Raw genomic sequence first — 64,108 nt, forward strand, 5'->3', positions numbered from 1 at the left:
CTATTTTTTGGTATGTCTTCTCTTTAAAAACAAACAATACACAAAGTTAAAAATCGAAGTACAAAATGAAGTTTTCACAGAACTTTTTTGATATATCTTTTAGTTTTACTTTAGCACAAAAATTATTTGCTCATTTTATTTATACTATGATGCTCTCGACAAAAGTTTTTTGGGGGTTGGGGGTAACTCTAAGTAAAAAATTGAAACATTGTGAAAACACTTTTAACTATAGACATGATAGATGCACATGTGTATGTTTTGTTAATACTGCTTGGATATATTGGGCTTATAGATATTTATATTTATTATTATTTAAGCTATTCTTGTTTAACCACTTGATATATTATGTCGACTATAACTATTGGTAGTGTAAACTGCAGGGGTTTATCAGAAACAGTTAAAAGAATTGATATATTTACAAAATATAAGGACTCGTATGATATAATTATATTAGTAGACACCCATAGCACATCTGAAAAAGAAAAACAATGGCTGCATGAATGGGGATATGTGGGGAAATTTAGTTCTTATTCTAGTGAAAGTAGAGGTAGCTATTCTTTTCAAAAATACTTTTGAATTTAAAATCCATGGGGAAACTATAGATCTGTCTGGTAATTTTATTATATTATATATCACCATTCAGGACTACCGTATAACTTTGGCAGCAATGTATGGACCGAATAATGATGAACCAGTCTTTTTTGAGAACATAAAAAACAAAATATCCCACTATGGCAATTCGTCAATTATAGTGGTGGGAGATTGGAATGTTGTTCAAGATTATGAGATGGACACATTATATTATAGAAATGAAAATAACCCCCAGTCAAAAGCCAAGATACATGAGGTAATGCATGACCTTGATTTATTAGATATATGGCGCCTGCAACACCCTTTTGAAAAGAGGTACTCATGGCGGGGTCCAAATCACAAACTAAGTCGTTTGGACTACTTCATGATTACCTCTGATATAGAAGCATTTGTAATTTCATCAGATATAGGGATTAGTTATAGATCGGATCATTCTCTGGTACTTATTAATTTAAAATTTTCAAGCCAGATTAGAGGGAGGGGTACATGGAAATTTAATAACAGTCTTTTGAGGGAAACTGAATTTATTGAAAAAGTTAAAGGGGACATCAAAACTGTCATCAAGGAATATGAGTCTGATCCATCTATGGATATTGAGACAGAGGATAAACAGTTTAATATAAGCTATCAGCTTTTATGGGATATGATTAAGATGAAAGTTCGCGGATCTGCAATCTCTTTTTCGTCATTTCAGAAGAAGGAACAAAATAAAAAAGAAAAAGAATTATTATATAAGATATTATTATTATTAGATAAAAAACTCATAGAGAATAACTTGCCATCGGTACACCAAGAAAGGGAAGGGTTGGAACTAGAATTAAAAATAATAAGGGAAAAAAATGTCAAAGGAATAATTACAAGAGCAAAAGCAAGATGGCAAGTAGAGGGGGAAAAGGGAAGTAACTATTTTTGTAATTTGGAAAAAAAACATTACACAGAAAAAATTATTCCCAAACTTATTCTGGAGGACGAATCTGAGATAACAGATCCATGTATTATTAGAAATGAACAAAAACAATTTTATAAAAAATTGTATACTAGTTCTAACCCATTGTTACTTGAAACTCACAGGAACACATTTCTTCAGCATGACAATCCTTTTATTACAAAACCTAATGAGGAAGAGGTGGGTTCCTGTGAGGGACCTTTATCAGTGCAGGAATGTCTGTCTTCTCTTAAACTTATGAAGAACTCTAAATCACCTGGTATAGATGGATTCACTGTTGAGTTTTATAAATTCTTTTGGAATGATATTAAAATACCACTGGTAAGATGTTTAAATGAGGCTTTAGAATATGGAAAGTTCTCTATCACTCAAAGACAGGGACTCATTACCTGTATACCAAAGGAGGGTAAGTCAAAATTTTATCTAAAGAACTGGCGACCTATCACACTACTGTGTGTAGACTATAAGATAGCTACAGCAAGTCTAGCAAATAGATTTAAAAAGGTCTTGGTAAACATAATAAGTCAAACACAAAAAGGTTTTCTTAAAGGTAGGTATATAGGCGAATGTACAAGATTTATTTATGATCTGATGGAAAAGATGGAAGAAGACGACATTCCTGGACTTTTACTTTTAGTCGATTTTGAAAAAGCTTTTGACACAGTCGAGTGGTCTTTTATATTAGAGGCTTTGCAGTTTTATGGCTTTGACCATACATTTATAAGTTGGATTAAGGCATGCTACTGTGATGCCTCTAGTGCAGTGTTAAATAATGGCTATATTTCAGAGTTTTTTTCATTGAAAAGGGGGGTTCGTCAAGGGGATCCTCTGTCTCCTTATTTATTTATTTTAGTGCTTGAATTACTAAGTGCAGCTATTAAAAATGACCCTGATGTTGCTGGTGTAACAATTAATGACTCTGAATTTTTGTTGAGTCAATACACTGACGATTCTTCCGTAGTCCTGGATGGTGACCAAAAGTCCCTAAATCAGTGTTTATATTTGTTTAATAAATTTTCAGAATGTGCTGGACTTAGGTGTAATGTTGACAAAACCGAAGCCGTATGGATTGGGTCAAAAAAGGGTAGTATGGAAAAACTTTTGCCAGAAAAAAATCTTGTTTGGAACCATTCTGGTAGGTTTAAACTATTAGGTATATGGTTTGAGCTTGCTAAATTGGTTAAGACTCTATGTAATTTTACAGCCAAGATAAACAGTATCAAGTCATTGCTCAATAATTGGGCTTATAGAGAACTAACATATATTGGAAGGGTTGTAGTTATTAAAACTTTAGCACTTCCCATTTTGGTTCAAGTTCTGACTGTCCTTCCTAATCCCCCAGAAGGGGTTTTGAAGGAGATTCAGAATATATTTTTCAATTTTTTATGGAAAGGAAAACCTGATAAAGTGAAAAGGGCAGTGATAATGTCCGAACACTGTGATGGTGGTCTTAAGATGCCTAATATTTATTATTTTTGCTATAGTGTAAAAATGTCTTGGCTGTATAAATTATTAGACCCCCAAAATTATTCTCCTTGGAAAGTCTTGCTACTTAGTTATATACAAAAATTTGGGGGGGGACAAAATTTTACACTTAAGTCAAGAGGGATTGCTTTACTTAGCTGAAAAAGTCAATCCCTTTTGGCATGATATCCTGGTAAATTTTTCCATGTTAAAAAATAAGCTAAAAGCTGAAAACAATACTGAAATTCTGGCCCAGTCCATATGGCTGAACCCAAACATCAAAATGGATGGCAAGATGATTTTGAGGTTCAATTATATTGAAAAATGTATATTCTTTATTAATGATCTGATGTCAGATAATAATACATTACTCTCATATGATGAATTTAAAAAAAGTATGATATCAATACTAATTTTGTAGAGTTTTATGGTATTTTAAGTGCGATTCCAAATAGATGGAAAAGTATAATAGAAGGTAGTTCAAAACTGGATATTATTGAAAATAAGTTAATAGTTAAAGTTAAAAAGGAACCAAAATCTTGTAAATTTTTCTATAAATTATTTTTGGAGGATAATAAAGTGGTATCTTTAACTTCCCGTAATAAATGGGAAATAGATTTAAATATGCAGATTGAAGATTGGAATGCAATTTATTCCATGCCCTTCATTATAACCAGAAATTCTTTTTTACAAAACTTTCAATTTAAGATTGTTCATAGGATTCTACCATGTAATTCATTTTTATTGAAATGTAAATTAAAAGAAACTGAACTATGTACATTTTGTTCAGAAATTAAAGAAAATATTTTTCACATTTTTTGGGAATGTAATGTAACACAAAACTTCTGGCTATCCGTTATAGATTGGATTAAAAATTATGGCATTCTCCTGCCTTTCAGTGCAAAAGAAGTCATTTTAGGTGTGTCTGATGATTTTGTCAACAGTAAAACAGTTAATAATATTTTGTTGTTATTCAAATATTATATATACAAGTGTAGATGTAAGAACATATCCCCCACAAAATATGGTGGGATAGAATATTTAAAATATTGGATTAATATAGAAAAATACTCTGTATGTTTCTTAACCCCTGTACAAAAAGTAAAAATGGATCAGAAATGGTATCTGTTAGAAGCAGCTTTTATTTAATTAATTAACAAAATCAATTGTAATATTTATATTTATATCTTATTATATCTTAATGAGTTGGTTGATCTTTCAAGTATTGCTTAATTTTTTATAATGTGTATCTAATACTGTAGTATGTAATTTCACATGTTTCATCATGAAAAATAAAAAAATTACAAAAAAAACAAAGGGAAGACTGGGATTGAGTTTGGGGATGATAAATCATAAGGGGGTTCAAAAAATTGGGGGGGGGGGGGGGGGGGGTTCCTTTTTTTCCTTTTTTTTTTCTTTAAAATTTTCCATTTTAAGTTGGTTATTTTTTATTTATATATAAAAGCAAATAATAATGATATGGTTTGATTTCATCAAAAATTGAAACATTGGGGTTCTTTGATATGCTGAATCTAACTGTGTATTTATATTCTTAATTTTTGGTCCCGTTTTCAAATTGGTCTACATTTAGGTCCAAAGGGTCCAAAATTAAAATTTGTTTGACTTTAACAAAAAATGAATTCTTGGGGTTCTTGGATATGCTGAATCTAACCATGTATGTATTTAGATTTTGGATATTGGACCATAATAGGTAAATTAAAAAATTTTAAGTTCTTAGACAACATTCATTCTGTGTCAGAAACCTATGCTGTGTCAAATATTTAATCACAATCCAAATTCAGAGCTGTATTAAGCTTGAATGTTGTGTCCATACTTGCCCCAACTGTTCAGGGTTCGACCTCTGCGGTTGTATCAAGCTGCACCAAGCGGAGCATTTTATTTATGAATGAGTTGAACCGGTTGACCTGAGATCAATCGGCATAAATGACATCAACTAACAATCGGTTCTTAATTACTGTAACGTAATAATATAAGTATTGTGACATGGGAAATGTACAGGAAATTGCAAGATTTTGAAAGTTGTCTATTGCTCTCTTTTATTATAGCAACAAAGTAAACAAATAATAGGTTATATCGACCTTTAAATTTGAATAGTTCTATTTTCATACGCCTGTTTACGGGACGTATTATGGTATACCGTTGACCGTCTGTCCATTCATCCATCGTCAACATGTCGGACATTAATTCAAAAACACTTTACCCAATATGCATGAAACTTTGGTGAATTGTTTATATCTATTGACGTGAGCTCCCTTTCGTTTTTTATAAATTTCAGATATACCATTTCTGATTTTTGGGGTTTTATTCATTCAAAAAGGGGGGATTTTCCAGTTTTCAGACAATAACTCAAAAAACAATTTCACCAATTTGCATGAAACTTTTGTGAATTGTTCATATCTATTGACGAGATCTCCCTTTCGTTTTTGTCGAGCCTGCGACTTTTGTCGCAGAAAGCTTGACATAGGGATAGTGATCCGGCAGCGGCGGCGGGCGGCGTTAGCTAACTTCTTAAAAGCTTTATATTTTAGAAGGTGGAAGACCTGGATGCTTCATACTTTGTATATGGATGCCTCATGTTACGAAGTTTCCGTCAGTCACATGTCCAAAGTCCTTGACCTCATTTTCATGGTTCAGTGACTACTTGAAAAAAAAGTTAAGATTTTTTGTAATGTTAAATTTTCTCTTATTATAAGAAATAGGATAACTATATTTGGTATGTACATACCTTGCGAGGTCCTCATGCCCGTCAGACAGTTTTCACTTGACCTCGACCTCATTTCATGGATCAGTGAACAAGGTTAAGTTTTGGTGGTCAAGTCCATATCTCAGATACTCTAAGCAATAGGTCTAGTATAATCGGTGAATGGAAGGACTGTAATGTACATGTCCAACTGGCAGGTGTCATCTGACCTTGACCTCATTTTCATGGTTCAGTGGTTATAGTTAAGTTTTTGTGTTTTGGTCTGTTTTTCTTATTCTGTATGCAATAGGTATACTATATTTGGTGTATGGAATGATTGTAAGGTGTACATGTCTAGCTGGCAGGTGTCATCTGACCTTGACCTCATTTTCATGGTTCAGTGGTCAAAGTTAAGTTTTTGAGTTTTGGTCTGTTTTTCTAATACTATATGCAATAGTTCAACTATATTTGGTGTATGGAAATATTTTATGATCTATATGTCAGTCACACAGGTTTTATTTGACCTTGACCTCATTTTCAAGGTTCATTGCTCACTGTTAATTTTTTGTGTTTTGGTCTGTCTTTCTTCAACTATAAGCAATAGGTCAACTATATTTGTTGTATGGAAGAATTATTAGCTGTACATGCCTGCCTAGCATGGTTCATCTGACCTTGACCTCATTTTCATGGTTCATTGCTCAATGTTTAGTTTACTTGGTTAATGTTAAGTTTATGTGACAGTTGTAATAAAGTTTTATATTTAGGACTATCAACATAATATCATTGATTAGTAAAGAAGGCGAGACATTTCAGCGTGTGCACTCTTGTTTTATAAATTTAGGATATACTGTTTCCGAGTTTTGGGGTTTTATTCATTAAAAAAGTGGGGATTTTCCAGTTTTCGGACAATAACTCAAAAAATATTTCACCAATTTGCAAGAAACTTTTGTGAATTGTTCATTTCTATTTTTGTAAGCTCCCTTTTGATTTTTATAAATTTTCGATTTTATGTTTCCGAGTTATAAGTTTTTATTTGTTTATAGTCTGACAACAGATTTACTAAGTATTATTACATTGCTTGCAATGAATTACATTGATTTCCCAGTGAAATAAAAAACCGATAATTTCACATGTGAAATAAACGTGGTTATTTCACTCCTCTGACGTCATACAACAATATGCGTTGTCATAACGTCGGATCAAAACAAATTGTGAATGCTTAGAAAAAGATATAGTTCCTTACATATTCTAGTTTAATTTCAGAAAAAAGACCATTTGCCAATGTAATAAAAAGAATAACTAATCAAAGAATTCAAATATCGAAAAATATTCAACTCGTGACCGAACAACCCTGATAATTAACTCATGCGCTACGCGCATTCGTGAATTAATGTGTTGTTCGGTCACTCGTTGATTATTTTTCTCTATTTGAATTCTTCGATTAGTTATTCTATAATTACGCAACAGCAAGAAATCTTTCATATTCTTTGATTACATTTAATCAGAAACCTATAATATATCAAATATTTAATTACAATCCAAATTCAGACCTGTATCAAGCTTGAATATTGTGTCCATTTTTGCCCCAACTGTTCCGGGTTGAACCTCTGCGAGCGTATCCAGCTGCGCTCAGCGAAGCAGTTTATTTTTTTGTGTCAGAAGTGAAAAATTATATGAGAAAGTTATGTTATATATACTATCAACTCCAACGAAAAAGATTGCATGCAATCAAGTCTAGTAATTACTTTTATAGTTTGTTTTTATGTCATACTGTTACACGACTGTCCCAGGTTAAAGGAGGATTTTGGGCCAGCAAACATGTTTAACCCTGCCACATTCTGTATGTGCCTGTCCCAAGTCAGGGAGCCTGTAATTTAGTGGTTGTTGTTTGTTGATGTATATCATATTTGTTCTTTGTTTATTGTTTTGTACATAAATGAGGCTGTTGTTTTCATTTGTCATTTCAGAGCCTTTTATAGCTTACTATGCGTTATGAGCTTTGCTCATGGTCGAAGGCTGTACAGTGACCTACAGTTGTAAACTTCTATGTAATTTGGTCTCTGGTGGAGAGTTGTCTCATTGGCAATCATACCACATCTTCTTATTTTTATATTACACAATTTTGACTAATTTATACATAAAGTCAATAACTGTATTTATTACATTGGTTGCAATGAATTACATTGATTTCCCAGTGAAATAAAAACCGATAATTTCACATGTGAAATAAACGTGGTTATTTCACTCCTCTGACGTCATACAACAATAGGCGTTGTCAAGACGTTGATAACGTCGGATCAAAACAAATTGTGAATGCGTAGAAAAAGATATAGTTCCTTACATTTCTACTTTAATTTCATAAAAAAAGCCATTTGCCAATGTAATAAAAAGAATAACTAATCAAAGAATTCAAATATCGAAAAATATTCAACTCGTGACCGAACAACACTGATAATTAACTCATGCGCTACGCGCATTCGTGAATTAATGTGTTGTTCGGTCACTCGTTGAATATTTTTCTCTATTTGAATTCTTCGATTAGTTATTCTATAAATGTTTTGCACTTGATTTGTTTACTTTTAAATAAGTTTTTGTATATTGATGGCAGTGCTGTCAAGAATTTATTATTTATTTAGATGTATCTTCTTTAAATTTAATATAAACACATTTTTTCATATTGAAAACACATTTTGACTACTTTTTTGCCTTACAATATCTTATGTTTAAGATAACTTATCTTGCCTATTTCTATTAATCATATATAAGTCTTATTATATAAAAACATTGTAGTATGCAAAGTAAATTAGTCAAAGTAGGTCCATATCAAATATATGTAGTGTGTATTGTTGTTGCATGGTTTTGGTTACACTTTAGTTTTGTATCTTTATAGTTGTATGGTTTTTGTTACACTGTAGTTTTGTATCTCTGTATCTTTGTTATTTTATGATTTTTATGTATTTTATATTCTATTCTCTTTACGAATGAATGTAAAACCACATTTTGAAAATTTTTGGACAAGGTTTTAGAAGTAATCTTTTCAATCTTTCTTACCATTTACATCAAAAATAAATTCTCTTGTCTGAATGTGTTTTTTTTTTTTCGCCATGTGACGCCCACAAAAAGTCAATTTTAAAAAAAATAAGTAATTAAAAAAATTCCCAGGCATCCATTTCTTAAAAAATAAATAGTAAGCATGGACTATTGTCAAATTGTTCTTAGAAATAAAAAAAAACAAAATTATTTATTATATTTTAACGGATGTGAATTTAAGCGTGGATGCAATTTGGGTACTCCTCTTTACAGAATCATGGGTAGTTTGGAGGTCGGTTCGAACCCATTTTTCTATGATTCAATATGGATTCAAAATTGAATTCGTGGAACTATATAGTGAATAATAATACATCTACAAAATAAACACAGAATGAAAACTTTTGTCTGGATCTTTAATAAACGAAGGTTTAAAAAGTGTCAAAATAGGTGCAATTTGGGTACCCTCACGATAGTATGTTTTCCTTTTTATCGCTGAACAAAAAATTGGCATTTGAAGTAACAGACCCCTTTTAAAATGCTTCATTGGTGAAAGTGCTTCTGTGCTAATGATAAAGAAAAAAATGAACACCTCCCCCCCTCCTTTTTCCCCCAAAAAAATTCTTTTCCTCAAGATATGGTCATAATTGCAATTCAAATTTCCAATGGAGTTTGCAACCATAACTACCCATTTAAATACATCATAAAAGTCTTAAAATAGAAAATGACATACATAATCATGGCTAAAATTAATATTCCTTAATCAGCATTTTTAAATAGTAACTTCTAAAAGTAAATTGACAACTAATCACCTCAAGACAATACAACATTTCGTAATACATAATGTAAAAGCATTGTAAGGGAGGTAATCAAAACATAACATTGTACTTTTTTTTAATTGTCCATTAACCATTAACCCTTGTTTTCCCCCTTCTTTGCCCCTATTTCCTGTTGAGCCATAACCCCCCAAAGCCAGTCCTATCCATCCCTTTGTGGTATGGAAACTTGTGGTATAATTTCAGAGAGATCCATACACCGTTTGACAAGTTATTGTCTGGAAACTAGAAAAATGCTTATTTGGGCCCCTTTTTGGCCCCTAATTCCTAAGCTGTTAATCAATCCCAACCTTCCTTTTGTGGGTATAAACCTTGTGTTTAAATTTATAGATTTCTATTAACATTTACTAAAGTTATTGTCCGGAAACCAAATGTCCTCGGACGACGCTGACGATGACGACAACGTGATACCAATATACAATATACGGTCGTATAACAATTGTTGATGCGGCCATCACCAAAATAAGTACCACTAAGTCTCATTAAAATTAGAAAGATCATATCATAGGGAACATGTGTACTAAGTTTCAAGTTGATTGGACTTCAACTTCATCAAAAACTACCTTGACCAAAAACTTTAACCTGAAGTGGGACAGACTGACAAAAGAACGGATGCACAGACCGAAAAACATAATGCCCCTCTACTTTTGTAGGTTGGGCATAAAAACCTTGAGGCAACTACTTAGTATTTAAAATGATGAAAACATAAAAATGCTTGTTCAGTAGGTCACTTAAAACTCATTTTTGCTTTAAAGAAGTTTTTTGTTGTTGAAATTCACCAAATGTGACACTCTATCAAGTTTAAACCACCTCCCTTATGTTCAACTGTTAATGACGTAGCACAGTGTTTGAAGATTGATATGAAACAAATCATTTAATTTACAACAAAGGAACTCTTTGACTACTTAATTTCTTGGGCATTCAAATCAAACTCATGTTATTCATTAAATATAAGTTTCATATTAAAAATATTTATTTTGAAGTAGTTGTAGTGAAGACTGTAGACAGCATATACAGGCGATGATGATACAGACAATTAGAAATTGCAATCAGTTTAGGTGCCAATATTGTGTTTTTTTACAATGACTGGTATCTGTTGTTTTATATTAACAGATATATTTAAGAACTGTCTAAAAATACAAATATATGGTCATGAAATTATGATTTATAAACTTAAAGAATCATGACTTATGTCTGAAAGTGAAATTTTCCTTTCCCCCAAATAACGTGATGCATTACAGGAAATCTCACATGAACTTTTGCCTTGCCACATATTTTCATTTAGCCTTGGATCCTGGCCCAACCTCATGATCAACTGTACGTTAATGACAGCGTAGAAAGCATTGAGACGGATCCCAGCATTGTTTTCAAACAGTGTATGCAAACTGAATAAAATCTTTGATGAAAGTCAAACAAAATCACCTCAAAACAATAAAGGGGGAATTATGAAAACCAACCAAAAACTTAGGGTGCTATATAAGGATAGATTGTTTTGCCAGGATACCTGGGGACCTGTTCTGTAACTTGTGACATATAAAAATCTTAACAAAAATCAAACTCTATAATTTCATTAATTAAATGTGAAAGAAGGAGGTGATTATGTCTTCTACAATTGAACTAATTCAAGGTCAACTATGACAAAGATAGTTAATAATGATTGTCAGTCAAATTCAGATGGTGGCTATAAAGTGTTTGAAGAGATGACTTTAGCCTTGCCGTTATGAAATCTTTAATGAATATTTTGCTTGTAAGTAGCAATCCCACATCAAGGATATCATGATAAGTAACATTAAAATATTGGTTCAACGTTTTTTTGAAAATACAATGTATAGTTTTGCTCATAAAGAGCTTGACACAAAATTTAAGGGAGCTCTGATTAGTTTTTCCTGAGATTGATTGATTGATTGGTGTTTAACGCCACTTTCAACACTATTGTGCTATTTCGTGGCTTTCAGTTTTTATTGGTGGAGGAAGCTGGAGTGCCCGGAGAGAACCACCGATCTTTGGTAGGAAAACTGACAATCCTAGTAAATTAAGATTGGAGTTCAGTGCACCTGCCCTGTGCAGGATTCAAACTCACAACCTCAGTGTTGACTGGCTAGTGGTACAGTAGTTGGACTACTTAGACCACTCGGCCACCAAGGCCCCTTGATCCTGAGAAGAATGCAACAAAAATTACATACATGGCCATTATGTGTTAGAATATATAAGTACTAGTATTCAATAAATAAGAATTGTATGACTGATGAATGTGAAAACACATCATACAGTATAGCATGCTTCCAAGAAGAATAATTTGTAGTTCCTTTGAAAAATAAGACGACAGTTTCATGGAATAGACAGACAGACACAGTATAAGTAAACCAGCATATCCCTTTCCTTTGCGAGGGGAGTAAAAAGGTTATAGTATATGAGAAAATGTACACCTTACAATCTTTCTACATCAAGATAACATATAATTGACCTATTGCTTACAGTATGTGACAATGGACCTCACCACGAAAAGTTAACATTGATCAGGGATCCATGGTTTACCCTGTATACCTTGCAATGATTCCATATACCAAATAAAAATCATGTGATAAAATAAACTTCAGAGTTTTTTAAGCAGCTGCTGACCCATGAAAATTAGGTCAATTGGGCATATTCATATTTCAGAAGTGATTGTACATCATGTACATATATAAGGCATCTGTATACAAGCATGATGTATCCAGACCTTCTCCCTTCTGAAATATAAAGCTTCATGCAAATAGTTTACACAAACACTGCTGTAATAGCATCTAGATGTCACAGACCAGACAAAAACTATTTAACACCAACTCAACCAACAGGCAGACAGATGCTCTGGTACTCAACAAATATGGGAACTTTCTGCATTTCTAGATGAAAATCATCCTAATGAGAAAATGTAACTAACTAGTCAGTGGTTTTCTCTAGTTATATCTGAATTTTTCATCCTTTTTGTCATTTTAAATTACTGGCATAACTTTGATAGACTCTGTTAAAGTAATGATTAATAGTTGTTAGCTTAACATCCAGTCGAAAATATTTCATGAATATTCAGGAAAATTAAATGTATGCATTTTCTAGACTCAATAGAATTTGAAATATTGCATTTTGACACTTTTCTTTTATTGTAGACCATATGATATTCTATACACTTCTTTTAGTTTGTATCATTGGATTGCTGTCTCATGGACAAATACCGCAAATTTTATTTTGTTCATAACTTCTAACTTTTCATGTCAGCTAAAATAATAAACTGTTATCACAGAGATATGTCTCGCCTTTTTGTAATTTTGATAATGCAAATGTTGAAATTAAAAATGCAATACTTTAACATGTAAGTAATGCAAATATTCAAAGTCGATGAACCGTGACTGAAGGTACATGGCTAAACAATCTCCATGGAATGAGATGTGCCAATGCTAATACAACTGCATACCAAATACCATTGACTTATTATAAGTCGTTCCCTTTAAACATACCTAAACACAAACATTACCTTGTAAACTATGTAAAAGTTTCAAAGTCAATGAACCATGATCAGGGGTGGGGGCTATATAATCTCCATGGAAACGATACTTGCAACTGCCAATAAATTTGCATACCAAATATCAATTACTTAACATTAGCAGTTCATCTTAAACTGATCTAATCACAAACTAATACATGTAAACTAAGCAAAAGTTTCAAAGTAAATAGACCATGACTGAGGGGGCGGGGCCAAATATTCTCCATGGAAATGAGATGTGCTAATACTTATACAACTGAACACCAATTAACATTGGCCTACCACTAATGGTTCCCCTTGAACTGACCTAATCACAAACTAATACATGTAAACTTAGCAAAGTTTTCAATGTCTATAGACCATGACTCAGAGGGCGGAGCCAAATATTCTCCATGGAAATGAGATATGCCCATGCTTATACAACTTTATACCATATATCATTAACCTACCACTAGTGGTTCCCCATAAATTGACCTGCTGTGGATTCATTTATTTTCGTGGGTATCAATTTTCGTGGATTGGGGAACACTTGCATTTTCGTGGATATTTGATTTCGTGGTTTTGCAAATCTCTGCATACAAAGCCAAATTAACATTTGTAATTCGTTGAACATTTGAATTCGTGGTTCACCTGTACCAACGAAAACCACGAAAAATTGGTATCCAACAAATAATAATGAATCCACAGTAATCACAAACTAATACATGTTAGCTATGAAAAGTTTCAAAGTCAATAGACCTTGACTGAGGGGGCGGAGCCAAATAACCTCCATGGTAATGAGATGTGCCAATGCTAATACAACTGCATACCAAATATATTTGACCTACCACTGGTGGTTCACCATAAACTAGACCTAATCACAAACTAATACATTGTTGACGCCGCCGTCACTGGAAACAGCATACCTATGTCTCGCTTTTTGACTCCGTCAAAGCGAGACAAAAATTACTTGTCTCAGTAGAATATGCATAATACCAGTGTATCATATATCTCTATAAATAGAAAACAATTGACTGGTATTAAATTAAATGTAACAAAACTATTTTAGAAATTATTATTTTCATATATTATTAAAAATCAACAGTAGATAATAGAATAACAAATGTAGCAAAATGTCTTAAAAACTAAAATGAAACATAGATTGAAACATACCTTCATAACATACTGCTATATATAATATCTAAAAAAATTTCAAGTGGAAACAGAAAAAAGGATAATTCTTAATATTATCATTATTCTATGAGAAGTAAATTGAAGGCATATCAGTTTTTGCTGTTTTATATTGAACAGAGAATAATCCTAAAAACTTAAAATATTCGCATACTACTATAAACATGATAAACTGAGAATGTCAGCATACCCAAATATAGTTTGAAAGTCTCACAAATTGAATATGAAAGTGATAATTTCTCTATCCCCCTTGTTAAGTTTAACCATAATAAAACAAATCCTGCTAGATTCTCATCCCCATCTGCACAACTTGTTCACACAAATCTAAGAGCAAATAAAATTTGATTTCCAGCTTTTTTTAAAATATGCTTGCACTTTTCACAAATATGGCAAAGTAGGAAAAAAATAATAAAATTTGCTCCCTCCCACTCCCACCCCAATCCATCTATGTAAGGTATAGCACTGCAAATCGGCCCAGTCAGAAAGAACATACATGAAAGTAGTACATATTTTAAACAAAATAGTTCCTACGCATTGCTGTAATTTTGTCAATAAGTTAAATAGGTTGGTAATTTTGGTATCATATGAAAGCTTAAGGACTTGGGATCACTGTAGAACCCTTGTTAAAAGTTTCTTTTGAATAATAAAAAAATATATGAAATTAAGATAGGAGGGCATATTTGCCCTGTTGCTCGGATCAGAAGTACCTATTTTTGTACTACCCAACTTCCTGAACCAGTGCGCTCTAATATGCAATTAAAGGGATGTTGATTTTTTCAGCACAAGTCCGGTATAGTTTTGACATAAAATAACTATCACTTTATAACTTTAGACAAAATAGCTATGAATGCTTGAAGTTGCAGAACTTAACATAGAAAGCAAGGAGGCTATGAATTAGCACTGGTGTTATTCTTTCCAAATATGATAAAATGTTATAATATATTTTATCCTGTTATAAAAAGTTTTGCTTTTGTGATGTAACCTGTTCATTTACTTATAATAAAAAACTTTACACAGAGGAAATTGTTTCAGAATATGAAATCTCTTAAAACTGAACTTATCTCCATTTATATACATATCTGTGATCAAGAGTATGAGAATCACTTATTAACCAAGGTTAATACTCCAATACTTTGTTTAAATAAAATTGACATCTCTAAATCTGCGACATTACTCAAAGTTCAATTTTTTCATTCAAATACAAAGCAGATATTTTCAATCTTCTTTCATCTCATCAACAATTTTTTTGCATTCAATGCAAAATAAATGTAAGATCTTTCTTGTCAGTAAAAGATAACACACAATCAAATACAGCCATGTTACTTGGCTGTGTAATATTTATATCACACACAGGTATATAAAATTAATACATTGTAATTAGATGTGATTATTGTCAGTGATCCTTCGTGTAACAGTATAAATAGTATGTTGACTAAACTATGTAAAAAAGTCCATGATTAATTCCTTAACGACTGCAATCTGAAAAAAAAATTAAAAAATCATTGAAATAGTATTAGGGCATGGTTTTGTATATTCTTTTTTTACATCTTATGGCTATTTAGTTCCTTGTTTATTTAAACATCTTAAGGTTTCCAAATTCTTGACCTGTACCATTTGTGATGGAGGTAAAACAGGAAATGTGTAACAAATGCATGAAATTCAGTATGTTTATATTGGTTTATACAAAGATATTAAAAAGAGCAGTCTATTGTAGATTTTTAATGTTTTCTTTTAAAAATTCCTAAGTTTGTAAACAGTAAATGCAACTGATATTTTAAGCTTCAAGTGTTGCATTCTAGTATTCAACTAGAGGTAGTACATGCAAAGCTCACAAAATGATACCTACCCGTGAAATGTCCATGATTAGCAAAGAGGACAAATATAATTCTGACCAACAAAAAAAAAAATAGCAGGTGCACAATTGTATTATATAGCTAAGTTTCTGAGAGTTTATTTAATTGTGGAAAGAGGTTAAGGAGGAACACATAATTTAATATGTAATTCAGTTAGCAGATATGAAAGAGGGGCGAAAGATACCAGAGGGACATTCAAACTCATAAATCGAAAATAAACTGACAACGCCATGACAAATTCTTGTGCATGTCATCCCAAGAAAACCCTAGCTCATTCAAATAATAAAATGAAATAAAAGGTGCAAAAGTACATCATGTGAGTATGATTCTATGAAAATTTCACAAAATATGAGCAGTTGTGGATACAAAAGTGGGACAAAACGACCAATGAAGAAAAGAAAGAACGGAAATATTTTTCATACTTTTTCAATTTTTGAGCCAGATTAATATAGAATATTAAAGGCTTTTCAATATCACATCCAGATCAAAACACCAATATTATCACACGAGCTTTGCTCGAGAGGTTGCATTGTTTAAGGGTTGATAGGATGTGTAATATTGAAAAAGTTATATCATATACACTTAATCTTAAACTTAAAAGAGCTGTTTTTTTCAGGTCATAAAGATTTTAACGTTGATAAAGAGTGAGCATCTGTGACAGACATTTATTGTCATTATTTGTATGACATATGAAATTTACTTGTATTTATTACATTGTATATAATAATGGATCTTAACACACACCCTCTTTACAGACAGTCTTAAATGTCAATAACGATCAATAGTGGACAATAATTCTACTGAATTTATTCAAGATACCTTCGAGATAAATCATCTTCTTTCTGGTGTTCTGCTGTTTTTGATGCACTGATGGATGATGTGCTGGGGTTGAGGTCTTTTAATTGGTCTATCATTTCTAGGCCTTCCTCTTCTGCTACTTGCTGTATTAATTGATCTACCTGATCTTGAGGTGTTGACATTGTCATTGCTGCTCCCATAGAATTTTCCAATGTCTAAAAATAATTCAATAGGGTCAAGGTTACAATTATATTTAGCACATTGTTTGACAAATAGAATGCACATGTATAACTCTGTACTATAAATGTTTCTTTTCACAAAGTTACAATGATCTTGACAATCATGGGGCTGATTTATAAGAAGACTGATGCAGGTGTTCCTAAAGGCACATATACATGAATTATGTTTAGATACAAAAATATCCCAGTTTTAGAGATTCTTTAAATTCCCTATTTTTTTTCATTTCTTTTTCAACAAAGAGAATATGCCATCCATTTTTAATTTCAAAGGCTGCAAAATGCCCTTAAAATAAATATCTTTTTTCCTGTGGAAAATGGATGAAAAATTTTTGTCGGATTGTGTTATTGCTAATGTTATTGCTAAATTTTGTGGGAGTATTGCTGTTTCCTGTTAATTAACCTAATCTTTCTTTAAGCAGATAATATCACATATCTATATACTTTTCATCAAATATCCATTTACTCAAAAACAGGTTTGGGTGCTAAAAAAATTAAGTTAATGCTACTTATGTGCATGTACTTGTCCACAACTAGGACATTCTTTTGAAATATGGTATAGAACATGTAGAATACTGACGGGTTCAAATTAGCGGTGGTCCGAGGTCCGTGACCTTCCACTGTTGCAATCAGACTTTCGTTTTGGTTACTAGCTACGCCTGACAGACCTTTGATTTTAAAGGAAATAAAAATGATCTTTGCTGATCTTTTTAACCATCTGTATCGTCATTTTTAAGCCATATTATTATTGAAATTGAGATCAAAAAATGTTTCATCCCTGTGTTTGCTGACGAGTGATAAAATTTATTTCAACCTTGTATTTCTTGGAAACACAAGGTTATAAATAGTTGCGAGAAGTCATGTGACAAATCATTTAATCATTTAAACATTTTCGAAAAAAATGAGTCTGTTTCACTTTGGTGTCACGTCTTCTAAGAGAAAGCCTGAAGATTATGAACGGTCTTCAACCACAGTCACTTGTTTCTATCAATGGGAAGGTCGACTATCCATAAATATAGAAGGATATTCAACCTTCCCATGGATTGAAAGTAAGAAACAAGTGCCTGTGTCTTCAGCGTCTTCAAAACAAATCAAATGAAGATCTCACTAAAGACCAAAAATGTGATCGTGAAAAACCGCAACGGACATTTAAGCCCCACTGGAAAATCGATCGAACCGTGGCTATATTTTGTTGAATCAACTGGTCTAATGTCATGCACATACTGCCAGAAGTTCCCCACCCATTCAGAAAAAGAAAGTGCACTTGTAAGGGGAACACAAAATCTTAAAATAGACCCAATAAAATATACGAAGTGACACCCCAGCATTTATCTTGTTTAAAGCAGTGGGTCCATGAAAGTGACCCAAATTTTAAGTCTAAAGATTAATTGTCAGACACTAAACTTGGACAATGTATTCTCAAGCAGCAATGTAAGCCTGATCAGTTAACTAGATATAAGGTTCTATTCAACACTGCATACAATATTGCAACTAAAGGCTCTAAAGAGCCTGTGTCGCTCACCTTGGTCTATGTGCATATTAAACAATGGACACAGATGGATTCATGACAAAATTGTGTTTTGGTGATGGTGATGTGTTTGTAGATCTTACTTTACTGAACATTCTTGCTCCTTACTATTATCTCTATCTATAATGAACTTGGCCCAGTAGTTACAGTGGAAAATATTTTGTAAAAATTTACCAAAATTTACAAAATTTATGAAAATTGTAAAAAATTGACCAAAAAGGGCAATAACTCCTTAAGGGGTCAATTGACAATTTTGGTCATGTTGACTTATTTGTAGATCTAACTTTGCTGTACATTATTGCTGCTTACAGTTTATCTCTATCTATAATAATATTCAAGATAATAATAATTTTCTTAAAATTACCAATTCAGGGGCAGCAACCCAACAACATGTTGCCTGATTGGTCTGAAAATTTCAGGGCAGATAGATCTTGACCTAATGAACAATTTTATACCATCAGATTTGCTCTAAATGCTTTGGTTTCAGAGATATGAGCCAAAAACTGCATTTTACCCTATGTATTATTTTTTTGCCATGTCGGCCATCTTGGTTTGCGGGCAGGGTCATCGGACACATTTTTTAAACTAGATACCCTAATGATGATTGTGGACAATTTTGGTTAAATTTGTCTTAGTAGTTTCAGAGGAGAAGATTTTTGTAAAAGATTACAAAAATTTACAAAAAATGGTTAAAAATTGACTATAAAGGGCAATAACTCCTTAAGGGACCAACTGACCATTTTGGTCAAGTTGACTTATTTGTAGATCATACTTTGCTGAACATTATTGCTGTTTACAGTTTATCTCTATCTATAATAATATTCAAGATAATAACCAAAAACGGCAAAATTTCCTTAAAATTACCAATTCAGGGGCAGCAACCCAGATTTGCTCTAAATGCTTTGGTTTCAGAGATATAAGCCAAAATCTACATTTTACCGCTATGTTCTATTTTTAGCCATGGCGGCCATCTTGGTTAATTGGCGGGGTCATCGGAAACATTTTTTAATCTAGATACCCCAATGATGATTGTGGCCAAGTTTGGTTAAATTTGGCCCAGTAGTTTCAGAGGAGAAGATTTTTGTAAAAGTTTACGGACGACGGACGCAGGACGACGGACGCAAAGTGATGAGAAAAGCTCACTTGACCTTTCAGGTCAGGTGAGCTAAAAAAGGGAAACCCTTCAGTGACTATGAATTTATTCTTGAAATCCAGTGCAAAAATGGTGTTGATGTGTAAGCAGTACTTCAATATTGAAGGTTGTAAACTGTTTATTCGCTGGATAGCCCATTATATGAGAAATGAAACATCACATGCAGTTCAAATATGATGAAACAAACTAACCTTACTCCAAAAGCCCATTAATTTTGTATCTTATTGAGTTATGAAATATTTCATGTAAAAGTAGGACCTGGGATTTAGGTTGTGGAACTTTCAGTTTGGAGTGTCAAAGGTCCTGGACCTTCCAGTACCAAATGTTAATTTGAACCCCTGATTGACATGCTTGTCTTTTGTTATTGACCATATGTTGACCTGTAATTGACTGTTTTTGGTGATGTTGGGCTACTGTCTCAATAACATATACTCCACATTTTCCTTCATTAATATCAAATATCCCATATCATAATAGCTTGAGTGAATACGCTATAGTTGAGAAAATCTCTGTAAAGAGCATTAGCATGTTTAAAACTATAGAGCAGATTGGGTGGTAGTAGACAGATTTATTTATCAACACTTACAGAAGTTCTGACATCTATATCTTCAAACTGTTTCTCAAATTTCTGCATTACTTGTTCTACCTAAAAACAAATCAAAATTTAATTTATCAATTAATCTTCATTATTTGAATTTTGATTCATTATTAGGTAAAGAAATATTGAGTTCTCTCACAAATATTAATCTATATTTGGTAAACTCCTGTTAAAAAATTTGTAAGGGTTCCGCGGAATCCAGTGTCTCCCCTACTTTTGCTGCTAGTCACAGGCTCAACAAAAATGGAGAAAAAATTATTAAAAATTTTCTTATAGATACCATCTTTTGATTGTAAGAAGCTTCTGTCCAAGTTTAGTAAAAATCTAGAATGGTTTATGAATCTAATAAATGTTTAACTACAAACTGTTTGTAATGTTAACTGGAAGAAAAACTAAGTCCATTTAAAAGTAATATACGGAAAAACAGAAAATATATATTTTTACAAAATTTCCTTCTAGATACTAGCTTTTGATCATAAACAAAGGTTTTGGTACAAATCCAGGATAGTTTAAGAAAGTTATTAAAATTTTAAAAACTTTAACCACAGAGTGAATGTAATGTTAACTGGCAGAAAAACTAAGTCCAATTATAAGTAAAACACGGAAAAACAGGATTTTTCTTTAACAAAGTTTACCTCTGGATACTATTTTATGATCAAAAACAAGCTTCTGTCCAAGCTTGGTAGAAATCCAGGATAGTTTAAGAAAGTTATTAAAATTTCAAAAACTTTAACCACAGAGTAAATATTTTGCCGCCAACAGAATGTAGGATCGCTATGTCTCGCTTTTGCGACAAAAGTCGCAGGCTCGACAAAAAATCTCACTGTGATATAGCCTTTTTGTGCTGAGGCGGCATAAAGCAAACACAATTCATAAATAATGGTAAGTTCTTCCAAAGCACAATACCTGGAAATCTCTTTAATTACTTGCTGTTAACTAAAACCATCTTTCTGCCAAACTTCGTGTCATAATTACGATATGAATGTTTCCCTAAATTTTGTGTGTGTTAGATTTCCAAAATTTCCCTTTAATCATCACACACTACACTTCAGGGGGGGGTTTGCTTTTTCAACTTGCCCACCTTGCCAAGCCTAATGAAATTTAACATAAAGTTTTGTTAATAGATTGAATACAATGGTTTATCTTTTAAATAAATCGTTCAAAGTGTAATGTTTAAGCAATTGGTATGATTAAAAAACAAATTGCTTGTCCCCCCTCAGAAATATCTTAAGGTTTTTCTTTCTCTTACAATAGAGGGTGGAAATGGTAAAATCCATGCGAGCTGTAATGTATATCAATTTTTAAAAAAATGCATTTCCAACATAAAACAGATGTTTCTTCTTTGCTAACCTCACACTAAGGCATATTAGCATTCACTTTGGGTAATACTACTGGTGTGCTTATTAAAACAAATATTCCACATCAACATTCAAATTTCGTTTAAATCATAAATTATTTAAACTGCACAAATTAGTATATATATCTATACTCAAGGTAGATAGAAACTAATAAAATAAATTGTAATTATGACATTTATTTTTTCAGCTATATAAACCTTAAACACAAACCTTCTCCAAGTCCATGGATGACATGGCTTTATCTAATGCTTTTGTTACACCTTCCATATTCTTCATAATCTGTTCAAAATAAAGTAGAGATCTATTAATGAAAAAGTTAAGAATTTGCCAAACAATTTTACATCAATGAAAATAATATAATTTGATATTTTTTTTTATTATGGTAGAATATGTATTAAATTGCAACCACACCTATAGAAGGTTTTACATACCAAACTATTTATTTATCTATTTAGTTGTTGATATATTTACTCTTTTAAATATTTTTTAAAGTTTATAACAGTATGAATATGACCTTGGATTGATAAAAATATAAAAAGTTATAAACCTACAGCTTGTGCAATTCTGTCATTGATATTATTACATGTGTTGCATTGAAATTCTGCAATTTCCCAGTCAAATAAAATTGATTATTTCACTTGTATGTAAAAGAAATTATGTAATTTCACTTCTCTGTCATAATATACAATGATAGGTGTTGTCACAGGGCTACATCTGGAGATACATGCTACATTTATAATGGTTAAAACATAGATTTTCTCAAGTCCCACACCAAACATTGTCTAACCAGTGCCCCCCTCCCCCCTTCTTTTTAAAATCCTTGATCCCCACCTGTATCATTTTTATATTTTAATATTCTTTATGCTGAACAGTACAAGTCTTTTTGATGTTCATGGAGGGTAAATACATAATGTACGCATAATATGATGTTCCAATTCATTTTTAACTAAAAATCTAATTTCTGATCTTCATTAGCATTAGTTTTGTTATTGTTCTACATTATAAAATATATAGAGATATGATACGATTGCCAAAGAGACAACTATACACCTGAGTCTTTATATGTATACTTCTTCCAGCTATGAAATCAACAAGGAACAAATTAGATACCTTAAATCATAAATCCAGTGCAAAATTATTTATACCAAATTCCTAAGTCAGGAATATGACCGTTGTTTTTCATTCGTTTAATGTGTTTGAGCTTTTGATTTTGCCATTTGATAAAGAACTTACCGTTTTGAATTTTCCTTTGAGTTCAGTATTTTTGTTATTTTCCTATTTATGGAAATATCTAAACTGATTCAAATCATATTTATAGGTAGCTTCTAAAAGGCGATTATATTATTAAGGCTTACTAGTACTTACCCCTTTCATTGTTAATGCAGTTTGTACTCTAGCGCTCACTCCATCTACTCGTGCTGCCATTCGTAAATAATTTAAACCTTCATTCTTTTTTCTTATTGCATTTTCAGCATATATTCGAGCTCCTTCTATATTCTTTTGTGCTATAGCCTAGAAAAAAAAAAGATTTTCAAATCTAAATATACATCTAGGAATAAAAATGTTGTCATGCTTGCAATCAATTGTCGCATCCTGTGATAAGAGACTTAAAATTCATTTTGGATGTATTAAAGTTTCAGTAGACAGATAATTCTGGTAACAGTAAAATGATCACTCTGGTAAAAAAATCTAGGTAACCAGCCTAGACATTTATAGGTGGAGGCTTAAATTTGTAAGCTTTGTTTCATTACCATGGCAGTTAGTTTACTTTCAGGAGAGCAAAATGCATGAACATTATCATAAACACTAGCTATACATTTGCTATAGAAGTCATCATATAGCCGTCAACACCGAAAGTATGGCAAGCTCTAATTTTTCCTGTCTCTAAAATTGTGAGTAATATAATAGAGAAAGATGATCAAATAACTGAATCTGATTAAAATTCTTAATGGACAAAAATAACTGCCAAGTATATATGAATATAAGTAGTAACAAAAGGTCATGATTTAGGTACAACACATAGTTAATAGGCAATTTGGCTGTACCTGTAGAAAACTGATTAAAAACGGTATTTCACATCCTAATTTTTACGGTAATATTGTACTTAAAGCGCGGAAATCACTATGTGATCGGTGATCCGTGTAAACTCATCGAACCTTTAAACAAACTTATTACTAAAGGTTATCTTACCAATGTTGTAATTAGATCTTTGAATATAGTTTACATTGGCACTAATATCGATTTTGTCATCAGCAAATTACCTCGTAACTAAATTTGTATTCTTTTCAAACAAGATGTATAAAGACACACCCACATTCATTTTGATCTATAGAGAGGTTAACTCCTAACTATCCTACTGCCTGTCGATACATTTATTTTTGGCATTGCACAAGTCATGTCTTCTTTGACTGTTCATGACGTTAAAATACTAAATCCCTGGGATGTGTTTTAGTTGATTATAGTCTCTGATGCATGATTTTTTATTATTAATTGTTTTTGGCTTTTAACTAGCTGTCAGTAACTGTGAGTACTCTCAAATCGTACTTTCTTGTTTATTTGACCTGTTGATACTAATTGTAATGCTATTTTGTTTTTTAATGTTTACTTATTCAGGGTTATATCTGGTCTATATACAAGCTTTGATAAGTGTTTGGTATTACTATAAATTTTCACTTCTTTGTACTACATGTACTATGAACATCAAAATTATTTATTTTGTAAAAGTATTTCAATTATTTTCATTTACCTTTGTTTAAAGTAATTGCAAATGGCTGATATTTTTGTTCAAGCATGTTGTTTTTCTTAAATTGTTTAACATTTCACAGCGGTATAACATGTTACTTTAATTATTCTTCCCTTAGTTTATTTATTTTGTATTTGCATTGTATCATAGATTAAATTTATTTGTTCAGTGTATGTTCACTGGTGTTAATATGTCTTTTGATTGAGTTAAGCCATTTCAATTGATATTTTATAGTGTGTCTTTCTATGTTGTGATGTTACACTATTGATTCAGATAAGGGTGAAGATTTGGTACCATAAAAACGTTTAAACCTGCTGCAATTGTTTGCACCTGTCCTAAGTCAGGAATCTGATGTTCAGTAGTTCTCGTTTTTTATATAGATTAGACTGTTGGTTTTCCCGTTTGAATGGTTTTACACTAGTAACTTTTGGGGCCCTTTATAGCTTGCTGTTAGGTGTGAGCCAAAGCGCCGTGGTGAAGACCGTACTTTGACCTATAATGGTTTACTTTTATAAATTTTGACTTGGATGGTGAGTTGTCTCATTGGCACTCATACCACATCTTCTTATATCTATTGTTCCATCCTTGTCATATAGTTAAAAAGATTGTTTCTTTCAATGATCTGATGATTTGAAATACTCATAAGCTCTCACAAATACTGTAAATTCAGAAATTATTGCAAGGTTTTTATTAATGCCTGAATGAGTATCACAATAATAAGAACTTGTATTCTTATATCTGTTACATATATCTGTATGCAGATTTTCCTGAAATCGCAATAATTAATCTCGTATTTAGTCCATTCCACAAAATTTGCAATAACAAATGCATGCAATTTACAGTAAATTTCATGATGAGACTTTATGAGTTGCATTTGATTTTTTTTTCTTAAGCAGCAGAATTTAACAAACAGAGGTTTGCCAGCTTCCAGCTATAGAAAGTCATGTTTACTCTGCTTTCCAAATTACCGCTTTATTTCCTTTTTCATGTTAATGGTCATACTGTTGGAGCTGACCTGTGCAGGCATTGTTTTTTCTTGTTTGTACATCCATCTTTTTGGAGAAATTGAAGGTTGGTGGTTGGAAAGGTTTGTTGTAGTGTCCAATATTTTTGGTTATTCCGGTTATCCTCTTTTCATATCATTCAATTGTCCTCAGATCCAACATCATTTTTATTTCTCACCAGTGTTCAAATTTTGAGTATAGAAAAAAATGTTTGAGAATTATTTCCATTTTTAAAATAAACAAATTGTACATGTACATGATGTAGTGTTGCCATTTTAATCAGGCTAGAGTTGAAAACTGTATATATGTTAAAGTAAGTTACCTTTTTAACTTTTGCTTGTTCTTTCTTTTGTTCTTTTTCAGCCTTGGTAGCCAACCTCCCTAACTGTTTGGTAGTAAACTAAAAAAGCACAGTACAATTTGGTTACTATAATCAGATTTATACTCAGAATATTGGTATACATTCATTTGTTCTACATCCCGTTTTTTTTTATTAATATTGTATTTATATTGTGTCATAGATATTATTTATTCGTTCAGTGTATGTTCACTTGTTTTTGTTAATATGTCTTTTTGATCAAGTTAAGCCATCTCAATTGATATTTTATAGTGTGTCTTTCTATGTTGTAATGTTACACTACTGTTTCAGGTTAAGTTGAAGGTTGGCACTTGTTAAACATTTAAACCAGCTGCATTTGTTTGCACCTGTCCTAAGTCAGGAGCCTGTTGTTCAGTAGTTATCGTTTGTTGATGTGGTTCATAAGTGTTTCTAGTTTTTTTTATATACAACATGTAGATTATACCGTTGGTTTTCCTGTTTGAATTGTTTTACACTAGTCATTTAGGGGCCCTTTATAGCTTGCTGTTCGGTGTGAGCCAAGGGCTCTGTGTTGAAGGTCGTACTTTAACCTATGTTTTTTTTTTTACACATTGTGACTTAGATGGAGAGTTGTCTCATTGGCCCTCATACCACATCTTCTTATTTCTATGTACCTTATGAAATTTTAAGTAGGAGGTACATTTATTTACATGTAACAATATTAAGGGAGTATTTTTCCCCGTTAAAATTTGTAAAACAATTTAGAAATCCTACAGTCCTATCCCCCAAAATTTCAAAGCTTTGCAATTGTTGCCAAATATTTGTGATTCATTGTGCTCAACAGTTTGTGCCAGACATCGATCAAATCAATAAAATTTAAAAGAAACAAATATCTAATTACAAAGCAAGTACTTGCAGACATTCATAGCTCATAAACATTTCCCCACTTCATAAGCATGTGTTTAAACCTACTTAAAGATGTCAGGGAAAACCACTCTGACAATCAAGACCAGGGATTATTGTAAAACAAATTTATATGTTTGCAATCGACAAATCTATAATTACATGAAACGGTCTTTTTCTCACTAAATCTCTATTTACGTGCATTAATTATTATGATTATGAGTTAACTAAAATTGCACACAAACGCACCTTATTCATTTGACACTTGCCCCTTTATCAGGTGCGGATCTAGGATTTTGAAAAAGGAGGGCCCCCTGGCAAGCCAACATTTAGAGTGATACAATGTACCGGTACATTTGTACTTGTAAAAAGTCTATGCATTTATCATATCTGATACTTCTAAATCCACCTCTGTTTATCTATCATCATCATATAATTATTATCATGTATCCTGTATGAAATTAAATATCGTTTCATGTGATGTCAGAATTATAATTTTCACACGAATAATTTAGGTAACCAGGTAGGTTTGCAATAGGAGTGAGGTATATAGTGGTATTCCTCTTATAACATTTACAGATGTAGTATGGTTGATTTATGAAGTACTATCATGCTCATGGCTAAAATATTTTATTTCTTTGTATATAATTTATAAAATTCTTTTTCACTCTTTTTTCATTCCTTTTTTTTTTTGGAATGCTGCTGTGAACAGTTGCATACTCACTCTGAGTTGGAACAGGGTATCTGAAATAATAAAAAAAAACACATCAATTTAAATACTCTGTCTCTATAAAATTCTCTAAATATTTTTATACTGAAGAAAAATTTCACTTGTGGGTCCTCTTCCAGGCCTGTGTCAACTTCTTAACTATGTTGCACATGATGATGCATCAGATTATTATGATGACCAAAAACTATCAACTATCACTAAATACAAATATCAAAATAAGTCACAACTGAAGCTAAAATTTTTACATTATATTTCTTTCCAAGTATAAATTTAAAGTATAGCTCTACATGTAAAGTATTCGGCTATCATGCCCATAAGTATAAATTTGTCACTTGCGATTTTTACTTCATATTTTATATAAAACTACATTTTTCCAAAAATTTATGTTGGGTTATTTCTGGTTGGATTTTTTGGGTACCAATAGAAGCATTATTGTCATACATGTAGGTTTATTTATTGCATTGTTGTTGTGGAGCATTTTTTTTTTCAGATGATATAAAGCATGTAAAGACAAGCATTATTTTTTGTTACGAAATATGTTATATATTTCAATCAAATTAAATTGTACAAAAATATTAGATGTGTTCACAGTTCAAGAACAGAGAAGACAAAACTATGATCAAATATAAAATTAATTTAGACAATTCTGTCTTTCAACACCTAGCTTGTAAAAATCCACCCAAAAATGCCTCCAAAATATATTTTGAAAGATGTGCTTTTGTAGCAATTAAATGTATGTGAAAAATACTTTTGGTCATGTAGATCTACTGTAAATGACAGTGATGTCTGATGGGTTGAGACCGATAAAGTAAATGAAGGTCCAATTCTTGATATGTCTTATTGATTGTTGATTTGTTTTTAATTTCTAGTATACTTAATGTTTGTACACGAAGATGCTGTATTAATTTAAATGACAGACATAGGTTACTGGTTTTATGAAATACAGGCAAAGCTTTACCCAGTGTCTTATAATATAAACCTGTGTGAAGGGCTATACCGCCTTTATTAACGATTACAGTAAATTAGCGTTAAATACTGGACTCTGGAACTATGAAAGGGAGTAAAGAAGTGAAACTAGAAGATCTCCAAAGAATAGAATTGTAAATAATATCGAAAGTTCAAAACCTAACAGCTATAAGTAAAGAATATTACCATCCATGATATCTGGTTTGTTAATGACAAATTCTCATAAGAAGTGACGTCAAGATGGTTCGGTGAAAATGTTAACCCTTCAGTGATTGGTTAGAAATAAAATGTAAACAAAGAAATTGGATTTCACTGTCTATATTTAGAAAATCACATGGTTAAAAAGAAATTGTGTATTTACATGTAATACCGACAAAAGATGTGTATCTAGATATATTATCAAAGTGTATTCAAATAAACTACTTAAATTTAGATATTTTTATTCTTTTCATAATTGAACAAACATAAATAGGCGAGGAATTTTATTGATACTATTAAAAATAGAATTCTGTGAATTTATAGTAAAAATTACATGAAAATCAATAAACAAAAGCCTTTGTTACAGACATCGTTAAGTTGTTTGCTTATGGATTAAACAAAGAGGATCAATTTGATTGTTATATCACAAAACTTAATGTTTTTATTTTGGTTTGTCGACAATATACCTGGCAAATGGGACGGTGAATTTTAATATAACATAATACTATATATATATCTACTAAAATGCAGATTTAACAAGCAAAGGTAAGTGTACTTTTGTTTTTGTGTTGTCTTTCTACAAATTCCCTAACTGTATTCGTCGTCTTTTAATGCAAATTTCTTGAGGATTATTATATACAGGCTCTGCATGGGCTCCAGGCTCCATCCTCATGAATGTGCCATGCACAGAGCTCTACTCAGCTAGGCTCCTATCTTTAAGCAATATTTGAAGTTCCGGGTTCCATTGATAGGACTCCGGGCTCCAATGATAGGGCTCTGTGTTCCACTGATAGGTTTCCCAGCCCCGAGGGTAGGTTGAAAACGGCCCGGTTTGTTAACTTTGAGACATTGTACAAACATACATGTCTGATAGGACCTAGCTGTAGGTACCCGATCATAAATTCTTGAAATGCTAGAAAGATTAGACTTACGCTTGTTTGTCTAAAGGTACCGAACATATTTTGATTTAAAAAAAAGTATTAAATTGACCTCTCTTTGTCATACAAATTGAATATTGAAGGAATCAATAAAACCCTAATTTGCACATAATTGAGAGGTACCTTATGTGAATAAATGGAGACTTTTGCAAAGTGTCTTTGTAGACAGCGATTCGACATTCAAAGTTCTTTATATATATAGACACCTAGATATGACAGCATATATGGTATGCAACACTATAAACGCCGATATACATATACGTTGACAAGAACCGATCGAATTGCCTGAAGTTGGGCTACACCATGCCATGTTTATTAATTAACCTGTAAAACAAGCCCCATATACTATTAAGTGCTAAAGAGGCACAAGGTATTACCCGTACACAAAAGAATAGCCAGTTGTATGTGGGTAATTATAGACCAGTTAGTAATTACAAGGACGTACATTTTGTAACTATATTATGTTAGTTATACGTCCTTGGTAATTAGGAAATGGTTTCACAATTCTCAAAGAAGGCCATAATGTATATACGACATGTAGGACAATCTTTTAAACATTTTAAATGTAAAATGTCACCCCTCATTCCGCCCGGGGTTTTGATATAATATGGCTCTTTTAAAAATAATAGAAGACTGCAGATTTGCCATTGGTAGCAACAGATATATTCAGTGCTACTGTCCTTATGGACCTCTCCGACTATGGCCTTTGACTGTCTGTCATATATATTTATGACTTTGTTTATTCTTAAGTTGAAAGCCTATGGTATTCCATAGTCTGCTTTAAAACTCATTGATTGTCATTTATCCAATAGCGGAAAACAATGTGTGAAGGTTGGAATTAAATTTAAGTCTACATAGAACAATAGGATATTTACATCTTCAACACCTCCTTCACATGACAGAAACATTCATTTTCCACGATGTTCCGCTTCTTCTACTGATGCTAATATTACAACTTCTATAACGAAAAATAATATTCGTGTATATTAACTATGTGCATGTACACAAACAAATTTGAAAAGTATCTACCTCACTCATATATAGTAAATGCATTTAAAATATCTTATAATAATATGACACCAAACATTAATCTGCCACGAGGAACTATTCACATTGTAGTGTAATTTAGAGACCTAAATACTTTTAAATGATAACAATCTAGGAACTTGATAATCCCAGGTGATATAATTATTTCATTTCAACGTAACTAGTTTTTGTGAAAAAGATAAGATTTCCTTGAAAGAAATGACAACCTTTTTTCAGTTTACATTTAATGTTAACTCATCACCTCTTATCACCACAAAAATATAAGCATGCAGGCTAAGATTGCTAGAAAAGGTGTAGGGCTATATATACTATCCATTTGAAGGTAACCTTGATTGTATTTTCATATTTTTTGTAATTTGGCTTTTTTAGCTTGAATGTGGGTTTATATATATATATATATATATACGTGATGCATAATGGTATTTTTAAAACACCATCTTAATGAGGGGTGGATCCAGGATTTTTGAAGGGGACCACGATTTCATAATATCAATTTTTTTTACGATTATATGCTAACGGATTATATATTTTCGAATCAAAAGTGAGTACGCCAGTACGTGTTAATATTTTTGAGCGTTAATTCAATTTAAAACTACATTGCCTGCTCTGAAATGATTTCCTATTGAAATAAAAACCGATAATTTCGCATGTGGAAAAATGAGGAAGAAATCCTGTAATTTCACTCATCTCTGGCATATATCATTTAGGTTTTCTCAAGACATTGTCAAACATCTTGCTATCAAAACGATGATAGAACGCGAAAAGATGTATATTTCCGTGCATTTTTAACTTTATTTACGTAAATGCAAAAGATCATGCTACGCGCATTCGTGAACTATTCAAATCGAATGCCCATTCTCAAATTAGCAAGTTGTTCGAAATTTGAATTCTTGGATTAGTTACTCTTTTTTAAAATATAATTTTGGAACACTGTTTTCAACAATTTTAGAAACAAACAAGGTGCCATTTTGTTAACCATCTCATTGTTTTTTTTTCTTTATCTTTGAATCTATCAGTCAGTTCATACATCAAACCAAAAGTCCAAACGTGTTTTCACTATCAGTCAACGAATGACTGCAAGACATATATTAGCAGATTTCTTAAACTTATGTACAAATGGTTACAAGTACCGTGGTCAAAGATTAGCCATTTTCATAACATATCTGTAACAGTTACTCAGATGGATGAATGTACATGCCCACGGGTTACAAACACGACATCAGAATATAACCGTTAAATTGCCCGCTCAATTACCCACATTTAAGTGTCCTAATAATTATTTCAATAAACTATCAATTAAATATCTAATAATGGTCATGACCTGTCCTAACTAACGGTAAGACTTTTGTTTCGATTTTCTATCGTTTTTTTTTTCTCTCATATGAACATTTGTATGTAAAAAAAAGCTTAATTTATAATTGATAAACCGTGCAATGTTAAAACAGTTTGAGGTCAAATTGTTCTTGGAAAAAAAAACGATGCTTGTGCATTCATATACGCTCAAAAATTAATTTAAAAATTTTATTATAAACCTTCATTCTGTTGCGGATTCATGATTATCCAAAAAAGAGGGTACAAAATGTTTAACTTGAACTTTGAGGCCTAATATGGCAAGTAATTTTAACGGCTATCTATAAGAGGAACCTCTTTTCCCCTAAACACCCTCACAATCTGCTTCTGATTTTTACTAACGCTTATGATGTTGTTCATAATATAATTCAAGTACGCGCCTCTTAACGTCGTCAGAAGAAGCTGTGTGTTGAATGTTCCAGTATACCATTTGATCTTTAAAATTGAAAAACTTATATTCATGGAACCCCTATTCACCTAAATCCCCTCACAATCTGCTACTGATTTTTACTAACGATTTTGATGTTGTTCATAATATAATTCAAGTACGCGCCTCCTAACGTCGCCAAAAGAAGCTGTGTGTTGAATGTTCCAGTATACCATTTGATCTTTAAAATGAAAAACTTATATTCATGTACAATCTTGTTTGAAACTTTAAATGACATAGAACCACTTTAAAAGCGACGGTATATCGTACATTAAAGGTAGATAAAAGTTAAAATTTTATTGCCGTTGCAATAACTTATTTCGATGAAGGTATTCTATTGAAATAAGTGAAAAGTTTTAAATACACTATCCTTTTTGCGATATAAAAGCAAAATGGTGAAACAACTTCACTGATATGTTAAGACACTCTTATATATAATTAATGACAACCACCACAAGTTTTTTTCTTGGAACAAGCAAGTAAAGATGGACCTCTGGTTGCGGAGTTTTCTCGCTGTGTTGAAGACCAATTGGTGGCCTTGGGCTGTTTTCTGTTCTTTGATCGGGCTGCTGTCTCTTTGACACATTCCCCGTTTCCATTCTCAGTTTTATCAATTTTATAGCTTATAGAGTACTCAACTCTCCTCATTTTTGTCTCGATAAGTGGATTAAAAATTAGACCATAGACGAAAGAACGAAGACATATTTGCAAATAACTTTTGTTTCTCCTAGAATTTGCTATGCTTGCCTGCAACACTTCTGAATTGGTTTTACTAACGCAAGACATAAAAAAATATCGAAATCAGTTTTTTGGATTCACAGTGCGCTGTATATTATTGTTGAATAAAAATTATCTTGCAAAAAATAAATTGTTAAACATTTCATAGCGGTATAACATGTTACTGTTATTATTCTTCCCTTAGTTTATTTATTTTATATTTGCATTGTATCATAGGTCAAATTTATTTGTTCAATGTAAGTTCACTGGTGTTATTATGTCCTTTGATTGAGTTAAGCCATTTCAGTTGATATTTTATAGTGTGTCTTTCTATGTTGTGATGTTACACTATTGTTTCAGAAAAAGGGTGAAGGTTTGGTACCATTAAAACGTTTAAACCTGCTGCAATTGTTTGCACCTGTCCTAAGTCAGGAATCTGATGTTCAGTAGTTGTCTTTTGTTGATGTGGTTCATAAGTGTTTCTCGTTTCTTATATAGATTAGACCGTTGGTTTTCCCGTTTGAATGGTTTTACACTAGTAATTTTTGGGGCCCTTTATAGCTTGCTGTTCGGTGTGAGCCAAGGCTCCGTGTTGAGGACCGTACTTTGACCTATAATGGTTTACTTTTATAAATTTTGACTTGAATGGAGAGTTGTCTCATTGGCACTCATACCACATCTTCTTATATCTATATAAAAAAATCTCGGACATATTGTAACACTGTTTATTAAGTTGGACTTCGCCTTTACTTATAGACTTATTACACAATAATTGTTAAGACGGGACAAAGGATTTCTTTATATCGTATCAAAGTTTGTTTAGTTTTCTTGATAATGATAGTCATAACAGCTTTAGTACATCTTAAACAAACAACAAAGTCGAAGAATCAGCTTAGTACCACTTTATACTTTGTTATCCAGCATACATAATCACATCGTATATTTGATCTATCTATTTTAAATTCTGTGGTTTTTGTGTAATTTTAGTCTTATTTACAAATAAACATAAAATGACTATTAATGACTAATTATAGCCAACGTCCACGTGGATTTGACACCTGACGTCCTCCCTTAATTATACGTTTTATAAATCAATTCCCCCCCCCTTATAACTTGTAAACACTTAAATAAGTAATCGTTTCCGCCTCAGAAGTACATATATGAAGCAGGACAACGAATAAAGCTTATTCAGAAAAGGACGGAAAGAAATACGGATGAAAAATACATACATCCTTTTCAAGTTAGGTATGTAAGTATTTCAATTATACTTGCTCTAGATCATATGTGTTATACATTTATTATCTCCTCATCATTTTCATTTTTCTTCCAAGATGCATCACTTTTATTACACTTCAATATAATAATTGAATGATCTAATTTTTATTTTTCAAATGCTAGTATATTTTGTATACAATCCAGTTAAAATTGTTGAGGAAATTTATATATATATAATGTTTAGCACCTATAATACTTGATATATATATATATATAGTGTCAACGGGGTAAAAATAGACGGACATTGATTCGATCAAGTAATATTGTTGTTTAGAAATCTTAATTTGATATGATCTTATATTGTTAATCTTTGAGTACTCATCATTAATTTCCTTAGGTTTTTTTTTTTCGTTTATCTTTCGAAAATTTAACATCAATCTTAATAAGCTTCCTGATAAAGTCCACTTGCATTCATGTCGTACCTGTCAGTGCTAAACGAAACCTTTCTCGACAAATATCTACCATGTTAATACTATGTATGCAATCAACAAGAAAGTTTTACTGATCTTGTACCTTTGGTCATTGTAAGTGATTGTAGTACAAACAAACAACACACATTTGATATTTATTTTCGTGTTTACATTATATCTGTTCACATACTTAACCACGCCATATAAAGCATTTTTATGTAGCATTATCTAGCAAACCGCTGTATTACAGCTATATCGTTTGATAGTTCCCATATGGTATGATATAGATATATACTTACAACACAAAGTATGAAATTAACATGATTTAGGTCAGACCCGTTATTTTAATATTGGAGTGTAAACGCACTAGATTTAATCAGATCGATTGGTCTTTTTAAGATCGAATGAAATAACGATCGCTTCAATTTCGTAGAAGTGTAAACGGGGTCTTTATGGGCATTGTCTATATAGCAGTATTATTTATTATCGCATTGGCTGTACCTGTTTTAAAAATGTCTTATTCTGATCATCATTTTCAAAAGTGTGAGCCTAAAATCAATTTAAGATTAGAGCTGCCCTTTTACTTGATCTTACATAATTCTGCTGCTTAGTTTTACTGAAATCATATCGATGTCATTTTGTCTTGCCTCGTTTTGTTAGGTTGTCGTTTCAGAGACTTATCAACCCCGTAAATAATTTCATTTAGAATAATATCTGCAAACCCATCCATTCGTTTACGCATGTTTGTTATTACTTTGATCAAATTTGTAATTTACCTATTCCGTTCTCATCATTGCACAAATTATAAAGGTTATGCCCTATGTACGCGCAGGTGTACATAAGATATTGTGATCGTTTATAATATTCTGCAGCACGTTATCATCTATTTATACATCTGCACGTCAGGTAAATGTATGTTTCCATGTCCCGTTTCTATTAATGATAAGACAGTCTTTGGCACCTTTAGCTAAACAGCTAACATCTTACATACACACCGAGGTTCGGTAGGGAAATCGGAGAATTTTAAAAAATGTTGCTTAAACTTTGATATTTTTTTTTATTTCTTACATTCTATACAAAGTTATTTTTAAACTTCGTATATATATTACTGAGAATTTCTTGATCGCTAATTAGATAGTGATGAAGATGTGGAATTCTTTATCAATAAAAAGTTTCCAGCCGACGCTTCTTTATCTCATAATCAAAGATTAGAAAAAGAAACAACGAAACTGTTTCTCGTCGGTGGAAATGTAGCTAAGTCTTATAGCAAAGTGTTCTAACTTAGTCTATTGACCTATTCTTATTGCATAGAAATGCCACCGTTATTTAAGAGAATTGATATTTTGCCATCTTCTCATGTGATTCTTTACTGCGCATTTCGATTAGGTTCAGAATAGATGCAAATGAATGTAAACACGTAAGTACATCTTATTGTTTGTTTACATTTTTCTTATGATTTATAAATCTGTTTCAAATTATTTTTGTATTTTTATTACTATTGAAATTGACATTTGTACAGTACTAGAGGTATTCTTTAACAAATTTGCCATGTACAAGGAATTAATGTACATGCATTGTCTGAAAATGTAAGATTTTGAAAGAAGAACCGAGCAGACAGACTCGTTCATTTTCCCCGTTTCGTAAGTACAATATTTAATTTAATATATATATTTTTCGACAATGAACGTTTTCTGTTTTGTCTTACTATAGTCGTAAACAAATTAAGCTTTCCAATTCTCAAACGTTATCTGGATCTGTTAATTAGTTGGGATGTTTATTAACGTTATCCATTTAAAAAAAAATCGACATTTTTTAAACGCGGACTATGTAGAAGACCCCAAAGTGAACTGTAATTTGTATATATTACGGTAACCGTTCGGTCATGAATAATAAAAGCGGGACACAAGGAGACGATATTCATCATTATTTTATTAACACAGGGTAGTCAAAACTATGCAAGGGGTTATAAACTGAGCAATACTCTTTAGCCTCAGTTTTGTATTGCGCCGTAACGTTTGTTTTGTTTTGATTTTGGCCTCGGTCTCCTCCGCTTCCTACAAAAATAAAAAAATGTTCGCCCCAAAATAGCAAATAGTGCTGAAAGTGGCATTAATCACCAACTATCAATCAATCAATCAATCAACTAATCAATCAATCTTTACATTTGTTTCGTTTTGCTTTCTTTTTTGTGTGTGTTTTTTTTTTTTGCAATTTTGTTTCCACTGAATTGAACATCATGTGTGTATTTTGTAATCATGGTCGAATCTCTTGAGTGTTACGCAATATCGGAATGTACTACTTTTTTGTATGAGTGCACGTGTATTTAGATCAGTAAAACATGGCACAGAAGGGATGTATATATCTATGACTATTAGACAATAGACGTAGCTTTATTCTTGTGTAAACAAGTTTAGAGAGGAAAAATTATAATTTTACCGTACTTACAGAAGTGCAACTAAAGTTATTATAGAAGACAACAAGACATATTGATATGAAATCAGATAAAGGAAAACACTAGCCTAGTTAAAACGATGTGAATATCATTATTTATATTTGAGCATCACTGCTTTTTATCCTTTATATTCATACATCGTTTCGCTATTCGTAGAAACTTATGAATATGAATGTGCGTACTGAAGCAAACCGCTTTTTTTAATATCATCAACCCAGTAACAAACCAGGCACTGATCATTATTTATAATATAAATTTTGATAAAATTTTCAGTTGATATACGGCGTCGCTTAAACATCAATTGATCTGATTATGGCTGTTATTAACTATGCCTATAGATTTTGTCATGTTTCATAAGTATTGCTACATCTTATGGCTTTCTGAACTTTTATCTCTGAGTGTTCTTTGTGAATGTTAATCTAAATTTACGGTGTTAATATATCACAGCTCCTTCTCTATACCCATGTCTGTTGTGACGTTTTGGATTTCAATGAACGTAATCTATGTATCACTGGTAAATTATTAAGTCAGGGATTTCGTTACCACAAATTACTTAAAACCTTTACTAAATTCTTCAATAGATATAAAGATTTAGTTTGGAAGTTTGGTTGTACCTGTAGAAAATTTATTTTTAACGGGATAGCACATCCTAATTTTTACGGAGATGTTGTTTACCGAGCCCGGAAATTTAGATACGAGCAGGGGAAACTTATCGATCCTTTAAATAAACTTATTCTAAAAGGTTACCAATTCAACCCTATAATTAGATCTTTGAATATTGCTATTATTGGTATTAATATTGATTTTGTTTTCAGAAAATTAAAATCAAACTAAATATTATTTTTATATACATATGCACATTCATGGCTCTGCAATCTGTCGATACCTGTATCTTGGCATTGCACAAGGGCATGTTTTTCTCTGACTGTTAATGACATATTTACACTAAATCCATTGTTGGATGTGTACTGATTGATATTTTAGTCTTAGATGCATGATTTTATTTATTAGTTGTTTTTGGCTTTGAACTAGCTGTCAGTAACTGCGAGTACTCTCAGATCTGTACTTAGTGTCTTTTTGTTGTGGGGATGTATAAGTAGCATACCACGTCTACTCTGATTTTGTCAGATGTATTTCTGCTTTGTATCGATCTAATGAGTTAAGCCCTTTTCAACTGATTTTTATAGGTTGTTCTTATGTTGTACTGTTACACCACTGTCCCAGGTTAGGGGGAGGGTTGGAGTGCCTTCAAACTAGTTTATTCCCGCCACATTCTGTATGTGCCTGTCCCAAGTCAGGACCCTGTAATTCAGTGATTGTCGTTTCAGGCCGTTAGTATCTCGTTTGAATTGTTTTACATTTGTCTTACGGGGCCTTTTATAGCTGACTATGCGGTACGGGTTTTACTCATTGTTGAAGGCCGTACGGTGACCTATAGTTGTTAATTTCTGTGTCATTTGGTCTCTTGTGGAGAGTTGTCTCAATGGCATTCATACCACATCTTCTTATTCTTATATTGTGTTTACGCGTTTCAAAAGCACTATAATTGACAAGTTATTTTTATATTTAATCTATACACTAGTCGCCTGCTAGTCCCAAGTAGTCACCAATTAATGTCCAACTTGCAGGTAAAATTTACTCTCTAATTTTTGTTTTCTTTCGTTTAGGCATCTTGTCATTATATTGTCATATGTCGCCATTTTGTAAGGCTTGGCTCTACGATTTTCTGATGAAGTGTATTTCAGAGAATGCTCGAATGCGGTGAACACGGCAATATGAAGCTGAGTTATGCGACGTCAAAAACTTTATTTACCTTTATAGTTAAAAAGTTCTTAACTAATCGATCTTTGTTTTGTTCTTAATAATACGTTTTTATTGAATATAAATAACACATTCTCACAATGTATACAATGTATAAATAATATAAAAAATTACCTATATAATCTACGGAAGATTCTTCACATTTGTTAGTAATAGTTGATAATCAATATTTTTATTGCAGATGCTGAACCTCGAATATCAAAGAAATAGATATAAAGAGTACAAGTCTACATGAAGCAAATTAAGTACGATGATATGATAGCAACATCTTTGTAACAATGCCAAACAAAATCAACGTTGACGAAGATTACTTCTTACTTGATGCAGTCAAGTCGGGGAAGGAAGACCAAGTACGTAACATTTTAGGAAATGGTTGCTATAGAAACCGGGATTACAAAGATGGCAATGGAAAAACAGCTGTACATTGGGCCACAGAATACGGATATATCAAGATCGCGTATCTTCTCATAGATTCAAATTGGAATGTAAATTTGACCGATGAAAAATGTCAAACACCCTTACACATTGCCTGCAATCATCGTCGATCAGATATTGCTATTGCTTTGTTAATTGCCGGATGTGACGTCAATGTTTCGGATGATTCTGGCAATACACCGTTACAACGTGCAATACATAACAATTTAGACACAGTTGTTTACATGTTGTGTGAAAAAGGTGCATATGTAAATACTAGAAATAAGAATAATTGGACACCTTTACACGAAGCCGTCAGAGTTGGCAATGAACAAATTGTTGACAAACTTATAAACAGTGAAGCAGATGTTAACGCAGTAACGGCATATAAAGCAACACCTTTTTCGACTGCTATATTCTATTATAGAATTGCTCAAAGAAATACATATCCTTCTGTAGATAGTGTTCTGCAGAAGCTTATACACAATGGGTGTAGGCTTAGCCAGTGTGATGGACAATGGTCTCCATTGTTGTCCGCCATTTCAATATGTAACAGTCACATAGCAGGGATGCTGCTTTGGCATGGCTGTCTAATAGATACCAGTATGCAGTACAGTCGAAACTTGCTCGTTGACGCTTTCGCCCGGTGTGAACCTGCTGCAGTTAAACTTTTGGTGCTCTGTGGTTATAGTTTAACATTTCAGGAGGTCGAACAATGTCATCGACGAATTCCAACATTTTCCAGATCGTTTCGCAGACTTGTGGCTTCTGATATGAAAAATGGAACACATGGCGTACAAATCATGGTTTGGTTACGTGAGCGAGCAGAGAATGCGCTAACACTATCTGAAATATGTCGTATATCAATACGCAAATCCTTAAATCATGGTGCTGGTGACACATCAATAATCAAAAACATTGACCATCTTCCTCTTCCAAAATGTCTGAAAAAGTTCATCAGAATGGAAGAATTCGAACATGCATTCTAAGTATCACTTTTGTTTTTAAGTGTGCAATATATTTATGAACCTATTTATTTTTAACCCACTGCCAAATACTGATTTACAATAAATCATTTTGATATTTTATGGAAATTTTGACTTAATAGTAAAACAGAAATAGAAAGTCTGTTTCAATAAATTTCACAAGATTCAAAGAAAACCAATATATATCAAAGTTTTGATCCCATATCTCCTAAATTATATGAACTAAACCAATATGTATCAATTTATAAATTCAACATGTACGCACGCTACGGTAATACTCTAAGAAGGAAAAACAAAGTTGCTTACATTCACGTCACTTGGATTCTGGGTGATAGTTATTTTTATTGGTAACCATACTACACCTCTTTATTATTAAATCAAAGAGCTCACTGTATTGTATTGAACCTCACAACACAGTTTTTACATGTACTGTGCGAAAGTGTAAAAAAAATGACAAAAATTTATCAAAAACAGAATGAAGGAGCACCAAAATCTAACTAGAACATACCAATAAATAAATAACCGTGACCAAATGTGCATCCTTACCACTTCTTTACTTCTGTAAACATACTATTTCTGTAGTATTAATATAAAACTAAGATGCAGATGTAAGCAACTATTATAGATCACCGTACGGCCATCAACAATGAGCAAAGCCCAGACCGTATAGAAAGCTATAAAAGGTAAGACATGATACAATGTGAAACAATTCAATCCAGAAAACCAAAGTTTATAGCAATGAATCAAGATCCCAGTTATGGAACAATTACACAATAGACAGTGCAGGCAGTCGCAAAGTTCTAATATAATTATTGTTGGTCACCTTTTATGATCTCATAGTTAAGATGACATATTTTGGCAATTTATCCACTTCGGGAGAACATTTTATACATGCAATATGAAAAGAGTTGTTATCGGATTTATACTATTAACACTATACAATTCTTCTATTAGAACAAGGAACTATTTTCTCATCCGAAAATTCAATTCCCCCGGTTTTGGATCGGAAATGAGGGTGTGGATGGGGTTTACAGAATAGATAATAATGGACAAAACAATAAATTAAAAGAATAGAGAATAATGGGGTGCTTAAATATAAAGAATAACTGCAAAAATTAAAGAATTGGGTAAAAATATACTGATTACAGAAAAGAACAATGTTCAGAATACAGTTATCAAGTAATTACAGAATAGCCATTATTTTTAAAGATAAAGCATAATGAACGAAAAAATAAAGAATACAGAAATGAAGGACCCCATCCATACCCTCGGATATGTGTTGATGAATCTATATTTTTGTGTTGTACTTTTTGAACTGTTGCTTGTTTGTCTTTTTTCTTTTGGCTATGGGCGATGTAGGTCTGTCTTCGACTTATAGTTTTTGATTGGCAATTGCTATATCGGCTCCCTGTTCTTTTTAATTTTCTACGAATAAAAAGAAAGGTGTGGTATACGCCAATGAGACTACAACCAAACAACACAAGACCCCTCCAGAAAGACGTGCGTTCTTAAGGTGGTACCCAACACTTTGACTAAAATTAATTTGGCTCGTTTAATTTTCATAAAATTTTGACATAATGTTTACTTTGACCCTTTGACAAAAATATAAAAATTTCAAAGAATTTGAACCAACCACTTCATCAGAAAAATTTCACTGGTTATATAGCAGTTTGACAAACACTAATTTTGATCATTGAGAAACGTAATATTTCCTTAACAAAACAACGTGATTAAAACGTTTAGCTGATTTTTACAGAGTTATCTCCCTGTAGTGTTAGGTACCACCTTAAACAATGATTGGTGTCGAAAAAAATGTAAAGTTTAACCTGTACATTCGTCTGAAATGTTTCAAAACAATCTAAGTTGTTATTCTGCAAAACAATAAATGTAAATTTACTCACTAAAAAAAAGGCTACGGAGGGAGCGGAGAATTCACGCGAAAAATCTTCATGAGTTGCAGACAAACATATATATGGTTGTATACATTTCCTCACTTATGTCGTTCTGAACTTCTTTTGTTGATGGGAATTCAATGAGATGTGTGGTGCATGCCGATGAGACATTAACCCAACGATACAAAACAAATTGAAAGACATCTAGAGAACATTCAACAATAGCGAGATGTCTGCACATTTAGTCAATATATCAAGCCCTAAAACACCACAAACAAAAACAAGTTGTGAATCAAACAAATTAAAAAACTGATTTTTTTTCTAAATACTAAGAATTTTCTTCTCCGGGAATAGCTTACCTTAGTTTTATTTGTCAAAACCTTTCGGACATTTGGGTTCTCAATGCTCTTCAACTTCTTTCTTTATTTGGCTTTTTAAATTTTTTTGATTCGATCGTCACTGATGAGTCTTGTAGACGAAACGTGCGTCTGGCGTATAAAATTTTAAAACTGGTATCTATGATGATCGAGTTTATTTATTTGTGATACAATGACTCATACACTGAAAAAAGTAGTTTTACGGAATAGTATAGCATGCGTTTCATTCAAAAGGACATACTTTCCCGAGAATTACAGGCCTTTGTAGTAGATGTTTTTTTCGATACGTGTTTGTACAGATTCCATTGTTTGTGTCCGTAAAAAGTGACCTGAGATTTGATATAGAGTTTGCTGAATAGTGAAAAATTAATGTTAGAAGTTTGAGCGAATTATATTTGCCAAGTCTTTAAATCTGTGACTCTCCCGAGTACTCGGTTATTGGATGCAAATTTAAACCATTATATATGTTTTTTTTTCTTTTTTCTTTCGCATTTTCAGTCTATTTTACCGAACTCTTACTGTAAATACCAAGACTTATCAATGTACGGTATACTATCCACATCCACATATTGAGAATTTCAATTTCATGTATACTGATGTGTTATGCATGTGGTTCTTTACCGAATTAGGTTAATAAGACTTTAAAAAAGAAAAAAAAAACATTTATAAGGAATACAATTGTATGTTGTGAATGAGTCCCTGTGGTGCCTCTGGGTTTGCTTGACTGATTGGTTACCTCATATCATTACACGAATCTGTTATCTCAAGGACATTCCCTGCATCTATCCAATTGTGCTAGTGGAGCCACATATAAACTTTGTTTTGTTCTTGTTACAAAGTAGGGAATTATGGCTTTTATCGATTTTGCTGCCTGCTACGACATTTTCTTGGGGTGGGGGGTAATTTTGTTCTGGTTGAAAGAACAATTGTCCTTGATTTGTCGTGCATGAGTCACAACATTCATATCTTGCTGATCATTGTAATGCACCAATTCTTATTTTCTCTAAAATAAAATCGACAAATTTTAAATTTCATATAACATACTGAGCAGTTCAATACAAAATTTCTGTATAAATACGTTTATATATAAGCTTTATGACAGCAGTCTTATAAATGGTTTTGAACAACATAATCTTTCTTAATCAAAAAGACCTGCACACAATTTCTGTTTATTGAAATTTATTGTTTTAATGCGGGTTGTTATACGCAATATGCATTCACAGGTGGTAAAATTAATTGTATATAGAGTGGTATTAATTTATCATTCACGATCGTTTATGTAGAATTTTGCTATAATAATAATAATTGAGAGTGTGAAATTCTGATTTAACTTCGCGAGCAACATATCGTTAAATTTTATTCCGCTATTACTTCAACCCGTCATTTTAACATTAAGTATATCCATAATAGTATTCGGAGTATAATTTCTGTAAAGAATGTTATGCCCCCGATCGAGATACTCGGTCACGGTATACTAGAAAAAATCGACCTGCACACCACACATACATATTGTAATTGATCCGCAATTTTTCAACTATTATATATCCAATTGCTTAAAACTTATCGCTAGAAATTGCAGACCAGTAGAAGATAAGAAAATATCTTGCATAAATATTATTGCAGGTAGGTTAATAAGTGCTCCGCATGTTTTGTAAACAAGCAAGTGCAATTAAACATATGGTTCCTCTGGTTAACCATTTACTGCTGGAAATTGTATGTTTCAACTTGATAAAATTGAGAATGGAAATGGGGAATGTGTCAAAGAGACAACAACCCGACCATAGAACAGACAACAGCAGAATGTCTCCAACAGGTCTTCAATGCAGCGAGAAATTCCCGCACCCGGAGGCGTCCTTCAGCTGGCCCCTAAACAAATATATATACTAGTTCAGTGATAATGAACGCCATACTAAACTCCAAATTGTACACAAGAAACTAAAAATAAAAATAATACAAGACTAACAAAGGCTAGAGGATCCTGACTTGGGACAGGTTACAGTAAATGTGTATATTTAGGAATTATGTATAATCTCTGAAATATATAGGGATTATGTATAATTTCTGGCAATTTTAGTGATAATATACTAAAATTTTCAGAAAAATGTCATTGATTAATATACATAATAATTGGAATGATTGGACAATGTAACTTATTCATTAAAATTACATTTAAATATCTTTATAAACATAAGTCCTTGCCATATGTGCCTTTGGGCATAATAAGGACTAGGTAGGTAGGTATGTGGTATGATTGCTAATGAGAAAACTATCCACCAAAGTTGAAATGAAGTGGATGTAAGCAATTATAGGCAACTGTACGGCCTTCGATAATGAGAAAAACTCATACCGTATTGTCAGCTATAAAAGGCCTCGACATGAAAAATTTTAAACAATTCAATTGAGAAAACTAAAGACCTAATTCATAACAAAACTATTTACGAAAAACAAATATGACGGACATGAATCAACGACAACCACTGAACTACAGGCCCCTGACTTGGGACAGGCACATAAAAAAGTGGAGGGGTTAAACAGGTTTGCTGACGCCAAATGACGTTGTATATGGAAAATAATACAATTCATTGCATACATGTGCCGATATCACTATTATTGAAAATGATGGTATTTTGATATCAATTTTTTAACTATGAGGTAATGTGGTTCAACACAGTTTAATACCATATCACTACTTTAGATTTGATAACTGGCCAGGGAATGAAAACTGTCGACTTTGACCTTAAAATGATAAGAAACACAGATGATTATTTTCGTAACAAATATGTGTTACATGTAATTGTGTATATTTGATTGATTTTTTATACAAACATAGGATATTTGTATTATTGATAATCCCTGAAATCACGTCAAGGAATTTGTAAAATAATTCTTAAAATTTTCAGTGATTATGTAAAATCACTGATCATTTTCAGGGATTATATATGATAACTAATGAGTTTAGTGATTATGCAAAATCCCTGAAAATCAGGGATTCTACATATTAATTCCTGATTATACAAATTCACTGCAACATATATACTGCTGATAACAGTCTTCATATACTGATAAAACCATTTTAGAAATATGACTGATTGGTTGCTGATGCTAACGACACCTGCAACCGTTGGGCTATATCTTGGCAGCTCATTTATATTGGCGGGGAAAGACGAGGTACCAAGAGAGAGCCGGCAACCTTCGCCAGGAAACTGGCATTCCAAATCAATTTTAAAGATCGGAGTCGGATGCACTTATAGAATGATGAAACTCTGAAACCACTCGGCCACAGGTGACTCCATAGAAATATGAAGTCGAAAGAAGTAATAAGATCATTTCAATGAAAATATAAAAAAAAAATGCGTTGAACGTTCTTAAAATATAAAATAAGGAGATGTGGAAGTGGAATGATTGCAAATGAGAAGAGTATCCACCAGTGACCAAAGGGCAAATATATAAACAACTATAGGTCGCATGAGTAAAAAGAATGCTTTTTAGTCAGTCATTAAAGACCCCGGTATGACAATTAAAATGAGAAAAAATCAAAAGAGAAAACCAATAGCCTAAGTTATGCTAAAAACAATAAACGGACAAACAAATATGCCAGACAGCAACCAATGACAACGATCAGTTTATTTTATTTTCATGCATTTATAAAATAGTTTTTGAGGGCCTTGCCGTGTATAATACAACAATAATGACACTCAAGATCAGAGTGTTATACACATTCATGCGAACTATTTCATTATATTGAATCGTACCTATATCATGTAAATCGTATTCTATTTACAGTAGACTAGTTTCCACAGAACATCTATTTTTCACGTCAGGGTTACGGCGCTTTGGTTAGTTACAGAAGTTTAAGACATTTTTATTAAATATGTACTCTTTATCAAAATCATCGCATTTAATAATAGGTACACGATTTTATTTACAGTTCCAGGCGTGGCTTTAAAACTCGATTACAGAGATTGCGGCCGGCAGCCGATTTAATAAATTATTTTTCGAGATTCCATATTTGCTTACTGTTAAAAAAAGTACGGCATACATTGATACCTTTCTGTTGCATTCGTTACATCTACAGTTATAGCAACAATAACCCATCCTTAGTTGTACAATTGAATAAAAAGGATGTGAATATATTGAGCAATGTTTTAAAATATATAATTATTCGCTCAAATATTATCGGACATAGTTCGCAGTGATTATCTTTTTTGTTCTATTTTATTGTTTAGATCTAATGTTGACCTTTAAATGATCAGATTTCTTAATGTATTTTTGGAATATGACTGAATCAATTGCAATTACATAAAGAATAATATAATCTTCATAAAATCTGATCTTGAGCATAGAGTAACAAAATTTAAATTTGAAAAATGAAAATAAATATTGAAATTTGAATTAATTTGACCATGATAAAGTCAAAACATTAAGGAAATACATGTGAAACTGGATACGTTCTTATCTGGTCTATTCAGGTTTTTTCAGGTTCACGTCCACGTTCAGGTCTTTAGTGTACCCTATGTTTAAATAGAAGTCCGCGTCTTTTTAAAAGTAAATTGAAAAGGAATGTCTCCATGGAAAGCCAGGGATGCTCTAATACGCTGCAACGTCAGGAGCTTTATGACAAAAAAAAACCTAAACAGAAGAAGCCAAATTAATCTAAGATAAGATATGCAGATGCTTCTTGAAAACGAAACATCAAATATAAAAATACGCATGATAACGGTTCATAATAATATCTGTGATTTGTAGAAGTATTTAGTGTTACACCCACTTCTATTGTTATACTTCATAGTTTCTATTTCTGAAACAAGTGTAAATTGAATAGATCTATTGTTACGAATAACAATGGATTTTGACCACAGGATGTGACGAGCGGGGTTTCTGGAAACCCCCCTGCTTCTACATTCCGAAAACACAGTCCATTGTTATTCATTACAATAGAAATTGATTTTTTTTTTAAATAGCATGAACATAAGAAATTACTAATAGTGTTCACTTCAAGTTGTTTCAAGAAGTGTTCACTTCAAGTTGTTTCAAGAAATTAAAAAAACACATTTTAGGAAATTCCAATAGCGAAACAAATATTAAGCATCTATTTTGAATAAAAAAAATGCTTCAAGGGAAAATAATTTGATTGATAGCGTTGAAAAACTAAATAAAATTATTCGCAGTTTGCGAGATTTTTTTTTTTTAAACCCTAACCCCCCCCCCCCCCCCCCTTTTTGAAGTTAAAATGGTTGCTACGTGAATACTCCTTTGCTTGAAGGAAAAATTTTTGATCCCAGTCATATGTCTCTATTCTAAAGCATTGATCTTTAAAACAAACGGGGATTCTAACTCCCGGACCCCCTCCCGGATTGCCCCAAAAAAGGGAGTTCCTAAATATACAATCTGTATTTTTGTATGTTGAGCGTGTCCGGTCGTCGGGTTTCTAATCCAGACACACCTATCCCTCATGAATGTCTGTTTATTCTCGAGAAGGGGGGGGGGGGGGCTTCTTTTTTTTTTATAAAGCCGTAACATAAAAAATACATTTATGATTACCTTCATTAAACTGATACAGGTAAGTACTTTGGGTAATAATATTGCCTTTATCTTTAGTCTCTTCTACCAAATCATACGCTTGACTCAAAATGTCGTCCGTCTTATACCCGTCCATATTGACAACATTATACGTATTAGATACAATACAAAGGTAACAAAGAAACAGGCCGGTAACAACCGTTGCCGGATAGTTTTTCTGCACGAGTAGTCAGGTCAAGGTCCGAGGCGATAGCCGAGGACCTTGACCTGACTACAAGTGCAGAAAAACTATACGGCAGGTTGTTTCCGGCCTGTTTTTTTGTTACTTTTGTTTTGTATCTGACTTGTACGACGTTTCAAGAAAGTAATAATACATTTTGCAAGACTAAACATTTGAGAAACTTAGATAGCCATAAAGCAGTAAATGTAAGTTATAGTATAAACACACTTTTTTTTTCATTTCCCTTCAACCGAGAGTTTTTTTCAAGAAAAAAATCAGGAATCTAATAATTTGATAAAAAAGAACCATATCAAGTAAAAGATGAATGTTGTACACATTTAAGACTTTTTAAAATGCAACTTCGTAAAAAAGTAATATGTTAAAGAAATATTTTAGTGGTAAGTAAGCTAACGTTTGATTTTTATGGATGAAACGGAAAGCGGGGAGGGGGGCCTAATTTAATTTAAAATAAACAGGCTGTGATCTTTATTTTGATGAAAAAATGCAGAATGTGCCATTCCATCCCCCTTTTAAAAAATCGTAAAAATCGCACGTTTGTTGCCAAATACATGAATTCAATATTCAGTGGTGGGGGTCCCGGGGGTTGTAACACCCCTTTTTCAAACGATCAATACATTTAAATGGGGACATATAGTTCCCTTTTTTGAACGATCAATACATTTAAATGGGGACATATAGTTGGTCCCCCCCCCCCTGTTTTGTCCTGGATTGGGATTGGGAACCCCCTTTTTTAAAATGGCTGGATCCACAACTGATATATATGTATAAATAAATTCAATAACAATATAATGTATCAAAAGAATGAATTTCCTACTTCATTAGTGAATGAAATGTTATGAAAAAATGGATTTTGTCTTAATATTATATATATTCAGGCATATACTTTGATTTTTTTTAAATTCATGCTCGTCTCTAGATCTACAACTGTTGATCGGGATTAAACACGTGTTACTATATGGTCCAATCGCAGCTTACCGTCCAAAATTGATGACATAAGTTGAATGATTTTCTTCTAGATTTGCTGCTTATTTGGACGTGTATTACACGAACACTTTTTTTTTTATAGGATCAATCGTGCATTGGTGAGTTGATAGGGATTTTATCTTTTGATAAGATTTGATTTTTATTTACTTATTTCCTGTCTTTTTTTATTGAAATATGAACGTCGATATCATCATTTCTTTACTTTCAGCATTGTCCAAAATACTATTCATGTCCATATATCGAAGAATACATTTATTGACCGATTATTTTGCTTCATAAATGGGGCGGTTCTTTTCTGAGTATATTAACTATTTACTTTTCAACGCCATCACCCAAATATTTTTGTTTAAATTAGCACTATACGGTATTCGGAAAATCAGGAATCATGCAGAACATTAATTTGTCATCTGCTTGACCATAGTAAATTTTTTCTCATAAAATTTGGGATCAAAATATCTTTTTTTAGGAGAAAACCATACCCCCCCCCCCTTTTTGAAGTTAAATGTCTAATCCCTTAGTGCACTGATATGAATAGTATTTTACTGAAAATGTCTGAAAAAAGATATTGATGCTAACGTAAATATTTTGTTTAATAAAAAGACAGGAAATATGTCGGTGAACCAAAAAGTTCAAATCTAATTGAAAGTTAAAGTGCCCATGAACTCACTGATCATGCACGAGTGAATCTATTCATAAAAAGTGTCCGTGTAACAACTAAAAAGAGTCCGTGTATCATCTAAAAAGAGTCCGTGTAACACCCGTTAATGTACTGTTTTTCTATAGCTCTGCGGGGCCAAAGTCGTACAAAAGGAGCATGATGTATTGTTTTTGTAATAAGAATGCACGAAACGGTCAACCTTGAACTGCTGATCCATATTAGCACCAGGATTTAACGGGAATATGCAAAACAGCAACTTTGACATTTGTAAAATCTACTCACTTGTCAAAGTTTGAACGAACATAGCCAAAGTAAGGTTACTAGTGGGTTTTCATGTAAAAAAAAATGTTTTTCTTATACATCATGGTTTGATTTTGTCAATAAATATGCTATCCGTTCTTTTTCATTTAATAATCAATGTTAACAAATATAGGGTTTAGTATTGGGTGTAAGTTAGTTATACACCTCGGGATACGGCGTGTCTGGATAAGAAATCCCTCTGGCCTCCGGCCGTCGGGGTTTCTTATCCAGACACACATATCCCTCGGTGTATTACTATTACATAAACATTAGTGTTTTTATTATTAAACTACATGTACACGTACTCCAAAAGGATTAAACAAGACTTAATGGTTATATGGGCATATGGTCCAAATTAGCTATGACCGGCTGGCCATACGAAGATATTCTCTTCTTGGGCAATGGTACCAGAGGTTTGAATTGAGAAATGTCAAGTCGGAACTGAGAAATGTTACTATAGAACTGAGAAATGTCAAATTCGAAATGAAAAATGTTACTTTGAATTAATTGAAAAATATCAACTTGGAAGTGAGAAATGGCAAGTGAGAAATGTCAATTTTGATCTAAGAAATGTCAGCTTGGAACTAAGAAATGTTACACGCTTTTTTGTTAAAGACTGGAGATGCGGATTCGAAATGCAATAACAGGAGACCTGATTACGTTCAAACTGGTATTACAAGCATCTTTTCCAGACGAGTAGCTAGGTAGTTTACGTCATACAAACTGACTTGATAAGAAAATAGAGAGGTGAGGTTTAATTTCATCGCCTCTGATTACTAGTAATTTAATAGTTTGATTAGTAAAAAAACATATATTAGCAATGCTGTGAGCTGTCTTATAATATTAATTCAAATGGATGTGACATACATTTGTACATCAATGAAAAAAAAACAATAAATAAAACAAACAAACAAACAAAAAAACAAAAAAAAACAAAAAACAAACGAACAAAAATGCAAAACAAATTAAACATAAAGATATTATACAATATTCAGCAATAAAAATGTCCTATACGTATATCGAGCTCTATATAACTCCAAATCTAGTCCAGTTCGTAATAGATTTTATTCATATTAAAAAACAAATCTGCAATCAACACTTTATATTTAAAATGACAGAAATACTTAAGTAACTCTAAGGACAATTAAATACTAGAATCAAAGGAACTTGCCCATTAGCATGTGACTAGTTTTATAGTACTATTTTCTTTCTACCTTTGTCAGAGGGAATATCAATAGGTAGAAAGATGACATAAACGTAAAAATTGCTAACCTTTCCCTGGTTCTCCTATTTAAAGGATGTGCATATTTTGTTCGTTCGAGAATAAATTTCATATGTATAAAAACCATAATGTAATAGATTCAAAACACTTTTTTAAAGGATAGTTAATATTCAATCAAGTAATGAAATAAAATTTCCTTTACAGAATTTTATTAACTAATTTCACCGACACAGATTTTAAAATAACTGAACAAAGCAATTCGTTATTCATAGATGGCAGAATAATTTATATAGGCAAACACAAATACTGTAGTATATCGAACAGTAAAGATTCGAACATCAATATTCACGCTCCGCCAAGTAGCCAGTGCTTCTGCATTGGTGTGATTTAAATGATATATGTTTCTGTAATCATGGTAATTGTAATTGAATTGAGAATTGAAACGGGAAATGTGTCAAGGAGACAATAACCCGACCAAAGAGCAGAAAACCGCCCAAGACCACCAATTGGCCTTCAACGCAGCGAGAAAATCCCACACCCGGAGTTCGGCTTCAGCTGGCCTTTAAACAATAATGTATACTAGTTCAGGAAAATGGGCACCACACTAAACTCCGAAACATATGAATGAACTAAAATAACACAAAAAAAAGGACTATCAAAGGCTAGAGGTTCCTGACTTGGGACAGGCGCAAAAAATGCGGCGGGGTCAAAAATGTTTTGTGAGATCTCAGCCCTCCTCCTATAACCTCTAGCCAATCTGGAGTAAAAAAACACGTTAATAGCGGAACACGCCTAATATGTGCGTAACCCATTTCCAGCTAAAGGGTTAAACTGAAGGTTACATGAATACGGATTCACATAAGATCGAATTATTGACTTGCAAGTCAATAACACATCAGCGATTTTTGAAGCTTATTTTAACAAATTTGGGCCAAATAACTGCTTTTAACGAAATAATATTTCAAAGCCCTCTTTATTAATACTTTAAACAAAATGAATCGTATTTCAAATTTTGTTCTAAATCGTAGCTAATGTCCGTTTAAGTCCTGTAGTTATTACATTTTCCTTCTTTTTTATCATATATTGAGAACGTATTTTTTTTGTATCAATGTCATGCGACTAGTACATGTATGTCCTCAATTTATTTATCTTAAGACTCTCAATCGCAAATTTTTTCAAGTGAAAATATTTCGTAATCACTTACTGAGTGATTCTAGGACTTAAAATGTTGCACAACAGGGTCCGTATTTTTAATTTGTGTATATTGGCCTTCCGACCATAACCAGTCAAGATCGTCAAACACACCGATCATCATTGTTATGGTCCAGGAAGTGTTCAAAGTGTGATAGTTCAATACACACCACAGATAAATGTAAAAACCATATATACATGACTTTGCGATTTGATGTCCAATTACATCAAATATATATAGAAAACAAACACCGAGTAGGTAAATCAAGAGCCTTTTTTGTTGTGTCAAAAGAAAGAATATATAAGATGTATTTTTATGATTTTACATATTTTGTTTATCTACTAATAAATATACTTGTCAAAGGATATAAGTGTTTGATTTATGGAAAATTTATCCAGACACCAGGAAGATCGTTATAGGTTCTATTACTAGATGGGAATCTTTTACTATTAATGCATGTTACACCCCAGTTCTATTGTTATACTTCATAGTTTCTATTTCTGAAACACGTGTAATTTGAATAGATCTATTGTTACGAATAACAATGGATTTTGACCACAGGGTGTGACGAGCGGGGTTTCTGGAAACCCCTGCTTCTACATCCCGAAAACAAAGTCCATTGTTATTCATTACAATAGAAGTTGATAATTTTTAAATAGCATGAACATAAGAAATTACTAATAGTGTTCACTACAAGTTGTTTCAAGATATTAAAAAACACATTTTAGGAAATTCCAATAGCGAAAAAAATATTAAGCATCTATTTTGAATATACATAGGCAGTTTCTCTCAAAATTTAGACTCAGTGATCATTCCCTAGGCATTGAATTGGGAAGGTACAGAAACATTCCAAGAGCTCAAAGATTATGTAAAAAATGTGGAGTCCTAGATGACGAATTTCATTTCTTTTTGTATTGTGACATTAACATATCATTGCGTTCCAATTTTTTTGCTTATCTAAAAGACTATGTACCATTATTTCAACATCTTGATCCATTTAATAAACTAAAACACATTCTAAACCCCATCCCTGAACTTGTTTGTCATATTGGAGTCTTTATTAAGCAGTCTTTAGAACTGAGGGGGTCAGACCCATGTCAGACAAGCTTATGATTGTGTTTTTTACATAAATTTAAAATTGAACTCTTAAAATATGTTCTATTATATTGTATTGTATTACATTGTATTGCATTGTATTTAAAATGTGTAATTGTTTGTATTGCTTGACCCTTATGGGTGTAATTTTGCAATAAAGATTATAAAAAATAAAAAAAATCCTTCGATGGAAAAATAATTTGATTGATAGCGATGAAATTCTAAATAAAATTGTTCGCGATTTGCGAGAAAAAAAATTTCTGACTCCGACAAAAAACCATAACCCCCCACCAAACCTCTTTGAAGTTAAAATGGTTGCTCCCTAAATACTCCTTTGCTTGAAGGTAAAGTTCTTGATCCCAGTCATATGTCTTTATTCTAAAGCATTGATCTTAAAAAAAACAGGGATTATAACTCCCGGACAACCCCCCCCCCCTCCCCCCCCCCCCTTGGATCCCGGTCGTCGGGTTTCTAATCCAGACACACCTATCCCTCAGTGTGTCCGAATATGAATGTTTGTTTATTCTCCAGAAAAGGGGGGGCTTCTTTTTTTTTTTTTTAAACCGGTAACATAAGAATACATTGATGATTACCTTCATTAAACTGATACAGGTAAGTACTTTGGGTTATAATATTGCCTTTATCTTTAGTCTCTTCTACCAAATCATACGCTTGACTCAAAATGTCGTCCGTCTTATACCCGTCCATATTGACAACTGCATACAAGGAGCATGATGTATTTCTTTTTGTGATAAGAATGCACGAAACGGTCAACCTTGAACTTCTGATCCATATTAGCACTAGGATTTAACGGGATATGCAAAACAGCAAATTTGACATTTGTAAAATCTACTCACTTGTCAAAGTTTGAAAGAACATAGCCAAAGTAAGGTTACTAGTGGGGTTTCATGTAAAAAAAAAAAAATTCTTAAAATTCATGGTTCGATTTTGTCAATAAATATGCTATCCATTCTTTTTCATTTGGTAATCAATGCCAACAAATATAGGGTTAAGCATTGGGTGTAAGTTAGTTATACACCTCGGGATACGGCGTGTCTGAATAAGAAACCCTCCGGCCTCCGGCCGTCGGGGTTTCTTATCCAGACACACCGATCCCTCGGTGTATAACTATTACTTATTTATATTTCAACTTGTGATTAGACACTCGCTCGGTATATTTCTCTAATTTATTTATACCTAGAAGAGGGTTATATAAACTATTCTCGGTACTAAAAAATGTTTCATACAATTGAAAGTGTTAGAGATAGTGTCAGGAGTAACTGTTATAATCTAGAAGAATGCATTTTTTGCTTAAAATATTAGAAATAACATCGAATACGTCTTTAAATAATTTGTATACAAATGTAACGTTAAATGTTTTATTGTTAAAACAAATTTCGTGCGTCCGAAGCGCTTTTCTGGATTTTCCTTTCATCAGGAACGTTCAAATCCAATCATTTAAAGCCACGGATCTATAAGACATAAACACATAAGGAGCTATATGACCAAAACAGACAACAAAATAGCCAAATTCATCTAAGGTAAACTTTGCCTGAGGAAGTTAGAACCTATAGTTTCTTAATAATTTCTGATATTATCAACGGAGATATAATAAAAGTTACCAGCAACGGTACCGACCCAGTGCTAGTAAATGAAATTAACATTGATTAATAAAACTTTTGTACGTCCGGAGCGCTTTTCTTGATTAAAAAAAATTATGCCTCGTTTTTTTTTTTAATTTGTAGTTTCATAGATGAGTCAATACCCTTGTATTGAGCATATCGTATAGATTGTTATATTTCAATGACAGACTCTATTTTTTTTATCGTTCTTATCAACACCATTTTTCTTTTCTACGAAATCAAACCCTTTCATCGGCTTAATCATGAAAATAATGTGAAACATGCCTTAACGGTGTCTTCCTGCTATTCCTACATTTTCTAAATTCATATTACTTCTATTCCTACAAACAAAGAACAATAGATGTTGGTATAAGTTGTTTTGTTGTTTTAACAATATAAATTTGATTGAAATACAGGTAAGTAGAGGTAATCTGGAAAGGATTGTTACATTGATAAAAATAAACAATAAAAAAAAAAAGAAGATGCATTGTAGAGTCTATAGAAGAGAACATTTCCCCCAAAAAATGAATTTCTGTTAAACATTTAAAGAAAAAAATGTTTAAAAAATATAAATCCTAAATACAATTTTTATTTTAAAGTTTAATAGATATCTTAATGGGGATATTATATTGTCCTGTGAACGTTATTCATTTTGACTATGTTCTGATTAAATGGTGTTGGTGCTGGAATAAATGCTATAAAAGTTGATCAAAGGGGAAAAGACAGAGCCTATATGTTAATTTGGGTTTTTTTTTCAACCAATCCATACAACTCCCAGAAGGCATGCCATCGCCGATACTTCTATATTCCATTCAAATCTAGAAGTAAGAGTTGTAGAATAGATTTTTCAGAAGGGTCTGACATCGATGGCCCGACCTACTTCGTACACCATCATATATATCTCCGCTAACATTGCCAGATCCAGAGGCCATTCAAACTGTCTTTTTCTTGCAAGAACGGCTAGGCAATGTACCAAACAGTAACAATGAAGTACTAAATGCATAAAACAATATAACGACAACTAATATGAAGAAGAAACTAAAGTTTTGCAATAAAAATTACTTCACTTTTAAACAGTCGAGACTTTGCAAATTTTATAGATTAGATGATGATACAATACATGCATGTATTTGTTACAATTCTTATTATAGTGCTCAAAAGGTTTTTGGGACCATAAATAGTGTTTACATTATTGTGCTATTTACTATTTTCATGAACATGATAAAATAAATAAATGCAACTATTCCGATTTTTTTTTATTTATTGTCTCTCAGTGATATAAGAGGAAAAAAATATAATTTAACAGTACAAAAAAAGACAAGAATATATATTTCTTTTGATAATTTACACCATTTTAAACTGTTAGTACACTAAAGTTGCACATGAATTGAAAACTAAAAGGATATTTCATTTAAATTTACATGAAGTTAATTAGCTTCATGTTTTTACAACCTAATCCGCCTTAATCCCATGTTGGACAAGCATTCCTCCTATTCCTACATGGATTTCTTACATTTTACATACTGGATTATCAAATGTAGGAATAGCAGGAATAAACCGCCTTAACATGTTTATTGAGTAATTGCACACTTCCGCTTACATTTTGACATTACACTGTAAAAAGGCCAGATGTGTACATCAACAGGAATAGTAAATAAACTCATCATAGATATCAGGATTGAAATTTTGTTCGCCAGACGCGCGTTTCGTCTACAAAAGACTCATCAGTGACGCTCGAATAAAAAAAAAAATAAAAAGGCCAAATAAAGTACGAAGTTGAGGAGCATTGAGGAACCAAAATTCCTAAAGGTTTTGCCTAAATTTGCTGTAAGTTACTTCGGGGATTATTCCTTGATGCTGTATTACTGTGCTTGAAGTTTTGTTTTATTGTCTTTATTTACAGATATTATAGCGTTGCGTGGTATTTCTGAACTCTTGTATTTTGTTATTTATTCGTGTACCGTCTCCATTTCCACTGTTTAGGATTAAGACAGGAGCTGTGAGTATCGTTTGGGTATACTTTGTAACAGCATAACAACATTTACAACTAAAATAAAACCAACTTCTCGAATCGGTACTTACATGTATAACAACAACATACGATAAAAATAACAAGAGACACGAAATACCGACCTTAGTAAGTAATAACAGTAAATGAAAGTTCAAAATCAAGGTTTTACTGAGTACTAGACATAAAAAAAAATAAGGAGATGTGGTATGATTGCCAATAAGACAACTATCTTCCAAAGTTTAAATGAAGCGGATGTAAGCAATTATATGCAACTGTACGGCCTTCAACAATGGGAAAAAACCCATACCGTATTGTCGGCTATAAAAGACCCTGTATGAAAAATGTAAAGCAATTCAAATGAGAAAACTAACGGCATAATTTATAACAAAACAATTTACGAAAAACAAGTATGACAGACATAAACCAAAGACAACCACAGAATTGCACGCTCCTGTCTTGGGACAGACACATACAGAATGTGGCTGAGTTAAACATTCTAGTGAGCGCTAAACCCCCCGCCTTACCTTGGACAGTGGTGTTATAGCACACCAGAAGAACAAACTGTAAAAATCAGTTTCAATAGGTTCAACTTAACCCAAAAGATCGGTACAAAGCACAAAAACAGCTAACATTAAAACAATAGACACAAAGAACCGAAACAATAGTACTCCCATTTATTAAGAGCTAGTTCAAAGCCAATTACAACTAATAAATAAATCATGTTCTCTAAGACTAAAGTAATATAATCATTACACATCCAATACACAGACAGATTTCAATATGAGTTATGACAGACTTCTTTCTAAATGAATGTAAATGTTATCAGAAGGAACGTTTGGCTGTTTTATCGTTTCTTGATGCCCAATTAGGACATCTAGAATATGTATACTATTTCAGATTGAAAACACTTAGCTACAACAGTTATTTAAACATGCTGATATTGATTTTAGTTTTAAAATATTAGAAAGACAGCATTATTAAAACATACCTGTTAGCAAAGATTGAAAATAAGTATGGTGGTATGTTGAAAACACATTATATTAATTAAATGCCGATAAATAGCAAGGTTTATCAAAAGCATGTAATTTAACATTCCGGAAATAGTAAGACCATTATTCAAATAGGTCTATGTTGATGAACTGAGTGAGTCCGTCATGTCTACAGTTTATTATTTGTTTTCCAGATTTTAGATTTTGTCAGTGTTTGATAAAGGATTTACATAGAAAGAAGTTGCAATCATTACTGGAGAGACATATATTGTCGAAATACGCATCTGGTGCAGTAAAATTGGTTAATGTTATTACTACCACTGGGTCGATACCTCTTCTGGCGGACTGTACGTTCTAAAGGTTTTCAACAGCATAGTAGCCAGAAATTCGGTACTGACATGAAAATGCGGATATTGTGGTATTAAAATTTGCTGAAACAAAAATTTGAAAATTATTTTAAATTAAGGAATATATCTCCCTCGTGCAAGCTCTGATTTAATGTCCGGCTTAGGCTATACTTTTTATCCTTTTTTGGTTGAAAATCTTCTTTTTTTGATTTTGAATTTTTAAATATATTACCTCGAATAGACCATCACTGAAGAGACATATTTATTGTCGAATTGTTCATCTGGTGCAGTAACATTAATACGTTAATGTTATTCTTAAAAAAAAATTGGGAGATTATTTCAATTTACACTGGACCTGCATAGCTACCAGGTGTTTAAGTTTTAGCTGAGACTGACAATTAACCTTACTTTATTAAAAAATAAGAAGATGTGGAATAATTGCCAATGACACAACTATATATCTAGCAGAGACCAAATTACGTAAACGTAAGTAACTTTATGTAAGTCAAGGCCAAAATTACACAGTAATAAAAAAAAATATAGAAAAATTAAAAAATCATTTAAGATTATTGATATTCAAAGATAACGTGAATTCAATATAATTTTTTGCTGTTTTTTACTATCCTTGTATTTTGTAAAATTTCCTTTCATTTACAGTCTAAAAATGTTCAAAGTGGGATAACACAGAGAACATGAACATCGTATGGATTGATTTGCGGTTTAATGTACTTCAGGTAATACATATGGGAAACACACTCCGAGTCAGCAAATTAAGAGTCGCTTATGTTGTGTTAACAAAAATAGAATATATTACATATATTGTATGATTTTTATTTTATTTTATTGACTTATAAATATGCTTGTCAATTGATTTAAGTGTTTGACTTAACGATAATTTATCCTCATACCAGGAAGACTGTTGTAGGTCCAAATAGAGATTTCTAATAAAATGACTTTACTAGACATAACCGACCTAACTGAACGTATTTCGTCCTATTGCATTGAAGCATGACGGAGGGGGACATAATTGTACTGATACATTTTTTGCTCTTTGAATACGCATTTTTTGCTGGAATAGACTTAATGTAAAAATCAACCCCATCTACTTTTTTTAATCTTTAAATATTTTGTTTTAAATTTTGAATGATTTTATTGACAAAAATATTTTAAGGGAATAAGTAAGTTAGCAACTTGTAATCAAATACATATATATATAATTCGTCTGAACAACAGCCCAGCAATGTTAGATCTGTAAATTTGCGGCAGCAAATTTTTTTTTTTTTTCTTCCCTGGCCGGGATTCGAACTCATGCTACTGAGATATCGTGGCATCAAATCATCTTGCACTATGCCCGACGCGCTAGACCACTCGACCACCGAGGCTCTATAAAAATAAAGCTTTCGGTGGCCGGGTGTTACCTTTCCTCGTCAGTTTTTATCTAGCGTCGTAACACAGTACATGATAGATGGAATTGTTACAGATCAGCTGAATTATCTATTGTAAATGATCCTACAAATTAATGTAAGATGCAGTCACAGAAATAATTATATTGTATATTAAGTACGTCTGAACCAGTGACGACTCTGCAACAGATTTTATCCATCGGATCACCAGCAGTGATGGTGATACAAGGCTGAAAATAAATGATGTATATATAATTCGTCTGAACAACAGCCCAACAATGTTAGATCGCAAATTTGTTTTGTTCTTCCCTGCCCGAGATTCGTACTCATGCTACTGAGATATCGTGGCACCAAATCGCCTTGCACATATATATTTATTTATATAGTTATATTGCTTCCACTAAAAAATCATCATGTATATTTTGCCGATAAATTATCATTACAATTTATAGAAACTACATATAATCTGCTATACAATTATGAACACTTATGGTCCTACAGACAATCTGTACTTTTGACGTGACAAAAGGTCTTGCTTTTCTAGACTGTTGATGAAGTTTTTATACTTAATTTGTCGTATGTATAAAAAAGAAGATGTGGTATGATTGTGGCGGTGTTAAACATGTTAGCGGGATCCCAACCCTCCCCTAACCTGGGACAGTGGTGTAACAGTACAACATAATTGATTGATATTTTAGACTGGATAATTATTTTGTATTTATTAGTTGTAGTTGTTTTTAAAATAGTGTTCAGTAGCTGCGAGTACTCTTAGATCGGTACATGGAGTTTATTTGGAAATACTAGTAATTGCTGTTTTTTTCGCTTCGTTTCAATCGGACGGTTCAATCCTTTTCTTACTGTTTTAATTGTGAGTAAACATGATCATTTGATAAACATACTTCTATGCTCTTTATTGGCTTTAACTTAGACATTTATAAAAACTATCTAGCATAGAGATGCATGCGTAAAATATGTTCTCAACATAAATTGGCTAAAATATCAGATAAGAATTTAGCCTCAAGCTATAATACTTACGACGAAGAAAAGACAACGACGACGAAGATGATGATGATGCTTCTGATGTATGTCTTATATCAAGCGACAAATATAACATATATATTAAGATTGATGAAATGATAATGATAAATGAATATACCTTTTTGTACATGACCGAAACGTATAGTCGCATTTTTATATGTTAAGTACCAAGATAGCGTACCCGCTACAAAGACACACTTGTCTTTCTTCGAGTAAACCAATACCTGCTCTTACTCATGAAGGCATCATACCTGGTGGAGAAGCCGAAAAATCCAATTTTAAAGTCATTCGATCAGAGGGTCCAACAAAATAATTGAACCCGTAATCGAGGCTAGCCTGATACCAGTCGAACCCATTTGTGATCAATATCTAATGAAAACCTGTTTATATACTTTATGCTTTATGTGCATATATTATTGTTCTGGCAACACTTGTTTTGTTTTGATAACACTTTTTGGTGCATAATTTATTTGATTTTTCTGCTTGCTTCTTTGTATCAAAAAGCTCAGTTTTTATTCTAAAATGGTGTTTCACAGCTTCCATTCTCCTTGTGACTTGCTGTTATTAATATCCAATAGGCATGCAATTATTATTCTACATAGTATAAAATATTTTAACAAGTAAAGATTACCCCGTGTTGAACAAGTCTTCCTTACCAAGATAAATACTCTGACAAAATATTGTACCCGCACTCATATTACAATCACCCTGTCCTGTCCGCCAGTCTGTCTGTTCAACAAATATTTTCCAGCTTCTTATGAATTAAATAAAAAAAAGTTATATTTTGTGCATAACTTATAAATTAAACTATTTTATTCTAACCAATCAGATTTACTTAGCAATATGGAAATAAAACAAACAAGTTACTGCAGATCACATGTCTTAAAATTTGTCCATGCACCTCATCATCTTTGCTCTAATGGCCTTCCGCGATCGGAATCATCAAGGTAGCGTTCATAGGCTCCCCTTGCCATTTCCGTTGTTGATTTTCTTTACTTTTTGCATTACCCTGATTATCTGGTTCTTTGGGTTTCACAACTTCTTCATCGGTCGAATCCTCATTCTCTGCATCCTCCTTATCCTCCTCAACCACATCATCTTCCAAATCTGGCACATCCACATCTGCGTCCGGATTAATGATAGCCTGACGAATGTCGCGTTCTTATTTTTTTGATGCAACCTACAAAGAATTCCGTTTTATTCATTATATTTTATCCCGAAAAAAGGCACTTAATTTATTTAGTAGGGTAAATGCCATAGGTGGGTATGAAGGATTAACAAAGGTCTCATAAATAGTCAACACATTCAATAGTATAATAAATCATGATAAACAAACAAAAAATGATAATTATAAAAAAAGTATTGATTGATTGACTGGTGTTTAACACAACTTTAAGCACTAATGTTCTGTTTCGTAGTGTTCAGTTTTTATTGATGGAGGAAGCCAGAGTGCACGGGGAGAACAACCGACCTTCGGTAGGAAAACTGACAATTCAAGTCGATGAAGATTGGAGTCGAGCGCACCTGCCTCTTGCGCGATTTGAACTCATATCCTCAGTTTGACAGGCTAGTGATACAGTAGTTCGACTTCTTAGACCACTGGGTCACTGAGCCCTCCCCCCAAAACAAAAAACAAAAAACAAAAAACAAAAAACAAAAACAAAAAACAAAAACAAAAACCATTGAAATTGTATTGATTTAGGTCCAGCCTTGCCTTCACACTTTTGAATTTGCATGGGTTTGTGTGTACTCATAGTAAAATATGTGGTTCAGACCTGACCATTTTTGTCAATTCCTAAAGATAAACATTAAAAGAATAAATATAAAAAAAGATACATTGATATAAATGTACCAAAATGAGGCAACATATTTGTTTTTTCGAAATGGTTTTTAGTAAAATACTGAAATTATAAAGATGTGCCAATATTTTCAATTACCTCTGTATTTCCTTGTTTAGATTTTCCTCCAGGGCGCTTCTTTGTTTGGTATCTTGTTTTTTTTTTGCATTAATGTCCTCCACCATTGTTTTTATATCTTCACTCGTGCTGACAAAACCTTCCTTCGTGGCCTTTTTGATCTGGTCGGACATGCGTCTTTTCACCTTGTCAAATTTCCCGTTCTCGTAAAGATTCCTTGCAGGTAGTGGAAGAAGATGTACTTGACGTCTAACGTTGGCCTGAATAGCCACCCAATTGCTGCTATTTTTGGAATAGCTAACCAAATTTAATTAACCTCTGTTGGTGTTACCTCTACATGCGTTTTTTTTTTGGATGTCATTTTTTTTCTATTGGATCAGTTTGTTATAAGCTTTTAGTTGATCGTGTTGACCTGAAAAAACCAAACCGACCACGCATAAAACATATTAGAGTTGTATCAATATATACAAATCGAATTGACCGCTAAACAATAAGTTGAATATCAGTCGCCTGAAGATTTAAATTTAACGTTACATCATGAATGAAAGAAGAAGAAAAAATGTTTGCTATTATTCTTATGATGTTTGTGAGATATAAGATGCTGCTAAAACCACCGCCACCTTGCTTTTTTCGTGATACGGATGATTTTAGATTTGTTATTTTACTTAATTTATTTTACCAATATTCAAAACAAAGAAGAAGACCTCTACCATTTTACAACATGACTATTCGAAACCAAATTATAGAAAATTGGGAACACGAAATCTATGTTATAAATGATGTTTATTCATTGATCATCAGAAGACCATATGACTTCTGGATGCT

General features: G+C 32.4%; 2 protein-coding genes across 6 annotated transcripts; one reads left to right on the forward strand and one right to left on the reverse strand.

Annotated features, from left to right (window-relative positions):
* Positions 1-15,164: 15,164 nt before the first annotated feature.
* On the reverse strand, positions 15,165-28,700 carry LOC127703226 (charged multivesicular body protein 1a-like). Its single transcript, XM_052207757.1, has 8 exons — positions 28,628-28,700; positions 27,470-27,489; positions 25,846-25,923; positions 23,142-23,288; positions 21,987-22,055; positions 20,407-20,466; positions 16,925-17,118; positions 15,165-15,731 (listed from the first exon to the last, which is right to left on the reverse strand). The coding sequence occupies exons 1-8, from the start codon at positions 28,632-28,634 to the stop codon at positions 15,710-15,712; spliced, it is 597 nt and encodes a 198-aa protein (XP_052063717.1). The 5' UTR covers positions 28,635-28,700; the 3' UTR covers positions 15,165-15,709.
* A 2,183-nt stretch (positions 28,701-30,883) lies between these two features.
* Positions 30,884-40,578, forward strand: LOC127703223 (serine/threonine-protein phosphatase 6 regulatory ankyrin repeat subunit B-like). 5 transcript variants are annotated; one of them, XM_052207749.1, is made up of 2 exons: positions 30,884-30,946; positions 39,258-40,578. In XM_052207749.1, the coding sequence occupies exon 2, from the start codon at positions 39,355-39,357 to the stop codon at positions 40,477-40,479; it is 1,125 nt and encodes a 374-aa protein (XP_052063709.1). In that variant the 5' UTR covers positions 30,884-30,946; positions 39,258-39,354; the 3' UTR covers positions 40,480-40,578. The 5 variants fall into 5 exon arrangements, with proteins under 5 accessions (XP_052063709.1, XP_052063712.1, XP_052063711.1 ...); XM_052207752.1 differs by lacking the exon at positions 30,884-30,946 and adding an exon at positions 34,308-34,363; XM_052207751.1 differs by lacking the exon at positions 30,884-30,946 and adding an exon at positions 34,336-34,367.
* Positions 40,579-64,108: the final 23,530 nt, after the last annotated feature.

This window comes from Mytilus californianus, unplaced genomic scaffold, assembly GCF_021869535.1.
Source record: "Mytilus californianus isolate M0D057914Y unplaced genomic scaffold, xbMytCali1.0.p SCAF_5, whole genome shotgun sequence".
NCBI classification, from domain to species: Eukaryota; Metazoa; Mollusca; class Bivalvia; order Mytilida; family Mytilidae; genus Mytilus; species Mytilus californianus.

What these genes read in the sequence shown, in the direction of transcription:
- LOC127703226 (XM_052207757.1), bottom strand. An exon ending in CTGCATTAACAATGAAAGGG is followed by an intron (nt 22,056 to 23,141) that starts GTAAGTACTAGT and finishes TATTTTGAACAG; the next exon opens with ATTATGAAGAATATGGAAGG. An exon ending in GAAGATGATTTATCTCGAAG is followed by an intron (nt 15,732 to 16,924) that starts GTATCTTGAATA and finishes TTTTTTTTTCAG; the next exon opens with ATTGCAGTCGTTAAGGAATT.
- LOC127703223 (XM_052207749.1), top strand. Translation starts at nt 39,355, where the DNA reads ATGCCAAACAAAATCAACGTTGACGAAGATTACTTCTTACTTGATGCA.